The 72,089-nt window shown below is 35.2% G+C and overlaps 1 pseudogene; it reads right to left on the minus strand.

Moving 5' to 3' along the window:
- Window positions 1-23,189: 23,189 nt before the first annotated feature.
- LOC140512365 (TLR adapter interacting with SLC15A4 on the lysosome-like) lies at window positions 23,190-47,450 on the minus strand (annotated as a pseudogene).
- Window positions 47,451-72,089: the final 24,639 nt, after the last annotated feature.

Here is a 72,089-nt window from a genome sequence, read left to right on the forward strand (position 1 = left end):
GAGAGACTCTATATCCTGCATTAATTCACTTTACTCCCCACAAGAGGTTGTATTGAGGAAAGCACTTTGTAAACTTGAAGGCCATATATAAATATAAATAAACATATAAATATATGTTGCTATTTCTACTGTTACCTCTTTTCTAAAGAAAGAGGAAAATAAAGGAGTGCAAAATTGCTAATTGATTTTAATTCTGTTTTAAGAACTAATTAAACTGGTATGGGTTTAATAGTTTGTAATTCCCTGTGAATTTAAACTCCTTACCCTTATAATTTCACCCTTCTTTTATATTTCAGAGACATTTTTCTAAAGATCAAGGTTTTGTCTTGTGACTGTTTTAGCTGTTCAGTCATTTCAGTTTCAAGTTTCAGCCATGCTGGTTCTTCAAGACCCCATTTGAGGTTTTCTTGGAAAAGATGTCAGAGAAGTTTGCCATTTCCTTCTCCAGCTCCTTTTATAGATGGGAAACTGAGGCAAACAGGATTAAGTGACTTGTTCACAATCACACATCAAGACATATCAGAGGCCAGATTTGAACTCAAGTAGATGAGTCTTCCTGATTCCAAGCTTAGTATTCTATTCACTGTGCCAGGTAACTGCTCATGTAACCCTTTACCAGGGAAGATTCAAATGATGTACTTCCAGGCCAATCAGGAGCAAGAAATTTCTGGGTTTAAAAGACCTGGTAGACGGTTACTTCAGGTCATTTGGCCAAACAAAAGCAGTCATTTGATCCACTTTGTTAATTAATAGATTCTTATGTTCTTTCATTAAACTGGTGAAGCTCAGAAATTTTGAATTTCAGTCTACTTTTATTAATTTATTTTGCCTCAGTATGTTGTTGCCACATACTAAGTCAAACTATAGAACTTTGATCAATAAGAAAGAGCCTCCATATTATCATTTTACATTTGAATTTACTTAAGATTCTTATTTCTATAGTTAAACCACCTCAAGCTCTGCCAGCACCCCTCCTCCTCACCCCAGGGCCTGGCTCAAGGCTGAGATTCAGATCAGCTGCTAAATTCTTCCAGGGGCTTTTTAGGAGGAGGGCTCCAACAATGTACATTGCTACTGCAGTGGCTGCTGTGGGCAGAGCCAGACCACATTCCCTTTCCCAGATGAAAAAGCTTTCTCATTGATCTTTGAAGCTTTCTTTGGCACTGTGGGTTGAGGAATCTAAGATCTGCCACTGCTGCTGAGAATTCCACCCCCGAGGCCTGTTCTAGTTCTGTTCCTACTGGTGCCCAGTGGCCAAGGCTGGGCTGGGCTCTGTGGGCTGTACTCTACTTCATATCCCATGCTATACACTTTTCCTGTCAGCCCTCCAGGCCACTTTGGGCTAGAAATCTCCTTCACTCTGTCATCCTGGGGCTTCTGGTGCTCTACACTTGGTTTAGAGTCATTTTTACAGGTATTTTATGGGCTCTGGGGGAAGAGCTAGAGTATGTGCCTGTTTCTACTCTGCCATCTTGGTTCTGCCCCTATGGGGAAACTTCTAATATATGTCAGGACTTTCTCTGCAAGTTTATCATTTTAGATGTTTTTCTAGGATACTAAGAGATTAAGCAACTTACTCATGGCCGTATAGTCATTATGGTATATTACTGTCAGGACTTTAACCTAGGTGTTCTGGTTCTAAGCATGGATTTGTTCAATCTATGCCTCTCCATAGATATACATGATATAGATATAGAGATAGTACTTGTCAGAGAGATTTAGAGATAAAATACAAATATAGATAGATATCTAGATTATTTGTATATATATGTGTGTGTGTGTGTGTGTGTGTGTGTGTGTGTGTATGTGTGTTTATCTATCTTCTGCACAGGAAATAGGAGACATTCGAAATTGATGTTTTGTTCTTCTTTCTTCTTTTTACCAGTCAGCATAGAAGAGAGAAGCTGAGATTTGAAAAGGATCCACCAGTAGAACATAAATTCTGACAAGTCTTGGCAATATAGAAAAGTTTTAAGTTTGGACCTGGTGATTGATTGTATGTCTGCCGTCCAAGGACCAAAACTACTAATTTTTTAAGACTTGGCTTAAAAGGGACCCTTTGCAAGGGACCTTTCCCAGTATCCTAGATGCCCATGACTTTTCTTATCAGATGTCTTTTGTTTAATCTTTATGCATTTTGAGGATGTTTCATTATTCATTTATTGCTGTCTTCCCCTGCCCCTGAATTAGAGAGTAAGCTTCTTGAGAGGAGGTACTTTACATTTGCCTTTCTTTATGTCCCCAGAACTAACCAAACTCTTTAGCATTTAGTGTATAAATAAGGATAAAATTACAAGTTCAACACCAATAGCCACAAGGTCATTTTTTTTTTTTTACATAGCAAATTTCTAAAATTAAGCTAAAGAGAAATCTGTATCTTTAGAAGGAGTGATCATACCCATGAAATGATAGTCAATTCTAGAGTTAAGTTCTTGAATTAAAATTTGAGGGATTCAATATCTTAGCAACCTTGTCTTTTCCCAAGAGAAATACAGTATTGGCATCTAAGTGCTACAATGTGCATATCAAGTCACAGAAACAGTTGCAAATAATCCCTACATATTTCATATAAGGGTAGAAATTGAAAGGCAAAATGGGTTCTACTTCAACTTATTCTAAAATAATATCAGGGGGGCAAAGCCAAGATGGCAGAGTGAGAGCAATAACTCACCTAAGCTCTTGGACAAACTCCTTTGGATATCTCTGAAAGGAGAATCTGACCAAATTTTGGAGGTGTGGAAGCCAGTGGGAGACAGACTATGGCAGATTCAGAGCCCAGGACAGACTGGAAAGTCCACAGGAAGGATCTCTTCCATGGGTGTGAGCCCATAGCACACAACGCAACACATCCAGTACAGTGGAGTGGAAGGGTCGCCTGGGGAAACTGAGAGCAACAGGAGGAACCAGCAGAGAGACAACTGAGGGAGGGAGACCAGCAGAGCCGAGCCAGTGCTAAGTGCCAAATATCAGCACAGCAGCTCCCGAGACTTTTAACCTGCAGATTAAATGTTGGTAAGTCACCTACTTGAACTTCTGGGAGCCAGGATAGCAGAGTAATCAGTAAATGCTCTCTCTTCCTCCCTTGATGACCGTGAAAGAACCATAAACTATTTCCCCAAAAAAATCCTGGATCAGTGGGAACAACAGAGGGGGCAAATAGTCTCATAACACCTGAGGCTAGGAAAATAGCTAAGGGCAATTTCTCCTACTGTGGCAGAGGCTAACTGGAAGGACAGAAGAATGAGGGCAGAGAAAAGTTGCACTAGGACCCAGGCAAGCATCAGCACCAGGAGAGGAGCCCCAGGAGGAGTGGGAGCTCAGATTAGCATCTAGGTATGCCTCAGCACTCCAGGGGAAATGGGAAGACAATAGGGCAGCTGGGATCACCATCCCCTGAGCTTGCCTTTGACTCAGTTCAGCTGAGGATATCTCCTGTGACCAGATCACTCCTTCCCCACACTTAACAAGCTAACCCCAGGGCTGATCAGGGAAACACCAAACAGAAACTTGCTTTTAGCATTTTCACGCAAGTTGGCTCAACGCTAATTTCTGCAGCTTCTAACTGAAAGAATTAGAAGCCACAACACACAATCAACAGCATGAACAAGAAAAAGCTAAAGAGACGTGAAAAAACCATATAATCATTCTATGGGGATAAGGACCAAAACACAAATACCAAAGAGGTCAGTACTGAGACTGTACTTCCATCTGAAATTTCAGAAGGGACTATGAACTGCTCGCATGCACAAACAACTCTCCTGGAACAGCTGAAGAAGAAAATAGAAGAAAAACTGGCTGATGATTTTAAAATTATAAAAAAAGAATTCACTGATGAGAACATCTCTTTGAAAAGGAAAATTGAACAAATGGAAAAAGAAGTACAAAAATTAACTGGAGAAAATAACTCCATAAGAGGAAAAATTGGACAGATGGAAAAGAAGATGCAAAACTTAACTGAAGAAAACAATCTGATAAAATTAGAATTGGGCAAGTGGAAACTAATGACTCAATGAGACAGCAAGAATCAGTCAAACAAAATCTAAAGAATGAAAAGATAGAAGAAAATGTAAAATATCTAATTGGAAAAATAACTGACCTGGAAAATAGATCCAGGAGAGAAAATTTAAGAATTACTGTCCTGCCAGAAAGCCATGATGCAAAAAAGAGTCTGGACAATATCTTCCAGGAAATCATCAAGGAAAACTGCTCAGAAGTGCTAGATCCAGAGGGCAAAAGAGTTATTGAAAGAATTCACGGTTCACCTCCCAGAAGGGATCCCAAACTCAAAACCCCAAGAAATATCGTTGCCAAATTCCAGAACTATCAAGTGAAGGAGAAAATACTACAGGCAGCCAGAAAAAAATAATTCAAATATTGAGGAGCAACAGTCAGGATCACACAGGACCTTGCAGATGCTACATTAATAGATCAAAGGAATTGGAATCCAATATTCCATAAGGCAAAGGAGCTGGGATTGCAGCCAAGGATCAACTACTGAGCAAAGTTCAGCATAACATTTCAGACAAGGAGACTGTCATTCACAAGGTAAAGGATTTCCAGACCTTCCTGACAAAAACACCAGAACCTAGTAGACAATTCAAATTAATATCATAGATCATTATTGTGTTGGCACGTTAACATTTTAAGAATTAATCAATGTATTAAGGTTCTTTGATTTTTCTATAACCCTTCCATGTGTTGGAGGTGTACCTCTAACAACATTCTAGCATATATTTGGAGATGAAATGAGGCACTCATAAGTCCTTTGCAAAAGGAAGTTTACTTTGCCCTAACATAGCAGGAATACACAGCAAGGATATAGTACCCCTTGTCTTCTCTGGCTGACATTTGCTGTAATCCACCTGATCTGTTGGTCTTTAGGACATGAAAACTCAAGTGCTCTTGGGCACCCACAAAATCTCAGAGGTTCAGACTTCACATGCCTAGACCTTCTTGTGCTTCTAAAGTTCCAGGAGTCGAAGTAAGTGAAGCTAGATCCAATTAGTTTCCAGAAAAATTTTGTTCTGGGACTAGCCCACATAGGTTAAGGTCAGAGAAGGAAACTATCTATGTCAAGAGAACTGAGACCAATCAGGTCCTAAGGATTTTTTTGTCTTCTACCCCCATGTTGTTAATCAGAGGAAAGAATCTGTATCTGGGAAACACTGTACTGATCACACCATACCATGGTAGACAGTTTAAAAAGTTACTGAAAAAAAAAAAAAAGGAAAACAATAATACTTAATAACCACTTACCTGGAGGTCAGAATTTATACCCTTACTAAGCTAGTTCACTAGTGGCAGCTACAACGTCCATTTCCAGGTGGTTATCCTTTTCACATTGTTAGGACCTGTCAGACTTTTCATTCTGTTGACTTAGTCTTCAAGAACACATGGTTGTCTCAAAGTCATGTTCAGAGAAGAATTTTAGTGGAGAATAATAATATGTTATAGTAATAATAAACTTTAAAAAATGGTCTTTAAAAGTGTCCCCTTTTTATTTGCTTAAATGTCTTATTTCTAAAATTAAAACATTCTTATAGAGGAACCTCCAATGATTTAGTCAATTTTTCAACAATTACACAAATTGATAGTATGTTAAACTAATTTCTCAGTGATTATAATAACAATGTTTTGGAAATTATACTAATGTTCCTTAAAAACACAACAAAAATTGCTGAAAACATTTTGGAAAGAATGTTTATGCCAAAGCTTTGAAAGTATATTTCAGTAGAATGTGTGTAAGCTTCCACCACCCCACACCCAACATTTAAGATTGGCCCTTAAGATCAGGGTATTTTGTTCATTCACTGCCAATAAGAATTCATTATTCATGAGCCCCAAATAATATATTTTAGCTACTCTCTTTAGCCATCAGAAACAATTTTTGAAAACAAAGGGACTTAACGAAATATCATTGTAAACAATTTAACAATAAAACATTTTTATCCATAAACCTACAGCAAACACAGAAATTTGCATGTCATTAAAGAGAAGAGGGGACATGCTTAGGACAACCAATATTTCATGCACAGAAGGGCAACTCATGCCTCTCCTGCTACCAGGAAGTTGATATTTTTTATTGTGCAAAATTCCCTCATGTTGTGGATGGCTGGACTTGTGGAGTGCTCTGCCCAGTTGCGTGACATGATACTCATAGTCTTGGCTGCATTTTACTCTTCATTATTCTTGCATGGCAGTTGCTCGAAATTTCTCCACTGCCTGCATACTAAATGCTAGTAACTTCTAGACACTATTCTACTAGGCAGAAATGATTGAGCCACTCTCTTTTTCTAGCTTTTGAATTTAAGTATAAACATCATGTGAGATGGCTTATCAGAGAAGTGAATTTCAGAAGCTAGTGTCTCCCTACTTTCCATTCTTACAATTTACTTCCATAACTCTATCATCCAGCTACATTAAACTACTTGTTTCATGTTCACATCTCCAATTTGTGTTCCTTTGTACTGACTTGTCCCATGCTTGGAATATTTTCTTTTCACCACTACCTCTTAATTTCACTAACTTTTTAAAATACTTTTCTTATATATCACCCTTTATAAGGGGCCTTTTCAAGTATCCCTAGATGCCCATGACTTCTCCTCTCAGATTCCTTCTGTCTAATCTTTATATATTTTGGATATGCTTAATTATTCATGTATTGCTGTCCCCCTCTCATTAAAAAGTAAACTTCTTGAGAGGAAGGACTTTATATTTACCTTTCTTTATATCCCCAGTACCAATCAGCCTCCAATATGCTCTCTGTGTGTGATTATATTTACATATTATTCAGTTGTGACTGACTCTTCATGACTCCATTTGCAGTTTTATTACCAAAGATACTGAAAGAGTTTGTCATTGCTTGCTCTTCATTTTACAGATGAGGAATTGAGTCAAATGATGTTAAGTGACTTACCCAGGGTCATACAGCTAATTAATGTTTGAGGCCTGATTTGAAATCAGAAAGTCTCATCTTTCTGAATCCAGGTGCTGTGCTCATCCATTGTATCACTTAGATACTCCTACCTTCAACTGTGTGCCTTACCTCACACAGTAAGCACCTCACAAATATTGCAATTGTTATTGTTTTTGTGGCTTCTGTCCCTGCTCTTTTAGATGAAAATATAGAGATTTTTTTCTGCCATGACTCTTTTATAAAAGGCAAAAGTCTTAAAGCATCTACTCATCAAAAGAGGTAAAAGACAGAAATGATTTATATATCATGGGGAGTCTCTTTCTCTCAGCCTTTCCTGGAACAGAAAGAAGATCACTTAGCTCATGCCAAGTTGTTTGAAACACAGAGCCAGAGTAAACCTTGCTGCTTCACATCTTCAGGCATAAGGAAGTCTATATTTGAACTTTATTTCCTGGTCAAAAAGGGACACCAAAGACTTTGTATCTGAGATCCATCACCTTAAATTAGGATCATAAAGCGCTCCATGTTCATTTTATGTATTAAAAAAATGCTTTGCTAGGTACATTAAAATGCATGTTTTAATGCAGGCAAAATAGCAAGAAATAATTTCTTTCTATAAATACCTTGATGAGTGTTGAATTACAAATAAATCAACATACTGTTAATTAACATAATAACACTGGGCCAAACAAATGCATTCTTTATATTTTTTGGAAGAGATCTCAGAACTTTTATCTGGCATATTTCTTTTAATTTTATTTTGTTCCGATTAACAAGTATTTATTTTTTCTCCTCTGTTCTTGCCCCCAGCAATTGAGGGGAAAAGGAAAATAAACAAAGAAAGAATAATCATGAATTGTTAAAAGTTCAGAAAATTCAAATTCTCACCTTGTCCATCTCAAAAATATATGTCTTAATCTTCATTTGAAATTTCTCACCTCTCAGTTAGGAGATAGGTCCTCTGGAATCATAATTTGTCATTGCATTGATCAGAATTATTAAATACTTTAGATCTTTTTCTTTATAATGTTGTTATCCGGGAGCCAAGATGGCAGAGTAGAAAGACAAACATACACATAGCTCCGAACCCACAACCCATAGAATGGCTACAGGGAAGTAACTCACGGCAAATTCTGCACCCAGAGGCCACGGAACATTGGAGCGAGGGAGATTTCTGTTCCGGAGAGACCTGCAAACCTCTCGCGGAGGGTCCTTCGCGCAGGACACTGGGAACCGGGACTGGGAGCTGAGTGCAGCCCTGCCGCGGTCGCGGCACCTAGAGGAAAAGATCTGAGCGGGCTTCAGGGACGGGATCTCCAGCGGCCACAGGGGTCCCTCCACCCACAGAGGGACCTGCAAACCTCTTGCAAAAGGTCCGTCACGCTGCAGACGCGGAGCCCAGCCCAGACCTGCCGTGGCTGCGGCACCAAGAGGTAGAGATCCAAGCAGGCTTCAGGGACAGGATCTCCAGCGGCCACACAAGTCCCTCCACCCACAGGTGATGGGGGTCGGTGAGAGAGTCTCTTTGACTGGTCGAGAGGGGAGTGGGGTGTCCCCATAACTCAGACCCCCCCGGGAGGTAGAAGCTGAGAGGCGGCTGCAGAACAGGGCTCCCCAAGGGGGCAGGAGCCTGGATCCATTGTAGAAGGTCTGTGCATAAACCTCCCAAGGGAACTGAGCTTGAGAGGCGGCCCTGCCCCGACCTGACCACCTGAACTTAATCTCACACTGAATAGCAGCCCTGCCCCCACCAAAAGCCCTAAGGCTGGAAGCAGCATTTAAATCTCAGTCCCCAAATGCTGGCTGGGAGGATCAGGAGGCGTGGTGGGTGTGAGAATATTCAGAGGTCAAGTCACTGGCTGGGAAAATGCCCAGAAAAGGGAAAAGAAATAAGACTATAGAAGATTACTTTCTTGGTGAACAGGCATTTCCTCCCTTCCTTTCTGATGAGGAAGAACAATGCTTACCATCAGGCAAAGACACAGAAATCAAGGCTTCTGTGTCCCAGCTCACCCAATGGGCTCAGGCCATGAAAGAGCTCAAAACGAATTTTGAAAATCAAGTTAGAGAGGTAGAAGAAAAGCTGGGAAGAGAAATGAGAGACATGAAGTCAAAGCATGAACAGCAGATTAGCTCCCTGCTAAAGGAGACCCCAAAAAATGTTGAAGAAAATAACACCTTGAAAACTAGCCTAACTCAATTGGCAAAAGAGGTTCAAAAAGCCAATGAGGAGAAGAATGCTTTCAAAAGCAGAATTAGCCAAATGGAAAAGGAGATTCAAAAGCTCACTGAAGAAAATAGATCTTTCAAAACTGGAATGGTACAGATGGACGCTAAGGACTTTATGAGAAAGACAGATATCACAGAACATAGTGAGAAGATTCGAAAAATGGAAGATAATGTGAAATATCTTACTGGAAAAACAACTGACCTGGAAAATAGATCCAGGAGAGGCAATTTAAAAATTATGGGACTACCTGAAAGCCATGATCAAAAGAAGAGCCTAGACATCATCTTTCATGAAATTATCAAGGAAAACTGCGTGAGATTCTAGAACCAGAGGGCAAAATAAATATTCAAGAAATTCACAGAACACCGCCTGAAAGAGATCCAAAAAGAGAAACTCCTAGGAACATTGTGGCCAAATTCCAGAGTTCCGAGGTCAAGGAGAAAATATTGCAAGCAGCTAGAAAGAAACAATTCAAGTATTGTGGAAATACAATCAGGATAACACAAGATCTAGCACCCTCTACATTAAGGGATCGAAGGGCATGGAATAGGATATTCCAGAAGTCAAAAGAAGTAGGACTAAAACCAAGAATCACCTACCCAGCAAAACTGAGTTTAATGCTTCAGGGGAAAAAAATGGTCTTTCAATGAAATAGAGGATTTTTGAGCATTCTTGATGAAAAGACCAGAGCTGAAAAGAAAATTTTACTTTCTAACACAAGAATGAAGAGAACCATGAAAAGGTGAACAGCAAAGAGAAGTCATAAGGGACTTACTAAAGTTGAACTGTTTACATTCCTACATGGAAAGACAATATTTGTAACTCTTGAAACATTTCAGTATCTGGGTACTGGGTGGGATTACACACACACACATATGCACACACACACACATACATAGAGACAGAGTGCACAGAGTGAATTGAAGAGGATGGGATCATATCTTAAAAAAAAAAGGAAATCAAGCAGTGAGAGAGAAATATATTGGGAGGAGAAAAGGAGAAACTGAATGGGGCAAATTATCTCTCATAAAAGAGGCAAGCAAAAGACTCATTAGTGGAGGGATAAGGAGGGGAGGTGAGAGAAAAACATGAAGTCTACTCTCATCACATTCCACTAAAGGAAAGAATAAAATGCACACTCATTTTGGTAGGAAAACCTATCTCACAATACAGGAAAGTGGGGGACAAGGGGACAAGCAGGGTGGGGGGGATGATAGAAGGGAGGGCATGGGGAGGAGAATGCAATTCAAGGTCGACACTCATGGGGAGGGATAGGATCAAAAGAGAATAGAAGTAATGGGGGACAGGATAGGATGGAGGGAAATATAGTTAGTCCTATACAACACAACTATTATGGAAGTCATTTGCAAAACTACACAGATTTGTTCTATATTGAATTGCTTACCTTCCAAAGGGAAGGGGTGGAGAGGGAGGGAGGTAAAGAAGGTGGAACTCAAAGTGTTAGAATCAACTGTCAAGTAATGTTCTTGCCACTAGGAAATAAGAAATACAGGTAAAGGGGTATAGAAAGCTATCTGGCCCTACAGGACAAAAGAGAAGACGGAGACAAAGGCAGAGAGGGATGATAGAAGAGAGCAGATTGGTCATAGGGGCAATTAGAACGCTTGGTGTTTGGCGGGGAGAGGGGATAAAAGGGGAGAAAATTTGTAACCCAAAATTTTGTGAAAATGAATGTTAAAAGTTAAATAAATAAATTTAATTAAAAAAATATATATAATGTTGTTATCCTTACATAAATTATTCTAAGTTCTTTCCTCCTCACCCTTTGAGTTCAGAGTGTTCCTAGTTACTACTTACTCTGTACATTTCATAATTTCTTATGATGTAGTAACATTCCATTATATTCATGCACCATGTTTTGTTTAGCCATTTCCCAGTACAAAGATGGCCCTTTAGTTTCCTCTTTGAGACTAATAATAAGTGAATATATATATATATACCCACACAGATATATGTATATATGTGCACACACATACATATGTATATATTCATACATAGGAATCTTTATCTTCTTGTTTCTTTTATCTCTATTGAGTATATGTCTAGAAGCAGTTTCACTGGGTCAAAGGGTGTACCCTTTAATGACATTTGGGGTTGTTGTTCCAAATTACTTTCCAGAATGCCTGTATGAATTCACAGCTCCACAAAAAAAATATGGCTGATGAACCTATTTTGCCACATATGTTAAATTCAGTATTTCTACACTGTTTCTTGATTTTTCAACACCTACTTATACAATTTTCTTCCACAAATTGACAAGGGATTTTGTACTTAAGGAGGTGAAATTAGGAGAGAAGGACACTTCCTCAAAAGCAAATCTCTTTCCCTCTCAAAAGCTAGTAAGTGAATGAATGACTAATGGAAAAGCATGAAGTAAATATGAAATCTGATAAACAAGGTTAACTTTTCCCCTATATCTTCCCATGTCCCTGGCTTTTTATATTATTTACTTATATACAGGTCTTTGAGGCTTTGAGTTTTCCAGGTTCAAAGATCACCCTACAAAAGGAAGTTTCTTATGGGCAAGAATAGTTTTATAGTTGTCTTTGGGTCCAGTAGCCCTTATTTAAATTGTTTTATCTAGCAGTGTTTTCAATGGTGTCAAGAAATCCAAGCAAAGAAACCCTCTAACGCATGTGAGAAAAGTCTCTGAAAATATAGTCCTACAAATCTGCATGGGTCACTGAAATATTAAGATACTTTCTCAGAGTCACACAACAATTATTTGTTAGAAGTTGGACTTGAAATTCATTTAAGTAAAGAACTCTTTAAAAAGTAGAATTGACCAAGTGGAAAAAGAAATACAAAAGCTCACTGAAGAAAATAATTTCTTTAAAATTAGAATTGAGCAAGTGGCAATGACATTATGAGATATCAAGACACAATAAAATAAAATTCAAATAATGAAAAAAAAAAGAAAATGTAAAATATCTCATTGGAAATACAACAGACCTGGAAAGTAGATAGAGGACAAATAATTTAAGAATTATTGAACTCTTTGAAAGCCATGGTAAAAAAGGAATATAGATATCATCTTTCAAGAATTATCCAGGAAAACTGCCCTGATATTCCAAAATCTTGGGGTAAAATAGAAATTGAAATAACCATCAAATACTTCCTGAAAGAGATCCCAAAATTAAAATTCCTAGGAATATTATAACTAAATTCCAGAGCTCCCAGGTCAAGGAGAAAATATCACAAGCCGAAAATAAGCAATTCAAATGCCAGGGAACCACAGTCAGGAAAACACAAGATTTAGCAGTTCTTTTTTTTTTTTTAATTTTTTAATTTAACTTTTAACATTTATTTTCACAAAATTTTGGGTTACAAATTTTCTCCCCTTTTATCCCTTCCCCCCCCATACCCAAGCATTCTAGTTGCCCCTGTGACCAATCTGCTCTCTCCTCTATCCTCCCTCCCTGCCCTTGTCTCCATCTTCTCTTTTGTCCAGATAGCTTTCTTAACCCCTTAACCCCTTGACCTGTATTTCTTATTTCCCAGTGGTAAGAACATTACATTTGATCCTAACACTTTGAGTTACACCTTCTTTACCTCCCTCCCTCTCCACCCCTTCCCCTTGGAAGACAAGCAATTCAATATAGGCCAAATCTGTGTAGTTTTGCAAATGATTTCCATACTAGTTGTGTTGTATAACTATATTTCCCTCCATCCTATCCTGTCCCCCATTACTTCTATTCTCTTAAGATCCTTTCCCTCCCCATGAGTGTTGGCCTCGGATTGCATTCTCCTCCCCATGCCCTCTCCTTCATCCTCCCCCCCACCCTGCTTGTACCCCTGTCCCCCACTCTCCTGTATTATGAGATAGGTTTTCCTATCAAAATGAGTGTGCATTTTATTCTTTCCTTTCATGGAATGTGATGAGAGTAGACCTCATGTTTTTCTCGACTCCCCTCTTTCTCCCTCCACTAATAAGTCTTTTGCTTGCCTCTTTTATGAGAGATAATTTGCCCCATTCAACTTCTCCCTTTCTCCTCCCAATATATTTCTCTCTCACTGCTTGATTTCATTTTTTTTTAAGATATGATCCTATTCTCTTCAAATCACTCTGTGCACTCTGTCTCTATGTATGTGTGCGTGTGTGCATGTGTGTGTATGTACTCCCACCCAGTACCCAGATACTGAAATGTTTCAAGAGTTACAAATATTGTCTTTCCATGTAGGAATGTAAACAGTTCAACTTTAGTAAGTCCCTTATGACTTCTCTTTGCTGTTCACCTTTTCATGGTTCTCTTCATTCTTGTGTTAGAAAGTCAAATTTTCTTTTCAGCTCTGGTCTTTTCATCAAGAATGCTCGAAAATCCTCTATTTCATTGAAAGACCATTTTTTCTCCTGAAGTATTATACTCAGTTTTGCTGGGTAGGTGATTCTTGGTTTTAGTCCTAGTTCCTTTGACTTCTGGAATATCCTATTCTATGCCCTTCGATCCCTTAATGTAGAGGGTGCTAGATCTTGTGTTATCCTGATTGTATTTCCACAATACTTGAATTGTTTCTTTCTAGCTGCTTGCAATATTTTCTCTTTCACCTGGGAATTCTGGAATTTGGCCACAATGTTCCTAGGAGTTTCTCTTTTTGGATTTCTTTCAGGCGGTGTTCTGCGGATTCCTTGAATATTTATTTTGCCCTCTGGTTCTAGAATCTCAGTACAGTTTTCCTTGATAATTTCATGGAAGATGATGTCTAGGCTCTTCTTTTGATCATGGCTTTCAGGTAGACCCAGAATTTTTACATTGTCTCTCCTGGATCTATTTTCCAGGTCAGTTGTTTTTCCAGTAAGATATTTCACATTATCTTCCATTTTTCGAATCTTCTCGCTATGTTCTGTGATATCTGTCTTTCTCATAAAGTCCTTAGCGTCCATCTGTACCATTCCAGTTTTGAAAGATCTATTTTCTTCAGTGAGCTTTTGAATCTCCTTTTCCATTTGGCTAATTCTGCTTTTGAAAGCATTCTTCTCCTCATTGGCTTTTTGAACCTCTTTTGCCAATTGAGTTAGGCTAGTTTTCAAGGTGTTAAATTCTTCACCATTTTTTTGGTTCTCCTTTAGCAGGGAGCTGATTTGCTTTTCATGCTTCTCTTTCATCCCTCTCATTTCTCTTCCCAGCTTTTCATCTACCTCTCTAACTTGATTTTCAAAATTCGTTTTGAGCTCTTTCATGGCCTGAGCCCATTGGGTGAGCTGGGACACAGAAGCCTTGATTTCTGTGTCTTTGCCTGATGGTAAGCATTGTTCTTCCTCATCAGAAAGGAAGGGAGGAAGTGTCTTTTCTCCAAGAAAGTACCCTTCAATAGTTTTATTTCTTTTCCCTTTTCTGGGCATTCTTCCCAGCCAGTGGCTTGACCTCTGAATATTCTCACACCCACCTCACCTCCTGATCCTCCCAGGCAGCGTTTGGGGACTGAGATTCAAATGCTGCTTCCTGCATTAGGACTTTTGGCGGGGGCAGAGCTGCTATTCAGTGTGAGAATTAAGTTCAGATGGTCAGGTCGGGGCAGGGCCGTCTCTCAGGCACAGTTCCCTCGGGGGGTTTATGCACAGACCTTCCACAATGGATCCAGGCTCCTGCCTGCTTGGGGAGCCCTTGTCTGCAGCAGCCTCTCAGCTTCTATCTCCCGGGGGGGGCCTGAGCCATGGGGACACCCCACTCCCCTCTCGACCCGCCAAAGAGACTCTCTCACCGACCCCCATCACCTGTGGGTGGGGGGGCTTGTGCCGCTGCTGGATATCCCTTCCCTGAAGCCTGCACGGATCTGTACCTCTCGGAGCCCCGGCTGCCGCAGGTCTGGGTTGGGCTCCATGTCTGCAGTGCGACGGACCTTTTGCGAGAGGTTTGCAGGTCCCTCTGTGGGTGGAGGGACCCGTGTGGCCGCTGGAGATCCCATCTCCGTAGCCTGCTCGGATCTTTTCCTCACCGTGTCACAGCTGCTGCAGGGCTCCACTCAGCTCCCAGTCCCAGCGCCCAGTCCACAGCGCGAAGGACCCCTCGCGAGAGGTTTGCAGGTCTCTCCGGAACAGAAATTTCCCTTGCTCCAATATTCCGTGGCCTCTGGGTGCAGAATTCGCCGTGAGTTACTCCCCTCTAGCCGTTCTGTGGATTGTGGGTTCAGAGCTATGTGTATGTGCGTCTTTCTACTCTGCCATCTTGGCTCCGCCCCCAGAAGTTCTTAAATTGAAGGATCAGAGGACTTGGAGGGGTGCATAGGAGCTAGGATTAAAACCAAAAATTATTTACCTAGCAAAATTAAGTATAATCCTTCAAGAAAAAAAATGGACATTCAATGAGAGGACTTTCAAGTACTCCTGATGAAAAGACCAGAAATTAATAGAATATTTAACTTTCAAATATAAGACTTAAGAGAAACATAAAAAGATAAACATGGAAGGGAAACCACAAGTGACTCAATAAGATTAAACTGTTTACATTCTTAAATGGGAAGCTAATGCTTGTAACTCCAAACCTTCCCCCTCACCCCCATTATTAGGGTGATTAGAAGGAGTACGTGTATGTGTATGTATATATATATATATATATATATATATATATATATATATATATATATATATATATATATATATATATATATATATATATATATATAAAACAGTAAAATAGATGGATAGAATGATTATCTAAAAAATAAAATTAAGGGGTAAAAAAGAAGAATGCATTGGGAAAATGATAAAGAGTGTGGTAGATGAGATACTTTATCTGACATAAAAGAAGTACAAAAGAGATTTTACAGTGGAAGGGAAGGTGTGGAATATCTGGGGAGGGCATAAACCTTACTCTCATTGGAACTGCTTCATAGAAGGAATAACAACCGCATTCAGTTGGGTATAGAAATCTATCGTACTAACAAGAAAGTAGAAGGGGAAGATAAGAAAAGGGGACGCTAACAGAAGGTAGGGCAGAATGGAAGAGGTTAAAGTCAGAAACAAAACACTTGAGAATTTATAGAGTGAAAAAAGAGTGAGTAGCATAAACTGGGAAATTAAGATGGAAGGAAATGCATCGTAATCATTATTTTGAAAAAAATACAGCAAATTTCTCCAATGAAGACCTCATTTCCGAGATATATAATAGTTGAGTTAAATGGACAGAAATAAGAAACATTCCTCAAATGATAAATGATCAAAGGGTATGAACAGCAAGTTTTCAGATAATATAAATGAAGCTATCTGCAGTTATATGAAAAAAATTTCTATATCAGTATTGATTAGAGATATGTAACTTAAAACAGCCTTGGGCTACCACTGCATGCCTGTCAAATTGGCTAATATACTAATAATAGAAGAGAAATGAAGTTATATACTAATTCAACCATTCTGAATAGCAAGTTTGGAACTATGCCCAAAGGACTATAAAACAATGCATACCCTTGGACCAAACAATACCACTACTAAGTCTATATTCAAAATTGATAAGAAAAAAGGAAAAGGACCTGTTTGTACAAACACATTTATAGCATCTCTTTTAGTGGTGGCAAGAATTGGAAATTGAACGGATGTCCATCAATTGAGGAATGACTGAAAAAGTTGTATATGATTATCATGAAATACTTTTGTGCTTTAAGAAATGATGAACAGGATGTTCTCAGAAAAATCTGGAAAGACTTATGCGAACTGATGCTAAGTGAAATGAGTAAAACAAGGAGATCATTGTATATAACAACAACAATATTGTATAAAGATCAACTGAAAATAATTTATTCTCATAAATATAATGATCCAAGACAAGTGTGTGGGACTTGTGATGAAAGGTAGTATCCATTTTCAGAGAAAGAATTGGTACAGTATGAATGTAGATTGAAGCCTTTTCTTCTTTTACTTTCTTTTTTTTTTCTCTTTTTTTTTTGGGCTGTGTTTCTTTCATAACATGACTTTTATGGAAATAAATTTTGCATTACTATATGTGTATAATCTATGAAAAGCTGTTTGCTTTCTCAATGAGAGTGGAACAGGAGCGACAGAGAGAGAATTTAGAACTCAATACCTGAAAAAAAAATAAAGCTAAAAAATTTTTAACATGTAATTTGGAAACATATTAAAGTGAAATTAAAAGAAAAAACAATTCTTCCTGACTCTGAGGTTGACTATCCACTAATGCAGGGATATATAAATATTTATTATTGATACTAAATAGATATTTGATCTTATCATATTGAGCATTCTCTTCAATAATGTAGACTATGACCTATTAATGTTTATCTGTCTTGTATTACTCCACTTCATGTTCCCTAAGAAATCCCAACCGGAGATTCTAACATGCTAGAGGAATGATTGTAATTTTCCCTGTATCTTAAAGATACCTGTGGAGTCCTTGTCATCTACCTTGCTTTTCCCATGTGAACAATGCATATTTATCTGTTACAGGCATGCATAACATATGGCTACTTGCAGCCCACCAAAGGATTTCAGGTGTCCCATGAAAAATGTAAAGGATGTAAAAGAAAGTAAAGGTATAAGGAGTCCTTTGTCTATCTCCCACTTAACCCACCTTCCATCAATCACTACTGTGCTTGCCATGTATCTTGGTAAGTTGATTGCCACAGCGCACTCAAGCAACCACCCATAGTCAGTCTGTTTCTAGTCTGAGAGAAGCAAGTCATATCTTTTTTGCTGTGTTTTGAGGTATTACTGGTATTGAACAGGGGCAACTTGAATGCAGCCATGGACCAATGAAGTTGGAGCCCTGTATATGATAAGCTTAAGGTCATGAGGTTAATCTTGAGGATTTCTCCCCTTCCATTGCTGTGAGGTTGGCCTCCAAGTTACATTAATGTCTGGTAGTCTCTCCAAGTTCAGACACTCAGTTCAGTATTTCTCTGTATGAGAGCAGCTGCCATGGAGAGTTTTTTGGTTCTAATATTAAAGTTTTTGGGGTACCTTTGTAAAATGGGTGATAAAAAGAAAGGGAAAACTGAATCAGAACATAGAATATTTAATATGGAGCGGACAAATAGATACTTGTTTACTTACACAGGAGACAAAATATTGTGACTCATTAGCTAAGAAGAAATAAGAGAAGTAATAGTCTTTGTCACCATTTTGAATCAAAACACCCTGACTTAAACAAATTGTACATCAACAAAAAACAAATTAGAGCATTCAAATTGCTTAAAAATCTCAGTGGAGAACAATGGTTTTTCAAGAAAGTAAACTCAGAAAATGAGGCTGCTACTAAGGTTAATTTTCAGATTTCTAAAGAAATTACTCCTACTAGGAAGTCTTTTACTTGAGGTGACTTCAAAAGAAGCATTTTCTGTTTGTGGTTTCTGGATTATGTCCCAATTTTACAAAGTGCTTTCGAGAATATAAGTTCATCCCTTATGAACCCATGCAGTGAAGAGCAGCTGATTATAAACTGATTAATGGTAAGAAGTGTAATATGTCCCACTGACTAAATGTGAACAGTAAGAAAACCTGAAAAAAATAGTAAAATTTGTACTGCTCAGCAAAGTAATTTTTTAACATTAATATGATTGCTTGATAAATAAAAATCTTAAGTATTAAGTATAATTAATTGATATTCATTGAAATTTCCCTTTTTTTCCAAATGTGGTTTATTTGCAAAATATTTTAATCATTAATTATGTGTTCACTTGGAAAGCGATCCAATAAAAACTTATCTGTGGTCCAAAGAAGTTGAACCTGTTTTAATTTTGGTCCCTACCTATTGCAGATTGTGCAGGTTTGATCTATTAGAAGTATTCTTGATAACACCCTTTGTTGCTTTCTCTTTCGTTATATGTTTCAGTTAGCTCAAAGCTACCGTCTACCTCATCTTTAGTTCTTTGGAGACAATGGTATTCCAGTTATCATAACTGGAATATTCTTGGAGTGAAAAAATTAATTTTTGCAGTTTTGGGAAATCACTTTCACTAAAAACACTTTGCAATTTCCTGTAACAAAAGCAACCTCTCTCCCCATCTGTCCTTTCAACTCTGGGCCCAGCTCATTGTCCCTCTGTACTAATACTTCACGATGAAAATACTCATGGCCCAGTCATAATGTCCATAATGTCCAGCTGCACATTGATAAACATGCATTGTTGATGATTTTGTCAAAATGTTGGCATATTTTTCAATACATGAAGGACTCCCTCTTAGGAGGAATTTAATCTTTCAGGATAATTGGTTACCATTTACATATGTTAAAGTTTTCTGCCAAAAGTAATTTTGTTAACTCCATAAGTAAGAGGCTATATGGAGGTGTTTTGCTTGTAGTACCCCTGAATTTTTATGAAAATCCTAAATACATTGTAAAGCAAGAGGAATTAACACCCTTTACTTCTTTCCACCTATATTGCTTGCCTTATTAGCTATTAGCTATCATTAGGACAGGTAAAATGGATCATGCTGTCTAGAACTGGAAGCAACTTCAAAGGCTAGTCACTTGTTAGGTTTCTTCTTATACTTGTAATGTTGATCGACTCTTCAATCACTCAGTCTTTTGGATTCAGGAGCTAAAGAACTTGCATCTTCCTTCTTTCTCTCCTTTCTGTTGATTTAGTATAAATAGAATGTTGGGGGAAGAAATCTGATGTTTCAGAAATGCTTAATCCACAGAGGAGTAGACACTACAAAAGCCTTGGGCCAATGTTTGTTGTCTGCCTCGATATATTGTAAGTATTATGCAAAAGCAACCTGGTAAAGCTGTGAAAGGGATTGTGAGGGAAAAAGTAGAAATGACTCACATTCACTTTAATTAAAAATGTTATCAGCAGCAATAATCAGCAGAAAGAAGTTAAAGGTAGAAAGATAGGCAAAAGAAGAAATGATTATATGTTTACGTGATTATACATATGTGTGTGCACATACATACAGATATGTATATATCTGTATGTGTGTGTTATTTTTCAGGAAAGTCTGCTAAAACACATTCATTATTTATAGGGATTCAGCTACAGAGTCCACCTTGAAGAAATAAAAAATAAGTAAAACAGGAAGAGAAAAATTCACTGTGAATGGAGAGACCATGCCAATATGATAAAAATGATAATGCTTCCAAAGTTAACTTATTGTTTAATAATATACCAGTTAAACTAAGTAATGGCTAAATTTATATTTATTTCATTGTAGAAACAAAAAAAGAAATAATAAAATAAAGCTTCAGATGATGGTGGAATAGACTATCTACTCCTAAAAAATAATGTGAGGTAATATTCATTGAATCTATCTGGTACCATTTAAAAAAAAAAAAACATATCATTGAAATAGTCCAGGCAGTGGAGAATAAAAAAAGGATTGAAACTAATAAGCCAGTATTTGATAAATTTAAAAATATAACCTACTTAGAAAAGGTTAAAGATTTGATTGAAAAAAAAACTACAGAGAAAACTGAAAAGCAGTTTGATAGAAATGCTTAAGCCAACAACTTATGCCATATTCCACAAAAATTCAAAATGGAAATGTGGTCTTACCATTAATGATTATAACAATAAAAATATTAAATACAATCAGATCATATTCATTTCATAAATATGGGAAGAACATGTGTTCTTAAACAAAGAATAAAGGGAGAGGTGAGTGGATAAATATTTAACAACCAGTTCTGCTGAGAAAATGTGCATATGTCACAGATATAGGTTTTATTTGCATTATTAATATTTTATTCCTCACTTTCTTAAGTTTTGGCAATAATAATAATGATAAATACTGCAAAGGAAGATGTGATTCAGTATGCTTACCAATTTCTTTTTTTTATTATTTTATTTTTTTCAGTGTTCTATAATCAATTCCATATAACTTAGATTTTTTTCCCTTCCTTCCACCTCTTCCCCCAACTCCTCTCTCCCTCCCTGAGACAGCATATAATTTTATATAAGTTCTACACATACATTCCTATTAAATACACTTTCAACTTAATCATGTTGCATAGAAGAATTAAAATGAATGGGAGAAACCATAAAACAAAACAATACATAATACAAAAGAAAATAACCTGCTACATTCTGTGATCAAATTCCATAGTTCTTTCTCTGGACGTGACAAGCATTTTCCTTAAGAGACCATTTTTAAGTCCTTGCATTGCAATGAAGTACTAAGTCTACCTGAAAAAATCTTCTCACACTGTAGTTGTTGCATGTACAAAGTTCTCCTGGTTCTGCTCCTTTCACTCAGCATCAGTTCATATGAGTCTTTCCAGGTCTCTTTGAAGTCGTCCTGCTCATCATTTCCTGTAACACAATAGTATTCCATTACATTCATATACCACAATTTATTCAGCCATTCCCCAACTGATGAGCATCTCCCTGATTTCCGGTTTGGCCACCACAAAGAGAGCTGCTATAAATATTTTTGTACATATGGGACCCTTTCACATTTTTATGATCTCTTGAGGATACAATCCTAGAAATGGTGTTGCTGGGTCAAAGGGTATGCACATTTTTGTAGCCCTTTCCAGATTGCTCTCCAGAATGGTTGGATCAGCTCACAGCTCCACCAACAATGAATTAGTGTTTCAACTCTTCCACATCTTCTCCAATATTTATCATCATGCTGTTTTGTCACGCTAGCTAATTTGATATGTGTGATGTGGTATCTCAGAGTTGTTTTGATTTGCATCTCTCTAATCAATAGTGACTTAGAGCATTTATATATGACTATAAATAGCTTTGATTTCTTACTACGAAAACTGCCTGTTTATAATTGTCCATTTATCAATTCTGGAATGACTTGTATTCTTGTACATTTGACTCAGTTTTCTATATATTTTAGAAATGAGGCCTTTATCACAGACACTGGTGGCAAAAATTCTTTCCCTTTTCTGCTTCCCTCCTAATCCTGGTTGCATTGTGTTTGTTTGTGCAAAAACTTTTCAATTTAATGTAATCAAAATTAACCATTTTGTACTTCATAATGTTTTCTATCTCTTGTTTAGTCAAAAATTTTTCCCTTCTTCATAAATATGATAAAAACACTCTTCCTTGCTCCAGTAATTTGTTTATAGTATCAATCTTATATGCCTAGATCATGCACCCGTGATTTGGATTAAAAAAATAATTCTTTGTATCAAATTCCTTATGTAAATATTTAGTATCCAAATTATATAAACAACTTACACACATATTTGTTTGTATGCATATATGTATGTGTTTTTGTATATATGTTTGCATAGACAGGATGCTCCAAAAATCTATTAAAGCTTAAAACAGCACTGAGACTTGGAGACCCCATGTGTAGTGCCAAAATTCTTTTTCCAATAGATAAATGTTCAAAAAACAGAAAGACAATTGCAAACCATTAAAAAAATATATGAATGCTCTAAACAAAAAATCAGGTAAATGAAAATCTAATGCTGAGCTTTCAGCAAATCAGCATAAAAATGGCAGTGATCAATGTTGGAAGAACAATAGGGAAATAAGCACACCCCTGTGTTGTTGATAAAGCTAAAAATCCTTATAATTATTTGTAACGCCAATCATGGCAGCACACCTGAGGACTGAAAAATTTTAAGGGTGTAATCGCATGGTATAATGAAGTTCCTATTCAGTAATATACTAAACACTGTTCAGTAAAGTAAAGCACAACATTTGTAGCAACATCCTTAAGCCAAACATATCATCTAATACATACATACATACATACATACATATGTATATGAATATACATATGTATGTATGTATGTATGTGTATATGTGTGTGTGTGTGTGTGTGTATATATATATATGTATATATATATATATCATAACACTCAGTATGTCATATGGCGTATAGCACATACGTTGCATCTCTGAAGTCAGTGGGTCCCAGGCTAGGGTCTTCCTGAGCATAACACATCATGCTTAAGGTGTAGCAGAAAATACTACACCATGCATCCCTAGGTTACTGTAAGAACAATCTCCTCGATCAATACACGGTATTCAAATAAAGTCCTCTCTCATCTTGACTTGAGGCTGTCTTCCAAACCCCACAACTCCTCCTCCATGGGCTGACCTCTCCCACTTCTTGCCTGTGTTCACATGCAGACAGCTCTCTGCTCCTGCTCTTTGTCTCATCTCATGGGGACTCTTCCACTCCAAACTCTTTCTGCTTCTGCATAACAGCAGGCTCCAGGGGCTCCTTCTTCCATGTTCTGTTTCGAGGAAAACAAAGCTTAAGAGGAGTGTGACAGCATTTATATACATTACCGCATTTACGCACATTGCACATTTGTACACATTTATACACATTACCATCTTCTCAATTCACTTTAACAGCTCTTAAAAGTGGCTTAAGCTAAGTCTCCTTCCCATGGGCAGATCTCTGCCCTTCAGCTCAATTCACTCAAAAAGACCAACAGCCAAGGTTTCTGTCTGAGAAATCAACAAAGATCAACACACAGGGCTTCTGTCTGAGAAACTGACACAAACTAGCAGAGAGCACTTCCATCAGAGAAACTAATACAGATAAACAGAGGGAGCGCAGACATCATAAAAACTCTTTCTGTTAGGCCTCCCCAAAAGCAAGTTCCCCAAGCCTGTTCATGCTTGCTTCTCTCTCTCATCTCTGCTTCTCTCTCTACTCCCTCCTCTCCCTCCAAGCAATACTATATATAATATATATTTGTATATATGCATAATATATATAATATATATATACACATATATAATATATATGTGTATATACATGTATGTGTGTATACATATATATGTGTTTATATGCATATACATATACTGTTTTTAATCAAAGACTCTTGCTTCAATCAAGGACTCTTGATTCAGTCAAAGGCAAGACTTAATCAAAGGCACTTGATTGGCTCAAACCCAATCCAGAAAAACAGCAAAAGTCTACTTTGATTGCTGTTACATTATTATAAAAACCAGTTTGGAATTATGCATATAAAATGACTAAAATATTGTTCATCCAGCAGCTTTACTTCTACTCCAACTTCACTTTCATATTCCAAGGAAGTAGTTAATAAAAAGAAAGCTCCGATATAGACCAAAATATTTATAGTGGCAGGTTTTGTGGTAGCAAAGAATTAGGGAGAAAAAAGGTGCCCAATAATTTCAGAGTAACTAAATGAATTTTGATATATGAATAGAATATTACATATATAAAAAGTGACTTCAATAACATCAGTGGAAAGAACCATCCCAAAAATCATTAAAAGTACACGTTGCAAAATTATCAAGAACAATACAGCCCCAAAGAAAACATATGTGAAGACACCTCTCTACCCTGCTTTACAGAGGAGGGAGGTACATTGGTGTGTATTTTCAATTTTTAGGATGTATTTGTTATTTATCCTGATTTTAGTCATTTTCCTTTCTTCTCTTAAAAAAAGGCATCTTTTGCCATATAGATGACTCTCTTGGAAGAGAGAAGGAACAAAGCAGAAATTCATGCTATGGAAAAATTAAAGCCACACACACAGAGACACGTGTCTGTATCTAGATATATCTATATCTATCTGTGTACCTGATACCTGTAAATTCCTGAGTATATTTGTAAGGAGGAGGAGGAGGAAAAGAAGGAGAAGTTGGAGAAGAAGCAATGATTAGTGCTAAAACAGATTTTTAAAAATCTTTTATTCTGTATGGCCTGAGTTTCTATAATATCGAGGCAAAAGTATTTGCCACATGGTTTATGGTTTATGTACATTTTTCGAATGTTTCATAATAAAGGGAGTTGCTCTCTTATTGGAACTCAATTAGAAAAAAATAATGAAGAGGGTATCTTTAGTGTGCAAAACACAAAGAAGTTATTCCCTCACTACTAAGGGTCGATTGACTACAAAGTAATTTTACTTTAATAGGTGTCATTTATATGGTTCTCAGTCAACTGCAGAAGTATAGTACCTAAAAGAAGTTTTAATTGAGTTATTGAGCTTTCAGTTCAGACTTTTCAGCTTGGAAGAAGAAAAAACTGGCATAAATGTCCTGGGAGAGGATTCCTCTCCACCCCATTTTTATCTTTAATATAAGAAATATCAGAAGAGATATTTTTACAGTTCTCAGCTATAGAGGGAAATTCCAATTATAATTCTTAGAAGAGTAATACATTCAGTGGTCTTCAATTTTGCTTAGAGTCCTGATAACTAACTACTTCAGTCATATGCACACATAGGTTAAATGTAGCTTCTTTTTCAAGTAGATACCTGATGGTATCTGATTGAAAAGTGGATAACAGTAGATATATCTATGAAACTTTAAACACACTGTCTTATTCAGTCATTTAATCAGATATCTTTGGAAACTAATAGTGTTAGAACTTCAGGATATCTTCTGCTTGTCAAGGCAAGTTTCTACAAAAGAAAATGGATTTGGACATTCAAGTTAGAGAAATAAGACACTTATCCTCAATTTACACTAATCTATATTAGTAGTGAACATGATACAGTGACTTAGGTTTATAATTACACAAGTATCTCTTGTCTATAGAAACTTAACAGAAAGTAAATTGCCATCTTTTAAAATATTTTATACATTTTTTTATATTGCCCTATTTCTCAATCACTAAATCTCAACTGGAAATTCCTCTTACCCCATTGTAATTCCTGATGGAGGAAAAGTCAAGCAATTTAATGTATTAATGTTTCAACCACTGGATAGTAGAAAATTATTGTCCAGATCACAGACATGGCAGAAACATGGTACTTTTCTTTAGTTACTCAATTTGTATCAATAAAAATTTATTTGGGTCATATAATCTGTAAAGAACTGAGCTCAATATTAATGATAAAAATAATTTAGAGCCTATCAGGGGGTGGGGAGTGGGGGGTGTATATGTAGATGAATAAGTATAACGCAGGTAAGATTTTCTTCTTCTACCAGAGATAATTGTCACAGAGCCTTTGAAAGACCTCTTGAAGATTAAGGAGACTTTCTGAAGCAGGAAAATAAAACCCTTAGCATTTGTGCTTCCAGGGGACATTAGGGAACTTCTGCAGAGAAGAAATCCAAATGACAAAAACAGAGGAAGAGAGAATAATTTAACTGTGGCTGCAATTCCTATCACAGTCTGCCACATGTTGTTTTAATATGTATCTGTTTTTACCTATACTATTAGAAACTCATAATGAAATTCATGGCTATTAATACTGTTCTCCTGGGGGTACTAGAGGGGAAAGAGGAGAAGCCAGCACATGAAGAAAAATGGGGTTTCAGAGTCAGGGAGAAAGAAAAAAATGCATTTCAGAGTTAATTTTGAGAATATTGCAGAACACATCTGCTAGACTGTCTGGAATTCACAGGAAAAGTTAAAAAAAAAAAAAAGGTGGTCTTGTAAGTAAAGTGTACTAAAGAGTACTTTTTGCCTTTGAATTGGCCTGGCAATAATTGGCTTCTTTGCAAATTGCCACAGCCACGTATCCATTCATCAAAATGATAGATGATAGAAATTAGAGAGACAAAGAAGAGGGATCCAGACAAAGTTCTCTAGAATAATTTGAGATGTGATCACTTTTAGTTAAGGATTTAGAGTGTTTTAAAATGGTGTCACCAGAATAAGAGATTTGAAAGAAGAACATAATTTTATCAGTAAGAGATAGGGAGGAAGGACTGGAAGGGATAATCTCTGCACACAAGCCCAGATGAAGGGAGTGCACCATGAAAGAGAACTGAAAGAAAATTGTTTGGTTGGAACAGAATGTGCACAAAAAAAGAGCAAGGAGAAATTTCATGGAAAGGAAGCTTTAGACAGATTGTAGACAGCTTTGAACATCAGGCTCAGAAGTTTCTATTTTTCCCTAAAAGTAAGAGGAAGCTATTCATGATTTCTGAACATGGAAATGACATGTAGAGAGTTGCAGAGATTCCTTTCACAGATTTGTGAGGAAAGATTAGAGAGAGTAGGAAGTAGAGCAGGGGTGACTGGCTCTTCATCATCATCATCATCATCATCATCATCATCATTATCATCACAACAACAACAATAATAGCATTAGCATACTCTTTTATAGATTTTATTTTTGTGTAGGTATAGGTTTATTGGTGGTTAGGAAACTGGAATTGGAATTGGAATCAAGAAAATTTTGTTTAATGTATTGCTCTAAAATATTCCAGTGGAGTGATTCAGGTCAAGATGGTGGAGTAAGGCAGGAATTTGTCTAAACTCTCCAAAATTTACCTCCAAACAGTTTAAGAAAACATCTCCAAAAGAATTCTGGAGTACCATACACAACAAAAAGATAGAGAAAAAAATTTGTAGCCAAATACAACTTAGGTTTGAAAGAAAAAAATCTATTTCACTACAGTAAAAGGGAAGCACTCTAGAGCACATGGCAGCTAAGGTGTCCAGCAGCAGGCCATGCCCCAGCAACCAAGCCACAAGGCACAAGCCCAGGGAGGGTCAAGTAGTGACCCTGTAGACCACTGAACAGCACAGTAGCAAGGCCTCACATAGGCCAGTGGGGCCAATGTCACCAGGTAAAATGCTTGGGATAATGCCCCCTCTCTTTGAGAGCAGAATTCAACTTTAATAGAAAGTTAAAATTAATAAAATAGGTTGGAAAATGAGTAAAAAATACAAACAAACAAAAAGCAACAAAGGAACATGACTATAAAAAGTTACTATGATGGTAGGAAAATCAAGCACAAACTAAAAAGAGGACAAAAATGTCAGAATAGCTATGTGCAAGAGAAATATGAATTGGTCACAAGCCCCACTAAAAAAGAATGCCTGGAAGAACTAAAAAAAGGATTTTAATAATTGAATGAGAGGTAGAAGGAAAATTGGGAAAAGAAATGAGGGTGATGAAAGACAGTTATGAAAGAATGAGTCAACAGCTTCATAAGGGAAATACTAAAAATGGGAAAAGATGTACAAAAAAATCCACTGAAGAAAACAGCTTCTTTAAAAGTATAATTAACAAAATGTAAAAAGAAGTACAAAAGCTCAATTAGGGGAATAATTCCTTAAAAATTAGCATTGGGCAAGTGGAAGCAAATAACTCCAAGGGACATCAAGAAAAAATAAAACAAAATCCAAAGAATGAAAAATAGAAGAAAATGTGAACTATTTCATTGGGAAAGCAACTGACCTGGAAAATATATCCAGGAGAGCTAATTTAAGAATTATTGATAGAAAGATACTAGACATTATATTTTAAGAAATTATGAAGAGAAACTCATATGAAATCCTAGAAACAGAAAATAAAATACAAGTGGAAAGAATCCACCAATCGGCTCCTGAGAGAGAAGCTAAAATGAAGATTATTAGAAATATTATAGACAAATTCTGGAACTTCCAGGTCAAGGACAACATATTGCAAGCAGCCATAAATAAACAATTCAAATATGGTAGAGCAACAATCAGAGTAACATAAGTCAAAAGAGCTAGCATGAAAACCAAGAATCAGCAACTCAGCAAGACTGAATATTATCCTTCAAGTGAAAAACATTGAATAATTAATGAAATAGAGGAATTAAAAACATTCCTGATGAAAAAACTAGAGGTGAACATAAAATTTGATCTTCAAATAAAAAAAAACAACTTAATAAAAACATAAAAAGGAAATCATGAAAGAGAAAACATGAAGGATTCAGTAAGGTTTAACTGTTTACATTCCTACCTGACAAGATGATAGCTGTAACTCCTAATAACTTTATCACTATTAGCCATTAGCACAATTAGGAGTATATATGTATATATATATATATATGTGTGTGTGTGTGTGTGTGTGTATGTAAATATGTGTATGTATATGCATATACACATATATACATATATGTGTGTATATGTATATACACACACATGTATATATATACATATGTATGTATATAGATATAGATATATATACAGAGGTCATAGGTACAAGTTGACTATGATGAGATGATATGCATAAAAGCACAATTAAGTAGTGAGAAAGACATTTCACTGAGAGAAGAGAGAAAAATGAGGCAGAATGGGATAATGAAGAGACATGAAAGAACTATCACAGAGTCGAGAAAGATGAGGAGAGGGAGTAACAAGTGCTGCTTGAACCTGACTCTCACAAGAATTGGTCCAAAGAGGAAATAAGTTACACAAAGGACTGGGTATAAAACTTTTTTCTTACTATTTAGGGAAGTATATGGGGAGGGGGTAAGGGAAGCATGGGGAAGTAATAGAAGGGAGGCAGATAGGGGAAGTGGTGGTCAGAAGCAATGGCAAGAAGGTATAGTGTGATGAGACAGAGACAGAGACAGGGAGACAGAGAGAGAAGGATAAACAAGAAAACAGATTGGAGGGAAATACAATTAGTAGTCATAACTGTGAATGTGAATGAGGTGAACTCACTTTTAAAATAGAAGCAGACTGAAAAATCAGAATCCTAGAATATTTTGTTTGCAAGAAAAATATGTGAAGGAGAGAGACACACTGAATAAAGGTAAGGTCTGAAGCAGAATCTATTCTACTATAGCTGAAACAAAAAACAAAAAAGAAGGGGTAGCAATCATTATATCAGATAAAGTAAAAGCAAAACTATACCTAATTAAAAGAGATTAACAAGGTAACTACCTCTAAAAGGTACCACAGAAAATGAAGTAATACCAATACTAAATGTATATGTGTCAAATGATAAAGCATCCAAATTTAAAGTAGCAAAATAAGTTAAAGAAGAAAAAAAGTAGTAAAATTATACTAGTGGTGGACTTCAAGTTTCCCCTCTCAAAATTAGATAGTTCTAAACACAAAATGAACAAGGAAGAAGTTAAGAAGGTATAAGACTTTTAGAGAAAATTCAATGAGAATAGAAAAGAATACATATATTTTTTTCTTTTTCAGGAGATTGCATCTACACAAAAATCAACCATGTATTAGGACATAAAAACCTCATAATTAAATGCAGAAAGGTAGAAATATTAATTAGATTAATTTCAAATCATAATGCAATGAAATTATATTCAATAGAGGTCCAAGAAAATATAGATTAAAATTAATTGGAAACTACATAATTTAGTCTTAAGAATCAGTGAGTCGAAGAACAAATAAAAAAAAACAATCAATAATTTCACTAAAGAGGACAACAATGAGACAACATACAAAAATTCATGAGATGCAGTCAAGGATGTACTTAGGGGAAAATTTTCTCTAAACACTTATATGAATAAAATAGAGAAAGAATAGATCAATGAATTGAACATGCATAAAAATAAAAACCAGAAATACAACAAACTAAAAATTGCCAATTAAACAGCAAATTTTGAATTCTGAAAATTAAAGAGACTAATAAGATTGAAATTAAGAAATCTTTGAAGTAATGAATAAAACTAGAGACTTACTTTATTAAAAATACAACATATAGATAAACTTTTGGATACTTTGATTTGAATAAAAGAAAACCAAATTATCTTTATCAAAAATGAATAGGGTGAATTCATCACCAATGAAGTGGAAATTAAAGCTGTTATTAGGGGCTATTTTCCCCAATCATATGTCCAAAACCTGACAATCTAAGGGAAATGGGTGGATATTTCTTTTTAAAAATTTCCCAGATTAAAATAGAACACATAAATAATATTATTCTAGGAAAAAACACACAAGCCATCAATGAACTCTTTAAAGGAAAAAAATATCACCAAGGAGAGTTGGATTCACAATGAATTCTACCAAAATTCAAAGAACAATGAATTCTAATACTATATAAACTATTGGGAAAATAAGCAAAGTATTTCTACCAAATATCATTTATAACAAAAATATGATGCTGATACACAAATGAAGAAGAAAAAATATAAAGAAACTTATAGATCAATTTCTCTAATGAATATTGTTCTAAAAATTTTAAATAAAATACTAGCAAGCAGATTACAGAAATATATTTTCTGTGTTATATAGTATGACCAGGTGGAATTTATGCCAGGAATGCAAGGCTGGTTCAATAATAACAAAACTATCACCATAATTGATCATACCAATAAGAAAACCAACAGAAATTATGTAATTATCTCCACAGGGGCAGAAAAAGCTTTTGACAAAATAGAAGACCCACTCCTCTTTAAAACACTAGAGAACATGAGAATAAATGGAACATTCCTGGAAATGTTAATAGTATCTATCTAAAATCATCCACAAGCATTACCAATAATGGGGATATTATAAGCTTTCCCAGTTAGATCAGTGATGAAGCAAGGATTCCCACTATTACCACTATCATTCAATACTCTACTAGAAATTTTAGATAAAGGAGTAAAAGAAGAAAAGGAAATTGAAGGAATTACAATAAGCAATGAAGGAACAAAGCTATCTCTCTTTGCAGATGATAAGCTGGCATACTCTGACAATCTTAAAGAATTAACTTAAAAATATTGGAAACATTTCACAACTTTTGTTGTGTTGCAAGGTATAACATAAACCCACATAAACCATTAGCATTTTTTTTTATAATCAGTGAAGTGCAGAGATAGAAAAAAATAAATCCCATTTAAAATAACAGTACACAATAGAAAAACAAAAACAAAAACTTGGGAGTCTACTTGCCAAAGCCAAACCAGAAGTGATCCAATATGAATAGAATTACAAAATACTATTTTTCCCCCACACAAAGTCAGATCTGAATCTTGAGGAAAAGCAAGGAAAATAAGGGGGTGAAAGTGAGGGGAAGAGATAGTACAGTATATGGAGACAGGTTATGGCCATCGTCTAGTGGTGATTACTGTCTTAAGATAGTGATTCCTGATTAAAAAAAATTATGAAATACTAGTTTATAAACCACAATTCTGTTGATATTGTTGTTGTGGCTGCTACTTCTCTTGTTATTATTGCATTTTAAAGGGAAACACATCTTCCATGGGGATGCAAATTCTCTTGCTTTGGAGTTCAGACACAGGTGGAGAGCTAGCCAGTTTTTTGTTTTTTTTCCATATATGTCCAAAGAAAAACAAATTGCTGGATGACTGTGATGACAGAAAGACTAACTTCATATTGTTGAGTACAGAAGTCATTTTTTTGAAGAATCAAAAGAATTACCACTTTCAGTGACTGTAATGAAATTATGTAAAAATCAGCTCAAACTGTTTTACAGTGTTGAAGTGATTTTCTGGGAAGAAAGCAAGATACTATGAATTCAGATTTTCAGAATAATATTCTCTTCATTTAGCAAAAAACAAAACAAACAAACAAACAAAAAACAATCAATTCTCCTAATGCCACCCATATTTGACCAAGAATGTAGTCCACAACTTTCCTGGCAAATGATGATCCAGCCTCTAATGGATTACTACCAATGTGATATGGAAGCTACTTGATGCAAGACTTGAATTAAAAACAAATTATAAAAATAAAAGATAGATATACATTTGGAAGACCACAATAAGTAGAAGATAGTCAGTCTGGAGCCAAATATAACATTTTGTAATTAATTCTCAATAAACAGACAGACAAACGCTTACTTTATGTTTGCATTTTTCAAAAATGTTTAATAACTAATCAAATGCAAGATATAGTTTCATCATTTATAATTGTATTTATATTTTCATTTAAAATGAGTAGATTGAAGAAATGATATTTGATTTATTTTTAATTCAATAGAAATAAAATTTATTTTAATATTTTATATATTATATGTATGCACACATGCATATGATACATGTATATATGATATATATATGCATGTATATAATATGTATATGGATATATGCATATGTATTGTATATATATATTTTCCACAAAAGTCTGTAGACCAGTTCTGAACCTGGGATTCACTTTTGATCATGTAAGTTTTTGTTTTTTTTTTTGGTGCGGCAGTTGGGGTTAAGTGATTTTCCCAGCATCTCAGAGCTAATAAATGTCAAGTACCTGAGGCTGGATCTAAACTCAGATCCTCCTGACTCCAGGGCTGGTTCTCTATCCATTGTGCCACCTGGCTGTCCCAGTCTTCTAAGATTAGCCTCAAAGTAAAGGAAATTCTACCTTGGCATAGTGATATAAAAGAATTATAATAAATTTGTTAAGCTATAATTCAAAATATAAATGATCTAGCCATCCTCATGAGGGACATTTTTATCCTAGTGTAGTAGTGTGGAAAATTACTCTTTTCTACTTTGGAGATAAACTTAGGCAGAGTAGTTAGTGGTTGTTCTTCTTCGTGCTCAAGAAGGACCAAAATGACATCACTGTTTTGGAGTCTATTTAAAGTGTGTCTGACTAGCTGATTATGTTAATTTCAGCTCATAAGGTTCTATCACAGATAGGGCACAAATAGTCTACATAAACATTTGAAGTGGAAGAGTCTGTAAATGCATATGTTCAACATATATTTGAGCTACTGCAATTCTGCTTTGTTCATAGAGCACAAAACCTTTTTTGAAGTGGGTATACTATGCTGAACTATCTCATACCAAAGTCTACCATGTCTCAAAATCAATTCCAAAAAAAAAAATGCAATGTTAAATTTATTTATTTTTGGTTTTCAGCATTCACCTCCATAAGATTGTGAGTTCCAAAATTTTCCCCACCTTTCCCCTCCCCCTCCCCTTAGAAGGCATGTAGTTAGACACAGGATCTACATATACAATCATATTAAGCCTATTTTCACATTAGTCATGTGGTAAGCAAGAATTAGAATTAATGGGAGAAACCATGAGATAGAAGAAACAAACAAAAAAGAGAGAGAGAGAGCAAATAATAAGATTTGATTTGCAATCAGACTCCATAGCTCTTTCTCTGGATGTAGTTAGTATTTTCCGTCATGTGTCTTGGAGTTGTCTTAGATCCATGGATTGCTAGGAAGAAATCAGTCTATCAAAGTCAGTCATTGCACAATGTGGCTGTTAGTGTGTGCAATGTTTTCCTGGTTCTGATCACTTCACTCAGCATCAGTTCATAGAAGTCTTTCTAGGTTTTTCTGAAGTTTGTCAGCTCATCATTTCCTATAATACAGTATTATTCTATTACATTCATATACCACAACTTGATCAACCATTCCCCAATTGATGGGCATCCCCCCAATTTGCAATTCTTTGACACCACACAAGGAGCTTCTATAAATATTTTTGTACATGTAGGTCCTTGTATTGATAATATGCTTTTGTTTGTTTGTTTTAGTATAATCAAGTTCCTCTGATTGAACAATTTGACTAAAGAAGACCCCCACACATTAATGGGTCTGGGATGATTTGTAGGAAGGCCCACATCTTTTGCTAATTTTCTAATGAGGAACTGTTCTCAAGGTTTATGATGCCCTCTGGCTCTGAGAAAATGAATAAGTACTCTGAGAAGAGCTTTTACTTTGGGGCTTTGTTTTGGAGGAAGGTTTGTGTACCAGATAAGACTCTGGGAAGTTGCTAAGTAGCCCCCTGGCTTTGAAAAGCCAGATATCAGTGCTTCTCTCTCTTTTAACTACGTATGTATGGTCAGACATTTAACTGTCAATCTGTGATATATGTCATACAGTTGAAAGCCTGCCTGTTGATTTTGATTTCTCTATATTTCCTCTGAAGTTCAGGGTGCTGGATTTTTCCCCTGAACTAAGTGAATGATTCATGTGTTTGATTAAAGTGATTATTGACTTCTCAAAAGTTGCTTTCCTTTGAGAAAAACTGATCAAAAAACCTGTGATCACAGACCCCCTTCTGTATGTTGGAGTGTTTACTATTATGGTCCTTTTCTCATTTTTATGATCTAAAGCCTTGGTTAACAAGGCCTTGGATGAACAAAGAAGAATATCTCTATTCATCAAGGTATCATCTTACCTTGATGGTACTGAAAATAATTCACAGTTTTTACTTTCATTGTTTTAGTTAATATTGTGTATGATTTATATTATTATTCAATAATAATAAATAATAATAATTAATATTAAGCAACATTTAAAATTTTATGGGTCACCCCCTCCTATTTGTGTTTGTAATGACAGTAACACCCAGTTTTCAAAGTAATGCAATATTGTATTGCATTGATTACATTTAAACTGAATGTTTTTTCATAAATATAAAAGGGGGTACTTTGATAGCTTCAGTAATTTTTGGATCACCTTTCAGTAGGTATTTATTAAATGAATTTTGATTGGAAATTCCCATTTTATCTTAATAAATAATCATTTATTTAACAGGCACATTGTGCTAGAAGCTGGAGGACACAAATACAGAAGCATGATGATCCCTGCCCAAGAAACTTCTATTATATTAGAGAGATACAACATTTCTGAGATAAGTGAATACAGGCTATTTATAAAGATATATATATATATATATATATATATATATATATATATATATATATATATATATATATATATATATATATTTAGACTTTAGGGTGGTTTTAGTGTCAACTGTCAGAATCAGAAAATGCCCCTCAAATGTAGCAACTGAGCTGAACCCTGAAGGTAGTCAGGAGTTTTGAATTATGAGCAGTGAGATCAGAGGAAAAATTAAGGAAAAACCTATGCAAAGATACAGAGGTGAAGAAATGAATGTTGTATTTGAGAGAGCAGAAAGTGAGTCACCTGGCAGGAGGATAGAGTACAGGAGAGGATGAAATTTGAGATCAACTTTGATAGACAGGCCACAGGCAGATTTTGGAGAGCATGATATGGCAAAGCAATTTGTATTTTTTCACTAAGGTAAAAAGTAAACACTGAACTTTCTTGATGAATGGGTGTTCATGGTCAGAGTTGGGTGCTAGAAATATCACCTAGGCGGCAAACCTGCCCGCTAAATCTAGAGCTGATCTTATTGGCACTTCAAATAATCATTTTCCATGTTGCAAGCATCACCTCCATTTGAATTATTTTGGAGACATAGTGTATATTCTAAGATAATATACAAATAAATTTCCAAAATATGTGGGTAAATATCCTCCTATATGACACACAATCACTTTAGGTAACAGATTAAAATTCTTACAATCCATAAACCACCAATATTATTTTCAGTTAAATTTAAAAAAAAATCTTCTTTCTCCAGGGCCATAAGGCCCTATGAACGCTCCAAATCATTGGACCACTCTGTGATTTGGACATGTCATAGCAAAGAATGAACTTGATATTGTGGGTAGGACATACCCATAACATTCTGATGCTTCCCACCTTTTACCCAGAGGTGTACACAAAATTTCAGTGTTATTTTGCCCCCAAATGGGAGATACATTTGGGGATGTTGGATAGATAATTCTCTTCTGGAGGAAACTGTATTGTCCACATGTTGTTCATCCTTCATTTTGTAAGAGAACCTGTGATATGATATGATGAGTGATATTTTGACTTTCATGTGAATTGGATTTAAGTGACAGAGAGTTGTGCAAAGTTGGCATTCTTACTTTTCCAGAGTTATTAAAATCCAGCAGCAAGACAGAAGTCCAGATGACTGTTAATGTCTCAGGATGCAGCAGATGACATTGGCATCTTTGATGCCTGACCAAGCTCTAAGTGTCCCAGATTACCTGATTCAGTCCCCTTCATGACTGTTGGAACAAATTGTTCTCATCTGCCTAATCTGTCTTGTGAAATCTTCCTCATCCTATCTCACCAATGGGTTTGAAGTCTACTGGTCTCCATCAACCTAATTTATCCCATATTCTTAAACGGTTATGGGGGTTTGGCCACTACACAGACTATATCTTCTTGGAGTCACAGGTGAGAGTTCATTATCCACATTTATTTAGGATAATAGCAGAATACAGAGTCCTTCCAAGTCTCTTTCATTATTTACCGCTGAAGATCTCAAAGACAAAGTGAAATAGATGAAAACTAATGAAACAAAATAGCAACAATGACAATGACAGAAAAAAAACAAAAACCATAAGTGGCCTCTTAGTTTCTTTCACAATACATTACAAAGGAATTAGGTTGTCTGTTTTACAGCTTGTCACAGAAAACCAATTCATCACAAATTAGGGTTGCTTAGTCAGATGATTTTATTACTTCAAACAATGTACTAATTTATACTTTCAAGTGAGACATTTTCCCAGAATACTAAACCAAAACTCTCTATCTTATAGTTCAGGAAATTGATTAGGGGATTCCTTTTATCGTTTCTAAATGTTCATCACATATGTAAAAATTATTTACTTTCTTGTCTTTGGTGCCATGTCTTTGGTTCATATTATTTACACATCTGCATTTCAGCTCATGTTTATGTGGTTCATATTGAGAAAATCATAATTTTCTAATCTTATGGACACAAAACTTTACTGAATCATTGAAAAATATATTTATTATGATCCCTTTATAGAAGGCCAAAAAATAACTTTACATTATTTATTATTAATGCCAATGCAATCACTTACCATTTATTAGCCAACTATATATCCTAACAAGAATTGTAAAGGAAATAACATGGGTAAGAAATTTCTAAATGTGTTTTATGCTGCAAATTATAGTCATATTCCTCTAAATAAGTGATTTTAAGTATCATATGATGAAATATAATATTACTCTGCTTGATTAAGTTATTCATGCCCAAAGATTAACTACCCTTTTTGATTAAAATGACTGAAAATTACTGGCAACATAAGTGGTCAATGTGCCATCCTTAAAGACATTTTTACATTTTCATCATTATAAATTCAATTTGTTTTTCCTTTAGCATGCTCAATCATGAAGAGGATGAATTCATACCAGAGGTTTGGGATTATTTTTTTGGCTAAAATTCTGATTTAGTACCTCTATAAGCTAAATGAGGAATCACTCAGTGACCTAACACACAAATTTGAATTTCATGACTTCAATTATAAATTCATTCATGGATATTTATTGAACACTCACTACTTGAAAGGTGCTAAGGGGAGAAAAATTATTAAGATATGTTCTATGAACTTAAGATCTAGTAGAGAAGTTGAGATATTTGTTAAAGTAAACACAATATAAAGATGAGTTTGATAAGTGCATAAGAAAGAGACAAAATACTATTAGATTTAAGAGAAAGGAAAAAACTCTTCTGAATAGAATGATGGGAGAAAGATTTTTGCACAGGGATCAGCATTTTAGTTCCTCAGTAATATATGTATGCTTCTTTTTGTGGATGTGTCATCTGATGAATAAACTACCCTCTAACAATGTAAATTAGTAGGTGCTCTACAAATAATTGTCTAAAATAGGGAATGAAAACTTGAATGCATGATTTAAAGTAACTTGAGAAATTTATTTTTTAATATCATTGGTTTGCTGTTTACCCTTATGAATTTTATTTAATTCACAGAAAACATTATTTTCGGAACAAGTCTATTGGTTTCCTTAGATTTCCAACAGGATTCGTAATACAAAATTCCTTAAGAATTAAGCTAGACATGGTCTAGGAATATGCCTGAGACACTAACAGGTTCAATGTCTGTATGTCTGTCTGTCTGTCATCTATCTGTCTATCTATCTATGTTTATATGTATGTGTATGTGTATAGTGAACTCAATGCAGCCTCTGGAGCTGACATTCAACAAAGTATGGATGAATTCTCTGCTGTTTGTGTTAATTTTGGCCTTACAATTAAAACCAAGAAAATACAGGTGCTCCATCAGTCAGCATCACATCATCTATACATGGAACCATTGGTAACAGTAAATGGAGAATTTTTGAATGCTATGGGTGTTTATTTACCTGTTAGCATACTTTCCAGGGATATACTCATTGATAATGAGGTTGATGCATGCATTGCTAGACCTAACTCAGTGTTAAGAAGCTTTGAAGGAAAGTGTGGGAGAGAAGAGGTATTAGACTGACTACCAGACTGAAGTGTACAGAGTTATTTTGCTGACCTCATTGTTGTGTGCCTGTGAAACCTGGACAGTATACCAGCACCATGTTAGGAAACTGAATTGCTTCCATTTGAATTGTCTTAGAAAGATTCCAAAGGATAAGTTACCAAACACTGAAGTCCTTTCTCAAAGTAAAGTTCCAAGCATTCAAACTCTTCTTCAGAGGGTACAATTCTGAAGGGCTAGCCATGTTGTTTGAATACAAAATGTATGCTTGCCAAAAAGATTATTTTATGAAGAACTCATACAGGGCAAATATTCACATGGTGGTCAGAAGAAATGATACAAGGACACTGTCAAGGTCTCTCTTAAGATCTTTGGAATTGATTGTGCGATATGGAAAATGCTGTCACAGGACCATTCCGCATATTGTACCCACATCAGGGAAGGTACTGTGTTCTATAAGCAAAGCAGAATTGAAATAGCTCAGAAGAACTGCAGGATGCACAGATTTAGAGAATCCACCCCAAATGTTCACATGGACTGCTTACACCCAATCTCTTGTAGAATACACTGAGCTAATTCTGGTCTGATCAGTCACAGTCGACACACTGAAACTTGACTTTAGCATCGTGATATCATTTGGGTCCTTTTTGAGAATGAAAGACAACAATCAATGTGTATATATGTGTGTCTATATGTATATGTATATGTGTATGCATATATATATATGTATGTCTATCTATCTATCTCTATCTTTGTGTGTTAAGTACTATTACTATAGAGGAGAATTTAACCAATCAATAAATTTTTATTGAGTTCAGACACTTACAACTCCATTGTCCTGTTTCTGAGCACAGTCCTATTATTTGGTATTAGAATTTCAAAAGAAAGAGAAGGCTGGTGTGAAAATGCACGTGTATGGTGAAGGTCTGAAATAAGAATATGGTAAATAAAAATGGTAAATAAATAGTAAAAGAATGGTAAAAAATTTAAGACATGAAGTAAAATAATGTGAACTGTGGATCAAAACAGGTTAGAGTGCAATTGTGAAGGATCTTTCTTTTACATATGGAAAAAGTTACAGATATGCCATGTCTTTAATATGTTAGACATAGAATCAGAATTAAACCATTGTTGTTATCATACAACATTGTATGTTTCTTAAAAACAAATAGCAATTTTATGTTACAGGATCAGGCTTAAACCACCAGAGATATCACTTAATCTTAGAATCTATAAATTCACAAAGAATAGTGGTTTGGAAATCCTATTCTTGGTTCCTCTGGGATCTAAGGAAATATGTGTGTGTGTGTGTGTGTGTGTGTGTGTGTGTGTGTGTGTGTGTGTATTTTGGAGGTTTACATGGGTACAAAAATGAAAAACAGAACCTATTAAATGCTTTAATAAAAGTATAGTATTACCAAGGCAATGAAGTACATGGCAAATCTGTGGCATCTCGAGTCAAAGGGTTTGGACTTATATTAATTCAATTTCTGTCATTGTGTCAGAATTCTGTCACCTGTGGGACCATCCGGAAGTCTTTGAAACTCTCCAACCTTTGGTTACCTCATCTGTGAAATGAGAGCAATAGACTTGGTCAGCACTTCTTAAACTGTAGGTTGATGTATAAATGAATGTGGGATTTGTGAAAAATCTGGCAACAGTAAAAGGCTTCTGAATGTGCTACAGACAAAAATTAATTCAAAATCAAATGTGTAATGAATCTGAGATGTTTTTATAAGCTCTTACCCATGTTGTAACACACAACTTCAATGCAATCTTGGTTCTGATCGTATACGTACACTTTGCACAGCTAATGCCATCACACCGTGCAACACCAGTGGATGATGCCAGAAACACCTTGGCTCAGATTAGAGACTGCTGCATGTTATATATTGCAGTGTTTTTCTTGTACATGCAAAGTTTTTTGCTTTTAGAGAAACATAATATTTTGATTACAGAAAATACTTTTAATATCTTCCTACTATAATCTTTGAGCACATGATATCAAATTTTTAAGTCTTTGGATTGTATTGTGTTTGAATACTTAATTTTTAAAATTTCTATCATCCCTTTCTTTTACAAAAAATATAAGTTTTTAATTGCAGCAAAGACAAAAACCCTTTAATAATATTTCTCCATCATCATCATTGCATATATATGTATGTATGAACATTATTTTTAAAAATAAGCACATATGTAATTTCATACACTAAAGCTAGTATTTATTTGAAAATATTAGCAATATTTATATTTTAGGACAAAAGTATTTTTGGTTATGGATAAATGACTAAATTTAGACAGAAGAAGTAAAAATACTGATGACAATGTAGCAAAATCTTTGCTCTCAGGTTGTAGTACACCTAAATTGACAAGAAAAAGAAAATACGTTAAATCATTTTTGCAATGTGAATTTACTTCTAATAACAATGATGAAGAGGAACAACTTTTTTTCTGAAATTATGAAGTTTTAGCTGCAGAGAGCATGAAACCAACCAAACTAAAATGATATCTTAATACCAAGCATGTAGTGTACTTCAATAAACCAAAGGAATACTTTGAATGACATTTAAACTTTTCAAATAAAGAAAAAAGCAATTTATTGAGAAATTTGCTATTGTCAGTGAAAAATGTTTGTGGCTTACAAAACTTCTTATTTAACTGCAAAAACTAAAAAGCTCTGTACAATAGGAGAAGATTTTGTGTTACCTGCTGCTATTAAAATGATAGAAATAGTTCATGGGGAAAAGTACGGGTATGAAATTTGCCAAGTTCTTTTATTGAATGATTCTATTTTCAATAGAAACTTTGAAATTAGTAATGACCAATTCTAGAAGCTTATCAGCAGGCTTAAGGGCAGCCCAAAGTTTACAATTCAGTTAGATGAAACAACTGATATTTATAACATGGCACAGTTGTTAATTTATGTAAGATACATTTATGAAGGAACCATACACGAGGCTTCTGAAGTGGCATAGTACATTTCATACATTTTGATACTTGATGCTAGTTATTCTCCAATAAGATGAGTGTCTTTGAAAGGGTTTACAAAACAAATCATTCAATGATTCCTCTAAAGACAAAGGGATTTCTGAAGATTTCAATAGTGGACTAAATTCAAAGCTGTTCAATAAGGTAGAATCTGTTGCAACTAAGTTGATTGTCATGACTGGGACCCCAGGAATGTGTAAATCATTATAATTCTTGCAAAAACATTTATAGGAAGGAGGACAAAATAGGTTTTTCTTTGTTTATTGGAGTGCCCACAGTCTTCAACCCCAGTAGAAGGTTATCATTCAAGAAGAGAACTGTGGCTTGCCTTCAGTACTGTCACATTTTTTTCCTGCTATGTTGGTTTTCTCTTGAATGGATAGAAGAAATAAAATGCAAGCCAAGAGGCTTTCACCTCCAATGAAGACTTGTCTTATGCTTCATCTGCAGATGAACAGGATTTATTACAGGAAGAGTTCATCTCTGTTGCCTTTTCCTCAGCAACCTGTTTGTCTCTAGGAGTATAAGTAAGGTGATTGTCAAACCAGTAGGGAAATCCAAAGAAATATGTTTCTGAAAAGAAAACATTTCTAGAAACAGTCAGTATATGCCTCTAGGAAAGTGACATCTTCTCTGAGCCTCAGGTTCCAGAACTTTTCTAGTTTAATGGCTCCTGAGGCATGGCAGAAACACAAGTGATCATTAAGAGAACATGTTTAGCTGCTCTTTTTCGTCCCTAAACATTTGCAAGCTTTCCTAGAGCTGATTGATTTTGCTGGTCTTCTCAATGGTAATACTTTTTTCCTGTTCAGATTATCTTGTTTCTAGTTACCTATTTGTATGTCATATCTTAAGCATCTACAGGGCATGGATTATTCCATTAGTATCTCAATCACCTGGTAAAGAAATTTATATATAATTCTATAGAGAGAGGTTTGTTGTTCAGTCTTTCAGTCATTTTTGACTCTTCATTTCAGTATATTCTCCTTTAATCTGTAGTTCCAAGCCTCTCCCCTAGGGTGGCCACCTGCTCTAGGTGCTTCCTCCACTGTCATACCTCATCCACTGTTAAAAGTCTTTAATACCAGCTCATTATAAAATGGAAAAGTTATAAGAAACCTTGATAACATGGAGTCCAAAACTGTAAATATGAACTGACTCTATAATAAGAGAGTATCAAGTGACCCCAATAAAAGCTTTCACTTGATGGAAATGGATTCCTTTCCCAGGACATCAGCTTAATACTAGAGACTATGTGTCTAGATTCTAGATCATAGGAAAGAAATTAGAATTCTACATATAGGGGTTTCAGAGAGGTAAGAGAACTTCCCCAGCATAAAAAATGGAGCATGTGCTAGAGCTTGAGGTTGAACCCAGGTCCTACAATTCTGAATCCAGTTCTCTTTACTTTGAATCACACTCAAATGATTTTTATCTTTTCAATAAAATAATAGATAATCTGATGAAAAAAATAGGTCATAGCATTGACTTTTAAAGAGGTCTGAAAGCTTTCCTTTTTGGACTTGGAAAGTGAATTGACAAAAGAATGAAAATGAGATATTATGAAATACAAATGTAAAAATTATATAATCCCTACCCTCAATGAACTTAGTTTATTAGAGAGGGTTGGAATGTTAGGGTTAATACATGTGCACAAATGCTTTATAATATGAGTCAGCATATAACAATGTAAAGGGTGGATCCAGACAAGTGATTTGTTTAGAAAAAAAGTAGTAGAGAATGATTTCAACTGGAAGATCTGGAAATATTTTACAGAGAACTTATCTCAAGTGAAACTTAAAGGAAGAGAACAATTTTATCAGAGGGAGATGGAGGAAGTCTACTCACTGCATCATAACTCCAGTGTTGGAAGGAACATCAGAATCCTATCTAGGCCTCAATAAGAATGTGCTTATGATCCAACCCCAAAATGACATCTACTTGTAATTGATATCTTTCAGTTTTTAGAAATCTACTACATCCAGAAGCAGCTCCTTTAATTTTTGATAGGTCTAATTAAATTTTTTTTCTTCTCTCAAAATTAGATTTATTCTTTGCAATTTACACCTTTTACTCTCAGTTCTTGTCTAGGACCAAGAAGTACAAATCAAATCCCTCATCAACATGATGTATCTTTGGATATACTTTATATACTTCTTCAAATACTTGAAAACATATACAACCACAAGCTTATTCATGTCTTCAAATCTTCTAAAGTAAATACAATCATAATATTATGTCAAAATCTTCTATTCTATAAACTAAATACCTTAAATTCTATAAGAAATGTTTCATAAACCAAGATCTCAAGAATCTGCATCGAATTATTCACCCTTGTCTAGATGTTCTACAATTTATCAATACTCTTTCCCTAATCTTAAAACAAGAAATAAACATAATATTGAGTTTGGTCAATTCAAAGAGTATTGACACTGTCATGTCCCTAATCTGATCATCCTGGTGTCTGTCAATCTGTCTGTCTCCCCCCACACCCCAAGTCTATGAAAAGTATTGACTGCAGCCTTTCTTGGGGGGAGGCGGTAGAGACAAGATGACAAAGTAAAAAGACCCACATACTCTAGTTCTTCCCCTACAGCCCATAAAATACTTATAAAGAAAGACTCTCAAAAAATTCTAGAGCAGCAGAAACAACAGAACAACAGAGTGGAGAATATGTTCAGTCCAAGATGACCTGGAAGGCTGATGGGAAAGGTCTGTCTCACCTGTCATAGAGCAGAGCCCAGCCCAGCCTTGGCCACATGGCAACTGGAGGAGCAGGACCTGAGCAGGCTTGGAGGACAGAATTCCCTGCAGAAGTGGCAGTTCACAGATCCCTCAACTCACAGGTGCCAAAGGTCAGTGAGAGGGTTTTTTTTTTAACCAGAGCTAGAAGGGAGCAGGGTGCTTCCCTACCTCTGGCCCCAGGTGGCTACAGGGGCAGCAGGAGCAGTAGCAGCAGCAGTTGGCTGGCAGCTTCAGTGGCCACAGCAACACCAAGGTCCATTGTTGGAGTGGCTCAGCTTAAAACCCCTGGGGGAATTGAGCAGCTGATCTGAACCTTAGCCCCAAGTGGCAGACACACCAACTCCTAAAGCCCCTGGAGGAATCCAGCAGCTGATCTGAATTTCAGCCCTGAGCATGGTCCTGGGGTGTGGGGGAGTGGGAGGCCCCTGAGGAGTAACTCCTCTCCCTTCATTGTGCTACCTTGGAGGAACTGAGAACTTACAGATTCCCAAAGTATACCCCACTCTTGACAAAGGACCCAAAAGTCAAGTAACTGGTTGGGAAAATGGCCAAAAAGGGAAAAAAAAATAAAACTATAGAAAAATACTTTCTTGGTGAATAGGTATTCTCTCCCATCCTTTCAGATGAGGAAGAACAATGTTTACCATCAGGGGAAGATATAAAAGTCAAGGCTCCTACATGCAAAATCTCCAAAATGAATATGCCATAGTCTCAGGCCATGGGAAAGCTCAAAAAGGATTTTGAAAATCAAGTAAGAGAGGTGGAGGAAAAATTGGGAAGAGAAATGAAAGCAATGCAAGAAAATCATGGAGAGCAAGTCAACAGCTTGCTAAAGGAGACCCAAAAAATGCTGAAGAAAATAATATCTTTAAAAATAGGCTAACTCAATTGGCAAAAGAGGTTCAAAAAAGCCAATGAGGAGAATGCTTTAAAAAACAGAATTAGCTAAATGGAAAAGGAAGTTCAAAAGTTCACTGAAGAGAATAGTTCTTTAAAAATTAGAATGGAACGGATGAAAGCTAATGACTTTATGAGAAACCAAGGAATCACAAAACAAAACCAAAAGAATGAAAAAATGGAAGATAATGTGAAATACCTCATTGGAAAAAAAAAACTGACCTGGAAAAGAGATCCAGGAGAGACAACATAAAAATTCTGGGAGTACCTGAAAACCATGATCAAAAAAGAGCCTAGACATCATCTTTCATGAAACTATCAAGGAAAACTGCCCTGATATTTTAGAACCAAAGGGCAAAATAAACACTGAAAGAATCCACCAATCACCTCCTGAAAGAGATCTAAAATGAGAAACTCCTAGGATTATTGTAGCCAAGTTCCAGAGTTCCCAAGTCAAGGAGAAAATATTGCAAGCAGCGAGAAAGAAGTAATTCAAGTGCTGTGGAAATACAATCAGGATCTAGTAAATTCTACATTAAGGGACTGAAGGGCTTGAAACATGATATTTCATAAGTCAAAGAAACTAGAATTAAAATCAAGAATATTACCCAGAAAAATTGAGTACATTACTTCGGGGAAAAAATGGTCATTCAATGAAATACAGGAATTTCAAGCACTCTTCATGAAAAGGCCAGAGCTGAAAAGAAAATTTGACTTTCAAACACAAGAATCAAGAGAAGTATGCAAAGGTAAAGAGGAAAGTGAAATCACAAGGGACTTACTAAATTTGGACTGTTTATGTTCCTACATGAAAAGATAATGTTTATAACTCTTGAAACTTTTCTCAGTATCTGGATAGTTGGAGGGATTACACACAGACACACACACCCACAGACACACAGACACACACACACACACACACACACACATATATAAGGAGAGACAGAGAGACAGAGAGAGATAGACAGACAGAGCGCAAGATGAGTTGAATAGGAAGGGATCATATCTAAAAAAATAAAATTAAGGGGTGTGTGAGGAATATATTTGGAGGAGATAGGGAGCAATGGAATGGGGCAAATTATCTCTCATAGAAGAAGCAAGGACAAGCTTTTCCAATCGAGCAGAAAAGGGGGGGAAGTGAGAGGGAAAAAGTGAAGCTTACTCTCATCACATTTGGTTCAAGGAAGCAATAATATGCACACTCAATTTGGTATGAAAATCTATCTTACACAACAGGAAAGTATGGGAAAAGGAAATAAGCAAAGTGGGTGGGATGATGGAAGGGAGGGCAAATGGGAGGAGGGATCAATTAGAAGTAATCACTCTTGGAGAGGGACAAGGTCAAAAGACAAAATAGCAGAAATGGGGGGTAGGATAGGATGGAGGGAAATATAGTTAGTCTTGCAGAAACATGATTATTATGGAAGTATTTACAAAACTACACTTATATAGCCTATATTGAATCACTTGCCTTTTCAATGGGGATGGATGGGGAGGGATGAAGGAATAGAATTTGGAACTCAAAGTTTTAGGAACAAATGTTGAGAATTGTTTTTGCATGCAACTGAGAAATAAGATATGCAGGTAATGGGGTATAGAAATTGATCTTGCCCTACAGCACAAGAGAGAATATGAGGATAAGAGAAGGGAGGAGTGTTAAAAGGGAGGGCACATTGGTGGAAGGGGCAATTAGAATTCAAGGCAGTTTGGGGTTGGGGGAGAGTAGAGATGAGGAGAAAATTTGGACTCCAAAATTTTGTGGAAGTGAATATTGAAAACTTAAAATAAATTTAAAAAAAATGTATTGACTGTAGACTACACTGAAGAAAGTTCAGTGTCAGAAATAAATATTTGTGATCTATTACTCTATCCTAGGAAATATATAATGAGGATACTAAAGTGGCAGCAGTGTGATTGCAGAAGAAGGGATGAAAGTGAGATGTTGTGGGGATATAATGTTGAATGTGGTCTGAGAGAGAAGAAAAGAAAGAAAAGATTATACATACATGCATACATGTGCATATGTGTGTATTTTACATTGATAGATGTACCAAATCTTGAAAATTCATAATCTCCTTGCACCAACATGTTACACTTTTCAACTACAAAATGTTAATTTTATTTAGTAATAGTGTTTGCAAGGAAATCCAACTTACAAGGAGGAGAGCATGTGTGAAAATGTTCTGTCAGGTTAAAAAATAAGCAAGTTCTATGAGATGGGTAAGAGGTGGGAAGATACCTGGTGTGTTGCTGGACTATATGAAATACTTGGCAATGAATTCTTCCTCCCCTACTGATGGTGTTAAATTGCTCCTCAGAAATAAACTCCCTTTAGTTTTTCACATGGACTAATTCTTGGTTAAAGATGCCATTCTCACAGATAACTACAAAATCATACACATGGACTGCCAATAAACATTTTCCCTGTGTCCCTGTAAAAGTGAAAGTATATCAATGGAGTGGCATACTTCCACTTGCTTCAGTTGCAAGTTGCATAAATTGTAAATTGAGAGGGATACAAGAATGCATAGTGTAATATGATACATCCTAAATAATTTCAAAGCTAATTGCATCGACTAAATGTTGGTATACTGTATTCAGAACCTGAACTTTCCTATTCTTTGAAATTTAGTGCATGAGATGACACAGATGTTTATATTGATTTTATTTTTTAATTGTCACTCCTTCTGGACTCATGCACCAAAAGAATATCATCAGCCTTGAGCTCTGCCTTTGAGCATGGAATTCCCTTTCAGACTGGACTTTGTCTCATAAAATTGCTTCTGAGAACTGAACATTAAGAATTTATTATGTTTAAAATTGGAGGAATCTGAATCACCATCTCTCTAACTGCACTGTTGTTCATCTACCCATTATGATAGAATTCTGGAAAGTAATAAGCTCATGTATCCACAGGACATTAAAATCTATGATACCTTTAGGACTAAAGTGAATGTATTTTTGAAAACTGGATGATTACTTATCATAGCAATATCCCAGAATCCTAGAACTTTGGAAATGGAGGATATATTTCAGAACGTGTAAGTCAATTCATATCTGAAGAGGAAAATTCCTTAAAACTCAACTGACAAGTAGGTCATCCAGACTCTGCTGGAAGGCATCCAGTGATGAAAACTGAATGACATCTTGAGGTGGCCCATTCACCAGTTGGATCTGGATAACTCTTAATGAGTTTCCCTTAGAGTGAGCTGAAAATTGTGATTCTACAGGTTTTTACCTTTTTCTCTGAATTCTATCTTCTTGAATCAGAGAATCTTTTTCCAAATTGATGTTCTGATTTCACATGATCTTCATTTCTAAATCTATTCTGCACTTTAAATATTAATTTAATACCTTTGAAAAAGAAAGAAAAATAAAGTAATTTAACAAAATCAACTAAACACATTACAAATGTTTAGTAGGATAGAAAATATTTCACATCTCTTATTCACAAACTCTAAACAAGGTAACTAGGGAGCTTTTTTTTCTGACTTTTACTTTGAGGACAACCTTGATCATTATAATTTCATGGAATTATATTGCATTTTTGAAATCCTTCCATTTACATTGTTTCAGTAAGGTTCTAAATTGTCTTCTTGATTCCATGCAGAACAAGTCTAATGCTTTTTCTGACCCTTCAAAAATTTGAAAATAGTTTTCAGGTTCACCTTGACTATCTTCTTCAATTTATCATAGATTAAGGTTTTCTCAGTTACTACAAAGTAATTAATATTATGTTGTAGGAATGGAAGCTAATATTTGACAATAATAAAAATCCATGGTTTTAATTCAGTCCAAAGAGATTTCATATGAATTTTCACATTTAATTTATGATAAAAGTGACACCTGGATTGTCATCCAGAATATTTCTCTAAATATATTTATTTTATTGTCTATCAAATATATGTCTTAGTTAGAATTTGATAATACCATGGTTACTACTATTGGAAATAACTGTGACATGGAATAGTAATCATTTTGGAATCCCTAGGAAAGGCATTAGTGAGCAAACAGGAAGATGTTTTGAAAGATTTCTTTTTAATCATTCCCTCATGGGAGGCCTTCTACTTAAATAAAAAATATTGAGTGTCTGGTAAATATGAGCATATTTCTATGAAAATGGGTTTATTACTATTTAATGAGAGTTGCTCCCAAGAATTTTATAAATACCTTAATGGTTATAAAGGGTTCATGAATTGTAAAGGTCATGGCTATACTGGTGAAATATCCAAACTTACTTCCTTTTTGCCAGGAAACCAAGAACAAATCCAATATCCAACTCTTATAATTATATCCTTTTAGATATTTGGTGACACCTACCTCCCACTACTCCTTTTTAAATAACTTCTGCTCTGTTTTTAGCCACGTCCTTCCCATTCTAAATAATGTTTAATTCTTTAAGCTGCCTAAAGTGCTCTAGCAAATCTGTCTTAAATAAACAAATACACTCAGAAATCCATGAGACAGCAGAGCCCATTCCAGTGATAGAGTTTCTGAAAACAGTTGCAAAAACCTATTTTCCTTTGGTGATCTCTTTCGGGAGATGATTGGTGAATTTTTTCAGTATTTATTTTCCCCTCTGGTTCTAGAATATCAGGGCAGCTTTCCCTGATAATTTATTGAAAGATGATATCTAGACTATTTTTTTTTTGATCATGGCTTTCAGGTAGTCCAACAATTTTAAAAATGCCTCTCCTGAATCTGTTTTCCAGGTCAGTTGTTTTTCCAGTGGGATATTTCACATTATCTTCTATTTTTTTCATTCCTTAAGTTTTGTTTTTTAATTTCTCAGTTTCTCCTGAAGTTATTAGTTTCCACTTGTTCCATTCTGATTTTTAAGGAACTATTTTCTTCAGTGAACTTTTGGACTTCCTGTTCCATTTGGCCAAATCTGCATTTTAAGACATTCTTCTCCTCATTGACTTTTTGGACCTCTTTTACCATTTGTTAAAGGTGTTATTTTCTTCATCATTTCTTTGTGTATCCTTTATCAAGCTATTGAATCATTTTTCATGATTTCCTTGCATCGTTCTCATTTCTCTTCCCACTTTTCCTTCCAATTCTCTTACTTGATTTACAGAATACTTTTTGAGCTCTTTGATGACCTGCAACTAATTCATATTTTTCTTGGAGGCTTTAGATGTGGAACCTTTACTTTGTTGTCTTCTTCTGGTTGTAGGTTTTGATCTTCTTTGTCACCAAAGTAAGATTTTATAGCTTGATTCTTTCCCCTCTGTTTATTCATTTTTCTAGCCAAATTACTTTGTTTTTTAGCTCTTTGTCAAGATACGTCTCTGCTTGCAGTGTGTATAATATACTGTCCCAAGCTTCAGGAGTTTTGTGCAGCTGTTTTCAGAGATATTTCTAGGGACCTATAAATTTTCAGTTCTTCCAAGGTTGTGTGATGAAAGGAGAGGTGTTTACTCCTTCTCTGGTCTGTGCTCTGGTCTCTGAGTGATCACAAGCACTCTCTTCTGCCTTGGAAATATGAGGAGGAGTTCCTCTCCAGTGCTCTCACAAGTTTCCCCATGCCAGTGCTCCTTCTCACCCCAGGACCACCACCTGACACTATGACCTGGATGCAAGCAAGAACAAGCAAGAGAATCATGTCCCAGCACTACCAAATAGATTCCTGTGATCCACCTCTGCTCAGTCCCTGAATATCCTCACTAACTTTGGGCTGAGATCTCCTGGAGCAGTGACTACTGTTGTCACCACCACTGCCACCATAGGGATGGGGCTTAGTCAGACCTTGATCCTCTCTCACCAGGTCCAAAAGACCTTTTCTACTGACCTTCTAAGTTATCTTTGGCATTTGTGGGTTGAGAAGTCTAGAAACTGCCATAGCTACCAGTGATTCAGTGCCCTGAGGTCAGCTCTGGCTCCTCTGTGATGGCATGGCCCACACTGGAGTGCATTCTCTCAAACTGGTGCAACAGACCTTTCCTATTGCCCTCCCAGGTTGTCTTGGGCTGGAAATTTGTTTCACTTTGTCATTTTGTGGATTCTGATGCTCTAGGATTTGTTTAGAGCAATTTTTACAGGTATTTGGAAAAGTTTGTGGGAGAGCTCAATCGAATCCCTGCCTTTACTCTACCATATTGCTATTTGCTTTCTTACTCTATGTTGCCCTATGTTGCATAGCTTATCTGCTAAGCCCTACAGATAAGATGGAATGTGAAAAGTCAAATCCTGCCATAAGGATTGTAAGGATTTAAAAAAAAAAACATGCAGATTGTGTAAAGTGTATATGGAAAGGAATCTCAGGGAAGATATATGGATTACTCAGGGAGGACATAAGCAGTGTGGGGGAAAGGAAAGTGAAATGGAAGAGGTTCTGCCAATTGCAGAAGATAAATTTTGTGTTATGCAAATTAAGCTGGGAAGCTAGGAGCCACAAACAAAAATGGAAAGCATTGGGGCATAAAGAAGAACTCCTTTCTGAAAGTGCATACAGTTGGTGTACACAGTGGCTTGTATGAGGGATGAAAAGAATGTCAGTGTCACTAGACTATGTGGATGCAAGTAAAGTTTAAGGAGACAGGGAATATAGGAAGGGACAAGTTTATGAAAGAAAAGTTCCAAACAGGATTTTATATTTGATGTTTAGAGTACTAAACAAAACAGTGTAGAAAGGATACCGTGGTTATACCTTAACAATAGATAGATATCTTTGATGGTTGAGTGACCATTGAGTGGTAGACTGAAATGTGAAGAGACTTTACGTGAGGCATAGAGACCAAATAGAAGGCTATTGAAATAGTCTGAAAACAGGGAGATGAGAGGCTGCACTAGAGTAATATTCAAGTCTCAGTGGCAAAAGGAATATAAAAAAAGAGATGATATCAAGGTTAAAAAATAGATAAGAAGAGAGGATTTGTTATTTTTTTGGTGGGGTTATCTCATTGTTTTTGAATATATTGTGTGTAAGATATTGATGGCATATCCAGTTGTAAATATCTAAGAGGCAGGTGTTGATGTGAGTCTAGAATTTGAGAGAAAGTTTGGGGGTTATAAATAGATTTGGTAATTATCCATATAGAAATGATGATTTAACCCAGAGAAATGATGAGGACACACCTTATAAAAGCTGAATTTTCATTTAAGAAGTACTAACATAATATGAAAATTCAATACTTCAAAACCAGAACACTGTGAAAACATTATTCTTCTCTGCAAATCTCAAACTGTAGTGTCAAAAGAAAAGATAAGAATGTCTAAGACAGAACCTTGGAAATAAACCGTAAAAATTGAGCAAAGAGACATAAAAGGAGGGAGTCATAGAAGTGGATAGAATTAGGAGAGAGGTGTCCTAAAAACCAAGAGAAGAAAGAATTTTTAGGAGAAGAACGTGATCAATAATGTTAAAGGCTACAGATATTTCAAGAAAAATGAGAACTGAGAAAAATCCATTTGAATTACAAAGTAGAGATTTTTGATAATTTTGGAGATAGAAGTTTCTATTGAAAAATGAACATTTAGCAGGATGATTTCTGGGAAAACAACTGTAAAGACTAACATGAACTTACACAAAGTGAAATAAAGAAAACCAGGAGAACATTACACACAGTAATAGCAATATTGTATGATAATGACTTAGCTTTAGCTTTTCTCAACAATAGTGATCCAAGAAAATTCCAAAGGACATATGATGAAAAATGCTATCCTCTTCCAAAGAAATAATTGTTGGAGTCCACATTCAGATGAAAGCATATATTTTTGCTTATTTTTTTCTATTTCTGATCAATCTTCTTGTTCATTATGGCTGATTTGAAAATATATTTTGCATGATTGCATATGTTTAACATATATCAATTTATTCATTGTCTCAGGAGGGAGAGGGCAGTTAGGAAATAAAAAAATTGGGAACTAAATTTAAAAAAGTATATTCAAAATTGTCTTTACATGCAGTTGTGAAAAATATCCATCAAAAAGATTCTTTAATAAAGAAAAAAATATTTGCTAAGCATTAATTCATTAAGTATTAATTAAGAAGAAAAGATTTATTAAAAATGCAATAAAAAGAAGGTAAAAAAGGTGAAGAAGAAAAACCATATAAAAGAAAGTTTTGAATCAAGAGAGAGAAGTGGAAACACTAAACAAACATGATTATCTAAAAAAAAAAAGACACAAAGGAGAAGACAAATTTAAGATGACAGCTAACTCACGTGGTTATATTAAGTGACATTTTTAAGGGTGGGCAGATATGTTTATAGACATCAGAAAAGCAGCCAATAAAAATGGAAAATTTGAAGATAAGAGGCAGAGTATGGATGGCACTGGGGCCTGTATGGTGGAGAAGATAAGGGATCATGAAGAGGGGTTGGTACTGGTAAAAAGCTACATTTTCATGTGGCTTGTAGTTTAAAGGGTAATTAGTGGAGAAAAACATTAGTGATTTGAGGTGGATGGGAGAAGAAAGAAGTCTCAGTAAAAGTCTAATTTTTCCAATGAAGTATTAGGTGAAGTTTTTAGCTAAGGAAAAGGGGTGCTATGGGAGATCTGAAGACAAAACATAAGGTTTAAAAAGTCTATGATGTTAAGTGGCATACTTAATTGATTAGAAAAGCATAAGATAATTATATGGATGCTATGTAGGTCCAGTTAAGATTATGTAACAGAAATTTGAAATGACCTCAATCAACCTATATTTATAATTATCTTCATCTCTATACAGTAACAAGTTAATAGAGGTAAAAATTATGAAAATCAGAACTCCAAAGTTGGAGTTTAGTAAGGCACAACAGATTAGATTAAAGTGCAAGGAATGGGAGAATATTCTATTCTAGAAAATAGCTTTTGCTTGAAGTGATTCATCAATGGTTGCAGATAAGTTAGCATAAAATAGTTAGTATTGCTAATGATGGCCTGAGAAATAATTGAGGGCTTGAAAATCAAGGAAGAGTGAAGAAGAAAGTATGTAACCTAGAGGGGGAAAATGAAATAATAAATGATATTTTTCCAATAAAATAATGTCAGAGTTCATTAAAATGATTTAATGCAAGATTATAGATATAATAATTTATTTTTGCTTCTCATATCCTAGGTTGTCCTTCACTTCTTTTTTATTTATGCATTTTCAATCTATTATTCTCTCTTGTTTCTTTATTGAGGCTTGCTATTGCAGAGTCATGTTCTCATTGTGGTTCCATGCTCTCATACTCCATAGTTTTCTTCTTCTTTTTTTTCTGTTTCACTACATGTTAGATTATTTCCTTTCTCCCCCTTTTTTGCAGTACTTGTTCATAGATTCCTGATTTTTTTAAACCATTAATAGAGGCATATTTTCATCTCAATTGGGTTGGACTGTACACATTTATAATATACAACTTAGTATTTCCCTCTTGCTATTGTTATTCCTGTATTTGTTTTCTTTTCTTTGTCCAAGGTCTTTGTATTTTCTTCTTACTGAAATCTTTGCTACTCCCCCTTTATCTACTTTATCACTTTGTTCCTGAATTCCTCCTCTCTGTGCTTTTCTTGGGTGACAAGACTCAAAGATTTTCAGCTTTTTCCTGTGATGGAAATTTCACAATTCACCAGTCTATGTCTCAGTCTCAAATGAAATTTTCTTGATTAGAACTAGTCCCAGATAGATTCTGTACTCTTTCTCTCAAACTTGATGGAAATTGTCAATGCTCTATTCCTCACACACAATATGATTTTCGATTCTGATGACCTGTCCAGTTCTCTCTGTTTTTCAGTTTTCTGACACAAAACTGGTAGTTCAGAGGCAATTTGCCACAGAACTTGCAGTTCAGAGCTTTGCAGCATTAGTGCTTCTGGGTTGCAGCCCTTAACAAGACTTTTGTTCCAGAAAGACTATACCATGCTGATTATTGAGATTGAAGAAAACATCTGCAAAATAGAACCAGGGTTTACAATATGGAAGTGGGATCATGGTGTACAGCTGATATTTTTAAGTCCATGCAATACTTTGTTACTCACATGACCTTGTCAAACTATGTTAAATATCACATGATCGTCCTGTGCTGTTTGGTTTTTCTTCAAATTTTTCTGAAAAACTTAATTTGGCTCACTTATTTACCTCCCTAACATACTGTCTTACATCATAATTACTTCTGTTCACATCACATCTCATGTAGTAAATAGTTCTTAAAAGTAAAAAAAACAAAAAACAAAAACAATGAGTTGATACTAGTATCTATAGATAGAACCTAGAATAATGCCACATATCATACTAGTTCTGTTGCATATTTTTGTTGATTTTTATGTTAAACTAAACTTGAAAAAATGACCTAAAGGACGTTGAAGAGTTCAATGTTTCTTTACATCATTTGTTGTATTCACAACGATACTGTGAAATTATTACTGTCTGGTAAATATATAATAATTTGGTAAGATTTGATTTCTTCCAACTATTATCTTCTTGATTTTCCCATACTAGGAGCTTTTATCTTCAGTGTCTTCCTCACCTTGTGTGATTAAACTTTTATGTCCTTGAATAAAACAGGAATTTGTCCTTTCATACCTTATAATGCTCACAGAAGTGAATATGATGCTAGGTACATAATAACTTAATAAATAGTCATTGATTTGGGGGCATATTTAAGAAATGAATTCTGTATGATGTTTATTTTACTATTTGAAATAGAAATTTTAATTTAAAGAGGTACTTAGTGACACCTGTGGATGTTAGAAGTTAAAAATGTTGCTCAAATCTTTTATTCATTCATCAAATATTCTATTAGTTTTCTGGATGGGAAAGCTCTGCCAAAAAGGCTTAAAATATGATCTAAATTAGCATTTGTAAGACAAAATGTCATGGTCTGAACAGGGAGAACACTTCCAAAGTCTTCTGGCATGACTTTGAATCTATAATGAACAAAATCCAAACATGTCCATTGGTCTTCGATTTCAAATTGTGGAAATGACAGAAGCCAAAGACAGAAGAATCCTGACAATCCAGTCCAGAACTGGTCACAGGGGACAAATTTGGGAGGCTTTGAAGAAAATTTGGGAGAGAAGAGGTATTAGACCAAATTGAAGGTCTACAGAGTCATTATGCTGACCTCATTGTTGTATGCCTGTGAAACATGGACAGTCTACCAGCGCCATGCCAGGAAACTTTATCTTTTCCATTTGAACTGTCTTAGGAAGATTCTGAGGATCACCTGGCAGGATAAGGTACCAGACACTGAAGTCTTTGCTCGAGCTGAACTGCCAAGTGTTCAAACTATGCTTCAGAGAGCGCAACTCCAAAAGACTGGCCACTTTATTCAAATGCCAAATGTACACTTGCCAAAAAGACTATTTTATGGAGAACTTGGATGGGGCAGGCAATCATATGATGGCTAGAAGAAATGATAAAAGGGCACTCTCTAGGTCCCTCTCAAGAACTTTGGATTTGACTGTTCAACATGGGAGACTGGCACAGGACCGCTCAGCATGGTGTGCCCGTGTAAGAAAAGATGCTGTGCTCTTTGAGCAAAGCAGAATTGACACAGCACAAAAGAAACACAGGATGCATGAATTTGGGATATTTACCCCAAATATCCATACAGACAGTCTGTGCCCAACATCTGGTAGAACATTCCGAGGTCATATTAGTCTGAACAGCCATAGTCAGACACACTGAAATTTCACTTTACAGTGGTGATATCATTTTGGTCCTCTGTGAAGACGAAGGACAACAACCAAGCAACCGTTCTATTAGAGACATGCAGACAAGAATTGTATGTTTTCACAATGTTCCCATTTTGAAGAATTGCATTTTCATTTTCTTTTAGTACTTCCTAGATAAAAAACCAGCTTTTGTAAGGTGAATTCGTATTCATATATTCCTTCCATTACATTATCCAATTATTAAAAATACACACACAAATATAAATGCTACCTATCTCCTCACATTTTCTCTAGATTTTTATTTCTTCTCTAAAGGACAAGTGCCTTTACCTTGCCCATCATACTTTACTGTAATGTCTTTTTTCCCTCATTTTATGCTTCATAAAATTAGTCTTCCTTTTAGATTTATCTCAAGCACCACCTTCTACATGAAGCCTTTTTTGACACCCTGGACTGTTAGTATCCTTCCTTATTAACTATTAACTAAAACTTAACTATAAATTTTCCTGCCATTTATTCTATAGTAATTTATTCTGTACAGACATATAATTATATGGGTTGTCTTCTCCAATACAATGTAAAGTTCCTGAGGTACAGAGACTGACTTAAAAAAAAAAAATTGATTTTGTGTCCTTAGAGCCTGACGTAGTTCCTTGTACACGTCTTCGTAATTGATTGATTTTTTAGAGTAGTGTTTCTCAATATGCAAGACCATCAAAGGTTGTTGGCTGAGTTTTAAGGAAGTCAGTGAAACCTCAGTACTCTGGTCAAGAATATTATCATAGCAGAACCTTTCTTTTCTGGCACATTTATTTTTCCATCTTTTCTTTAATTTTGTTGAAAGATGTATTTGGAACTCATTTTTAATGAGTTCATGGACTTTACCCTCCTTTTGAGTATATGTATTTGGGTGTGTGTGTATGTATGTATGTATGTATGTATGTATGTATGTATGTATGTGTATGTCTATATATATATACACATACGCACATATGCATATGTATATATATATATACATATATACCCTACTTCTGAATATGTGTGTATGTATATGTGTATCTCATGGACACATGACAAGGGTTTAGTAGGGCTATTTTCTTCAACAAGTTAATCAAGAGGCACTGCCTATGGTTAAAACACTGAATAATATTATGAGATGAAAATTATATTATACAGTATAAAACTAGGTATTAATCATTTTAGAACTGACTATTAGTATATAAAATATCAACTGTTTGAGAAAATATAGAAATGAATACCAAGAGTACCAATTAGGACAAAGAATATAAATTATAAAAATATTTTGCTTGTTATAAATGCTAACCCCAGCCTAAACATTTAAAATATGCTGTTTTATTAAACATATTTTAATTTATTTAATAGTTTATTGATATTAAATTTAATATACTTAATTTTATTAAATATTCCCCAATTACATTAAAAAATTATTTTAAAAATGAGTTCCAAATTTTCTCCCTTTCCTCCCTTCCCTGACCCCTTGAGAAGGCAAACATTATAATATAGATTATACATTTAAAGTTACAAAAAATCATATTTCTAGTTCATGATATTTAAAAAATTTCTTTGAAAAATTAAAAACCAAAGATTCTTTTTAAAAATGTTTTTTAAAAAATGCTTAAATCTCCACTCAGAATTCATCAATTTTCCCTCTGGTAATGGATAGCATTTTTACCCATGGTTCTTTTGGAATTGTGTTGGACCATTATTTTGATCAGAGTAGTTAAGTCTTTTATAAGTTGATCATTGCTACAATATTGCAGCTGTTTTGAACAGTGTTCTAATTCTACTAATTTTACTTTCCATCAGCTAATATAAGTCTCCTCAGGTCTTTTCTAAAATCAGTCTGTTCAACATTTTTCATAGGACGACAGAGCTCCATGAAAATCATGTGGCATAACCTGTTTAGCTGTTCCTCAATTGATGGGCATCCCCTTGATTTCTAACTTTTTTTGTCATCACAAAGAGATGATAATAATATTCATTTTCATGTGACTATTAATATCTTTGATTTCTTCTTCTGAAAATTACCTTTCTATATACTTTGACTATCAGTTGGTGATTGGTTCTTATTTTTATAAATTTGGCTGTCTACATATTTCAGAAATGAGTTTTTACAGGAAAAAAAATTTGCTGTAAATTCTTCTCTTACCCAGCACCTTCCTTTTCTTCTAAATTTGATTGCATTGCTTTTGTTCATGTAAAGCCATTTTAATTTAATAAATCAAAATTATCCATTCTACTAACCCAATTGTTTAGAGAAGAGTTTTTTGTCAAATTCAGAAATAGTTAACCAACACGGAAATGAATTAAGCCCTTAGTCAGCAGATGTTTTATCTCCTTATGAAATGGAAAATTATAGCAACCCAAGATAATTGAGATTTTATATATAGCCTAAATACATGCAGTTTTATAGAGAAGGTTTGTTTGAGGTTGTGTGCAAGACTGATATAAAACAATCATATGCATTGGAAGAGACAATGAGTTTATACAGAAAAAAACACAAAAAACATGATGATCAAAACTAAATCCATGTCATTCCTTGTCCACTTAAGTATAGAAAGAAGAAAACAAACAACCCCACAAGGTGAAAATCAGCCAAGAATGCTACAACAATTTTCTCGGTCAATATTAATGAGTCACAACATTTTATCTCCAATGTCATAGTTTCCAAATTTATATATTAAGGAGTTGAAATGGCAATAAAGAAACCAAAAATGAGAAAGAAAAGTTAGAGAAGAACTTGTGTACATATGTGAGGGAAACATGGAACCACCACAGTTTTAAAGGCTAATTCTCAAAATAACTGAAATAGGGGGTAAATCAACATTATTTCTACAGAAAAAGTGAATAACAAAATATTAATAGCTCTTATAACAATATTACATTTCTCAAATATCTATGAAAATCATCTATATACTTATTGATGAAAACATTGATGAAAATATGAGGGACAGCCTGGTTTCTAAAAATGTTATTTAATGGGAAACCACATAGTTACAATCATACATGGTTGAAATATTCCGAGAATAACAATCACTGTATTTGTCTATGAAATACAAAAGTATTTGTTAAATTTAACAAAAATAATCCTAAAAGTCCCATTCTCATTAAATCATCTTACATAATTCATCCCCAAATGATAACCAGTACTAAGCAGTAGGTTCAGCAAAGAATCATACTGAAAAAAATGTTTTTCTTTTAAATATATAATTTATTTATTTTTCAGTACTCAACATTCACTTTCACAAGAATTTGAATTGAAAATTTCCTCCCATCTTTCCCCACCCCCACCCCAGGACAGCTTGCACCTCATCCAGCCCTTCCTCTAGTCTATCCTCCTTTCTATTACCCCTCTTCTTTCATTCCCCTTCCCCTTTATTTTCCTGTAGAGAAAAACAGGTTTCTGTACCCCATTGCTTGTATGTCTTATTTTCCATTTGCTTGAGAAAAGAAGTTTTAACATTCATTATTAAAGCTTTGATTTCTGTATTTTCTCCTTTCCTCCTCCCTATCCACCCTCATTGAGAAAACAAGCAATATAGTTCATACATGTATAGCCATGCAAAATACTTCCATAATAGTTATGTTGTTAAAGACTAACCACATTTTCCTCTTTCCCACCCTGTCTTCCATTTATGCCATTTGCTCCCTTCACCTGTCCTCCCACAATAATGTTTGCTTCTGATTATCCCTTTCATCAATTTGGTATATCTTCTATTATCATCCCCCTCCTATTCCCTTCCTCTCTCCTTTCCTGGATCATTTGGCCAATTCAGGTTTTTAAAGCCTTTTTCTCCTCGTTGGCTTTTTGGACCTCTTTTGACATTTGGTATAGTCTATTTTTGAAGCTGTTATTTCCTTCAGCATTTTTTGTGTCTCCTTTAGCAAGCTGCTGACTTGCTTTTCATGATTTTCTTGCATTGCACTAATTTCTCTTCCCAAATTTTCTTCTACCTCCCTTACTTGATTTTCAAAATACTTTTTGAGCTCTTCAATGGCTGGAGACAATTGTATATTTTTTGGAAGCATTGATATTGTTTTCTTCCTCTGATTGTATGCTTTGAGAGCTCCAAAAGTGAAAGCTGTTGTTGCAGTGGTTGTGCCTCCCTGGGGCAAAGGCTTGAGTCAGATCTTGTTGGCCTCTCACCCAGGTGAAAGAGCTTTCCTATTGACCTTTGAAGCTGTCTTTGGTGTTTGTGGGTTACAAAATCTGAGAAAAACATGAGATGCCCATTATTCTGCACCCTGAAGCATTCTCAAGTCCTATCTTTGCTGCACAACCCATGCTGTGCTACATTCTGCTGCAAGCCGGGTGCAATAAGATATTTCCTGTAGGCCACCCAGGTTATCTTGGCCGGAAATCTGTTTCACTCTCTCATTTTATAGCTTCTGCTGCCATAGAATTTGTTAAGAGTCACTTTTTACAGGTGTTTTATGGGCTATGGGGGAGAGCTAGAGCAGGTTAATACTTCTACTCCACTGTCTTGGCTTTGCCCTACCTCAAAAAGTTTTTTTTTTTTTGAAGACTAAAATCCTCTATATTCTGCTGTTTTCAAAAGGCATTTTGCAGACTTCTTTCACTCCCAGAACATTATAGAACCACTTAATTACACATGTAATGAGACATATGAAGCACAATCATACAAAGGAGCTTGACCTGACTCTTTATAATGGAAAATAAAGTGAATGCATGATGCATGTTGTGTAGAATATGGTATGCAATTCAATGCAAAGTCCATAAAGTTACTGTATATGTGAATTAGATAGGTAGATAGATGTATGATATCTATATAAGTATATATATATATATATATATACAACAGAGGTATAGTTATTGACTCATCATGCTCATGTTATACTCTTGCGTTATTATAGTGGCGTATTATACTGTTTTCTAGAAACGAATTATGTCTATAAAGTTTTAGTAGGGATTAAAATAGAATGTGTATAGAGCTCCTATCCATAGAACTAAAAGATCATTTATTTTGAACTACCCAAGACCACAACATCTTGTATCTAATTTTCTGCTATCAACATATTAATGGGAAAAGTTTCCCTTTTTAATTACTCTTCTAGCAGTATTTATTAAGTAAGTTCTATGAGTCAAGCCCTGTTTTGCTCATATTATTAAATTCTTAGGACCTAATGAAAATTATTCCAATTAAAATTTTAGAATACTGAAAACATTTGAAAGATTCCTAAGAATTAGTATAGGATAAGGGAAGGTAAAGTAAAGTGGAAAGAGTATTGGTGCAAGTTTCAAAAGAGTAAGCTGATAGCACTTAGTAATTTCATAGAGGTTTTGTATCAGCTGTTATAGAAAATTTTCAATTTTGGACCTCTAACATGGTAGTGAAGAATGGTTTTATGTAAATATGTGCTGTCATAGTCATGATCATTGCTGTTTTAAATTCCAAAAGGGAAGCATAAAACTGAATTCAATCTACGCACTGTTTGGAGCAATCCCAATTTGTGTGTTTTTATTATTCACAATCTAACCACAAAAAAAGGGATATTCATTACTCATCCACTTCTTAGAATTCTGTGTATTTTAAGTACTTTGAAGATATTTGTACTGAAAAATTCAAATGGGACACAGAGACATAAAATCTAATTGATCCAGCATGGCTAAGACCAACTTAACCAAAAATGTTCTTGGGATACAACTATTTCTGCATTGGTGCCCTTTTCTGTTGCATGGATAATCAGTAAGTTGAAAGATAAATTAAATCCAAATTATCTTTGTGGCTATGTGAGACAAGACTAAGTTTACCATTGTTTCTCCTTTCTTTCCTTTACTCATTTAAAGAATTGACTTTCAGTAGGATAGTTGTTTTGATAAACATTATTTTTAAATTCTAAAGATTTTCAAAAACCTGTCTGAATGTCCTAAAATAATGTTTTCTGATCCCCTTTTTTGACTCACCCTATATACTCTGTCTCCATATTTCTCTGTCTTTCTATTTCTCTCTGTCTCTCTCCCCTTTGTTTCTCTTTCTCTGTCTCCTTCCACCCCTTCCTCTTTTTCTCTCCTTTTCATTGCTCTCCCCTCTGTTTGTTTCTCTGTCTCTGCCCCTCTTTTCTTCTTTTTTTTATCTCTCCCGTTTGTATTGGTAGAAGTAGTATATTCATATATGTATGATATGTTTAAAATTTATATGTATATATTTTAATTAACAAATCACAAAAATACCAAATGAAGCTAAAAACTTATTTTCTAACATATAAACTGAATGAATTTGTTTAAAAGGTGCTTGTACCAAACATCTTAATGTGACTGCTCAAATTGCCATTATTTTGTTTTTCTTATTGCAAGCCAGGCATCATGAGGGACAAACTTGGAAAATAATCTGTTGCATGAATAATAAAATTATCATAGCCCACAGGTGTAAGTGATTTGCATGTGCATACATCATATTACTTGGTAGGGTCATAGAAGAGCGGCTATGTGATGAGCTGCTCAGTTGTTTTCAGTATTACTTTAAAAAAGAGTCTTCCTGCTTGACGTAAAGATACGGGTCTTTTTGTTCATGGAGTGGCTACTTGTTTAAATATAAATGATTCTCTGCACTGGCATGTCTTGGGGCATATGATGAATTAATAATGAAAACTACTCATCAAAATCCCCACATTACACAGAAAAGGAGAAGAATTCTTTGCATGTTAGACTACAAAGGAAAACTGCTACCTAAAACTAAATAAATATTATTTTCTTCCCTCCATGACCCTTTTCATATTTAATTCAATCTGTCTCTGACTCTTTTTCCTTCTTTCTCTCTCTGTTCCACTCCCCATTCCATGCCATTTTTTTCCTGTTCTTAGTCATTTATCTTCTAATGTTTTGAGGGGAGAATCTAGACCTCTCATCTCCTGCTTTGTGAAATTTCTCCACTGCTACAGTGCAGCAACATGTTTTTTAACTCAGAATCTTAGGGATACATTGAGACATTGAGAGGTTAAGTGATTTGCTTATTGTCAGTAATACAGTTAGTACACATCAAAGATAGAAGTTGAATCAACATCTTCTTGGCTCCAAGGAGAGCTTCCTAGCAACTTACCTACAATGGCTCCTTGCTTCTCAGCTTACTCATAATTGATGAATCTGCAAGTAGTTAACACATTATTGTATCCAAAATGAGAGGCATCTAAACTCCATACATGGAAGGCATGCTTTCAGTTCCTGACACTAACAAATAATGTGATTGTGAATCTGAGTAAATCATTTAATCTCTGTCTTCCCTGGGCAACTCTCTAAAACTAAAGATTACAGAGAATTTCCCAACTGTGTTGGTAAAGGAAATACCTTCATATGGAGTTCCCTAGATCAATAGAATCACACGTTCTATCAAAGAAAAAAATATATATCCCAAATAGATACTGATTTTAATGAATAAGTTCAAAGACAAAAACAGGCTAATATTTCTTTTAAAAGGAGCTGTGACTTTTGGAGTCTTTTCCTCAAGAAATATGTACACTACAAAGAAGAAGCTCTATTCTCTTTCATTCATATCGCACCTAGCAGCAGCATAACGAACCAATGTACCAGAAACACATTTTGGTAGTCAGTGATCCTAATACTTTAAATTATTTCTATGCAGAAATCCTATTATGATTGACATGATAAAGGTCCTGGATTTTAATTGAGCAGTGCAACATTTCCACAACAAATATGCCAATTGTAATTAATTAGCTTGCCACTATCTTTATGTCAAAGTACTGAAGAAAAACATAAGTCTTCACCAATACCTTTCATGTGACAAATTTAACCTTGCCAATAGAAATGGATATTACAAATGAAATTGATGATAGTTTTCAAGATTACTTAAAACATTAGATTTGGTAAAAGGAAAAAACCAGTTATCTTCTATGTCCCAAAATCTTGAAAATAAAATTCCATGACAAGTATATGTCTATTTTAGATTTAAATAATTCAGAAAGTCAGCTATTATTGTCAGAATAACATAATACTTTTAAAATCCATGTTACAAACAATTACTTATTGCCCAAAGCAGCTTTGGTTGTAGTGGATAGATGATTCAGCCTAGAATCATGGAAAATCTGACCTCAAATCCTACTTTAGACACTTATTAGATCTGTGACACTGTATACGTTACATAACAGCTTATCTGTTGTCTTTTGTAGGCATGGTGTAAGAATCAAATGTAATAATGTTTGTTAAAAAAAAAAAAAAGCACTTAGCACAATGCCTGGCACATAGTGCAGTATTATAGAAATGCTTATTCTCTCTCTTCAAATCAGATAAAGCATTATTAGGCTCATTGGCGGTGGTTTATTTCTTCTCCTATTCATCCATAATTTTCTGCTTTATTCTAGTTAACTTTATGTATTTACCTATATAAAATAAAGATCATCCAATCAAGACAATTTGAAAAGTACTGAAGAGAAGTTGATAAATAGTGCAAATGTGTCTTACTATTCTAATGATCCTTGATAATCTCTTCTGAATTCTCACCTTTTATTGTTAAGATTGAATAAAGAGAATTATTAAGATATTGTAATGGAAGCAATATCCTAAATTCTCCTCTGTGCTGATCAGCCTGAACTTAAAATGTATTAAAATTGGCCTCACTATTGAACTGGTTCAGAAGATTAAAACTCTTTAAATTGAAGTAGCTTCCTATTGTTTGGTTACAAAATAGTCAACATGGTATCTCCTTTCCCCTTAGGGTTTTTGACCTCAGACTAGAAAAATGTTATATATCTTTCCCCTTCTATGGCAGTTAAATGGGGGTATATGACCTGTGTTTTGTTGTTGTTGTTTTATTTTTCTAGTTTCTTAACAAAGTGGAAATGATCAGTCTACACCAGCCTACAACATTAGCTAAAGGCCCGATGCAGCCCGGGGGTAAACTGTTACAAACACATACACACATATTTATAGATATTCATATAAATACACATAAAATGTGTGAATATATGCATACCTGACATTTGTAAGTTTAATTGGCATTATTAACATTTTCTCATGATTTTCTCAAGTCTAGACAATCAATGAGGCAACAAATCGAATTCAGAGTTATAATACTTTCCAATTTCATAGAAATATTTACATAGAAAATTTAACAATCAGTTAACATAAGCCACTAGGAGCTTGCTCAAGAACGTGCCTCATCAGAATTGTCTGCTTTCTTGACTCCATGTCTTGATTTCCTGTAAAAGCAAGCAAAGTGGGAACTTTTACTGTTTGTCTGTATTGAGTTTTAGCCAATCAGACATGAACATGTGGGCTCTAGCCAATAGAATGATGAGTAGTACTGTGTATAAAGAGAGCCAGTGCTGAGAAAGCAGACATTAAGAGAGGCAACATTGAAGGGGCAGGGCATCATCGAGAAGAAGAGAATACAGAGATGAAACTTCTGAGAGCTGACAGAAGACCTCTGAGAGTGGAGAAGAGCCTTTTGATAGCAGAGACTTGCTGAGAGAGCCTCTGAACTCTGAAAGCAAATAGAACTGTAGGGTAGAAATCTGCCTGTGGGAAGGAGGCTTAGCTTCCTCCTTTTAAGAGCTATTAAAGTGAACTGAGCTGTTATCACAGAGCCTCTGGACTTTGGAGGTGAATTGAGATGATGGTGCTTGTGGTGTGAGTCAGTATTGTTGTTGCCCTGTTGAGCTTTATTTTTCCAGAGGCAGAAGTTGCAGGTAGGATGTGGGAGAACTTGAAGTAGCCAGTCCCTGTGAGCTGAGACATGGAGTATGAGTGGAGAGCTGCCTATGTGCAAATCCAGCAGACTGTTGCGACAAGTCAATCAACAGATGAAGAGTCATGGGACTTGGAAGTCGAACTAGAGTTATGATGAAAGAGAATTTTACTTGGACACTTGGTATTGATCAAGGAGATTGTTTTTACTGTCACCTAGGGGTGTATGGTGTGGCATTTTCTGCTACCCTGTAAGGATGCATCATACCAGGGAAGACCTAGCCTGGGACCCCCTTGATTGTGTAAACAAGTACTTTGAGATACGCTACTGAATACAATGATACATGCTATGTGCCATATGACATATTGAGTGTTATGATATATATATATTATATATAATGATATGTTTTGCTTAAGGATGTTGCTGTGAACGTTATCCTTTACTTTATAATGTTTAGTCTATTGCTGAATAAAGAGTTCATTATAGTATGCAATTAGACACTAAAAATTGGTTATAACAGCAGTCCTCAGGTGTGCTGCCATGATTGGGATTATACTTCCCTGGTTTTCTTCAAGTCCCAGCTGCAACCCCACCTTACAGAAGAAGGCTTTCTTTTTCCCTTTAGAGCTAGTACCTTCCCTCAGTTCATTATTTCTGATGTATTCCATATACATATATGTATATACATAACATTTTAATTGTACACTGTCATTTTTATGCTGTTCATTTATTAGCCTATAATGTCCTTAAGAGCAGGTACTGCTTTTTCACTTTCCTTCTATCCTTAAGGCAGTACCTGTCACATAGTAAATGCTCAATAAATGCTTATCAACTGAATGAGAGAAACAGACTCATATGCACTGATATTGATGTCATAACTCATACTTAAGCGATCTATATTTTTGTTGTTATGGCAAAGAAATCTGATGAATACAATGACTCCAGAAAACTGCTTATGAAGTATACTTATAATCTCACAGAAAAGAAATGTTGTAACAGTAGAGTTACATAATGAGACACATTTTCACACATGGCCAATGTGTGATTATAATTTATTTGACCACATTTATTAGTAAAAAAGGAAGACTTTGGGGGTATGAGATCTGTAGAAAGTGGGGTGGTGGAAAATTAGTGAATAATAAATAACATAAACAAAAAAAGAAAATAGAATCAACGAGCATTTAAAAAAGGAATTCGAAAGAAGGAGGCAGAGACAATCAGACAGTGTCAATACTCATGATGAATTTAATATACACTTTCAAAGTAAGCTGTAATGATAGAGCTTTATAGTTTTACGTGCAATATCTAATTTTGAAACAGTATAGGGAGAGAATAGAATATAATCAAAGGCGTGGCCTTGATGGGGAGGGTAACATGATTAATGACATAGATGAAGATCCATCAGTGGACACTGAGACAGGAAGAAAACCAGCAAAGAGTAGTTTCATGAAAACACAGATCTATTAATCCAAACTTTTTTCCTAATTTTCAATGTCTCACCTGTAATTGCTTACCAGATATCTCAAATTGGAGATACCATAAACATTTTTCCTCAAAATGTCAACAACATTACTCATCTTTCCCCCTCAGATTCTCTCCTCTTCTAAACTTTTCTGTCACTGGTCAAGATACTGAACTTCCTCCTAGATACCCAGGTTCTCAAACTAGTGATCATGTTTTACTGCTTTATCTGCTTTATCAGCTCATCTATCCAGTTTATTGCCAAATCCTGTTGTTTCTACCTTTGTAACATTTTATATCTATCTATCTATCTATCTATCTATCTATCTATCTATCTATCTATCTATCTATCTATCTATCTATATTCTTTTCTTCTTTCATGATATAGCCCCCAAGATGTTACTGGCTCTCATCTTATCTTTTCTGGACTATTTCAATAGCTTTCTCATTGACCTCCCTGCCTCAATGTCTTTCTATCTCTGTAAATTCTCTACTCAATTACCAAGTCATCTTTCTAATGTTTAGGTCTGACTAAGTTACTTTCTTATTCAGTAAATACTAATGGCTTTGTCATTACTCATTGGGCAGTTAAGTGAAATGGTACTGGGCCTGGAGTCAGCAAAATATGAGTCAAAGTATGAAGAGATATTTATAAAAGGATAACAACTGAGAATAGGTCACTAAGAGATATTTGATAACTTTGGAGAAAGAAGCTTCAGTTCAATGATAAAAACAAAATAGGTTTCAGAGAAGATAGACAATAATTAATGGAAAGGAAGTGGAAATACTGATTAGAGAGATTTTTCTCAGGGAGGTTAGTCATGAAAAGAAGGAAACATATGGGATGATAGCTAGTGGGAATGGTTGAATCATGATGGTCATCTTTATTAAAGATAGTGTATGTTTATAGGTAGCAGGGAAGCACCCAGTCAATGAAAAATAGTGAAGAATGATGAGAATACAAGGAAAATAATGGGTACCCTCTGTTGGAGGAGTAAAAATGGATTGGGACTGTGCATTTAGGGATGTTTGCCTGGCAAGGAAAGGGACCACCACTTCATGTGACATAAGCATAAAGGAATATTTAGTGGTGAAAGAAATCAAACTAATATGGTATGAAAAGTAATATAAAAGGGAATAAGAGGAAAATGTCAGCTAATGGATTTTTTTCATGTAAAATGTGAGGAAAGTTTTTAGTTGAGAAGCTACAGGAAGAAACTCCGTGGAGGATTTGAGGAAGAATAATATATATATATATATATATATATATGGTTTGCATAACCTGCTATAATCCATTAGAGGGGCGTAAATGGATCTTCTTGCTCTAAAGTGATCACAGTTGACATACAGTTGATAAATTTCCAGTGAATCTACTGAGTTTCATGATTATCTCTACTTCCATCCTGGAGTACATACCAAAGTGTAAAATTAGTAAATGGCCAAGATTGGGTTATCAAGACATAACTGGAATTAGGGAAAGAGGAAAAAGTACTGGAGCCAAGAAAATAACATAGAATTGAACTCACTGACCAAGTAATTAGGAAGGAAGGAGAATGTGACCAGTACAAGGAGAAAGTTTGGAGAAAGACAGAGTGGTAGAAGGACGGGAAATCATGGTGAGGTTGATGTAAAAGTTTAGGGATTGTAAAACAGAGGGAAGGGTAGAATTCTAAAAAGATTATGATCAAATAAAGGAATTTCAGAGTTCCTAAACATGGAAGTGAAGTGCTGGTAGATGATGGCAACATCAAGGAATTTACTATTTCTATATGTAATTGAGGTATATAGTGGAGGACTAGGTAAGGGGAAATGAGGAAATTTCAGAACTGAACAGTTAGATTGCTTGAAAGAACATCAATATGCTCGAGACCACTAATGTGAAGCCAGGATTTGGAGTGGAAAGACCAGGTGTCAGACCTTCATATTATAGATTAAAAAACTGATACTTTTTTGTTCAGTCATAGAGTTGATTGGTGGATAGGCCAGGACTATAGCCTAGGTTGCCTGATGAACAGGTCAGTCCTCTTTGCATTACTCCACCTTATACATTAAAGATATAGAAGTGAAGTATAGAGTTTTTAGTACAGATTTTTGAGTCTTTTTAAAAAGTTAACCACTAAATAACAACCACTATTATATTAACAAATACAATAATATAGTCATGCCAATGATGGATTTATTGACTTACCCTAAAAGACACACATCTTTCCTTTTCCTTCTTATTTTCTTTTTCTCCTTGTACATTTTTACCTCTTTCCCCCTCCATTTCATTTTCTTTCTGTTTCATTTCTCACTGTCTTTTCCCTAACTTTCTGATTTTCTTCATCTTCTTCCTCCCTACAGTTTCTGTAATCCAAAGATGATGGTTTATCTGTTTTTCCTCCCAAAATATGTATGATCTTCTCATTCTGTAATTTCACCGGTTGTCTCCTATGCATGTAAATGTCATCTCTGCCTCCTTGTTTCCATATCTTCCTCTATATCACAGCTAAAATGTCACCTTCAGCAAAAAGGATACACACACATGTATATGTGTAGGTAGATAGGTATATGTGTGTATATATATATATATGTGTGTGTATATGTATATATGCATACTCACACACATATGTATATATGTGTGTACAGTAACATATGTATACACATGATGCATATACATGTGTGCACATATGTGTGCATATACATGTACATACACATACATGTGTATATATATAAATATAAATGTTGGGGGTGGACAAGATTGGGGGTTTTGGGGCATGGGTATGAAATTTATCAATTTCACCTAGCATTCTTTATGTAATATGATCTCTATAAGAGTGCTGATGGTATGGACTACAATAGTGGTAACAAATAGAAATGGAAATGGTTACCTGACAATATTGTATAGTATATACTACCCCACACCCTCACCCCTCATCTCATTATTACATAGTGTTTAAATGATACCTAATCCAATTGAATGGGGACTCTTAAAAGGAATGTTACTGTTTTTGTCTTTTTTTGTCTCCACACACTTAGCACAGTGCCTGACACATAGCAGTTGTTTAATAAATGCTTGTTGATTTCCAAAACTATTATATGCTGTTGCATGCATTTGTGCTCAGCTTGTGGTAATGCCTTCTGAGTTTCTATTGGTTTGATCAACCACCATCAGACACACTGTACCTTGAACACAACACAATGTCATTTCGATTCTCTTCAAGTATGAAGCACAAGAGCCATGTATGATGTCGTCACTCAGTGTGTCTATTTTGAAATATCTTGGAGGACATTTAGTGCAACTCAATTAGGAAAAAAAAACAATCTCATGCAGCACATGCAAGGGATTCTATATAAACTCAAAGGGACTGTAAAATTCTTCTTCAGTGTAGTTCATATTAGATTAAATGGAATTGGGAAATATTTGATAAAATAAGTGAACAGCAAAAAAAATATAATTAATGTTAATTTGTAGTTTTCTAAGTCAACATGCTGACAGATATCCATTTCTTTTTTCCCAAAAATTTATTTGTTTTCGGTTTTCAACACTCACGTCCATAAGTTCCAAATTATCTCCCCTTGCTACTCCTTCCTTCCCCAAGATGGCATGCAATCTTAGATGGGTTGTACACATACATTGCTATTAAACACATTTTCACATTTATCTTGTTGCATAGAAGAATTGAAACAAATGGGAGAAATGATGAAACAAACAAAATATAACAAAAGAGAAAATAGTCTGCTTCTTTCTGCATTTTGACTTCATAGTTCTTTCTCTGGATGAGAATGGCATTTTCCATCATGAGTCTTTCAGAAAGTTTTAAGTCTTTGCATTACTGTGAAGGGCTAAGTGTATTAGAAACAGTCCTCACACACTGTGGCTGTTACAGTGTATAATGTTCTCGTTCTGCTCCTTTCACTCAGTATCAGTTCATATGTCTTTCTAGGTTTTTGTGAAGTCCTCCAGTTCATAATTTCTTATGGCACAATTAATTTACTAATTCAGAGACAAATCAATCAA

This window comes from Notamacropus eugenii, chromosome 6, assembly GCF_028372415.1.
Source record: "Notamacropus eugenii isolate mMacEug1 chromosome 6, mMacEug1.pri_v2, whole genome shotgun sequence".
Classification (NCBI taxonomy): domain Eukaryota; kingdom Metazoa; phylum Chordata; class Mammalia; order Diprotodontia; family Macropodidae; genus Notamacropus; species Notamacropus eugenii.